The sequence below is a fragment of the Melanerpes formicivorus genome, unplaced genomic scaffold (genome assembly GCF_026170545.1).
Source record: "Melanerpes formicivorus ecotype bairdi unplaced genomic scaffold, bMelFor1.0.p_v2 SCAF_14, whole genome shotgun sequence".
NCBI lineage: Eukaryota > Metazoa > Chordata > Aves > Piciformes > Picidae > Melanerpes > Melanerpes formicivorus.
The window spans coordinates 18,931,532-18,992,479 of NW_027142366.1; the positions used below are offsets into that span (position 1 = coordinate 18,931,532).

Here is a 60,948-nt window from a genome sequence, read left to right on the forward strand (position 1 = left end):
AGTGATGCACTTGTCCTGTTTGGGGAGGGACTTCTGACAAGGTCTGGGAGTGACCGGACAAAGGCTTTGAGCTGGGAGAGGGGAGATTGAGACTGGAGGGGAGGAAGAAATTCTTTGCAGTGAGGGTGGGGAGACTCTGGAACAGGTTGCCCAGGGAGGCTGTGGATGCCTCCTCCCTGGAGGTGTTCCAGGCCAGGCTGCACGAAGCCTTGAGCAGTCTGGTCCAGTTGCAAGTGTCCTTCACCCTTGGCAGGGGGTCAGAACTGGGTGATCTTGAAGGTCCCTTCCAAGCCAACCCATTCCACGATTCTGCGAAACCATCTCGAATTCATCTGCTGCACAGTAACTGGAAGCTCTCACTGAGCTGTGCAGCAAGAGTGAGTTTTGTGGGCGGTGGTCCCTGCCCCTGGCAGGGGGCTTGGAACTAGACGAATTTGAAGGTCCCTTCCAGCCCAAACTGAGCTCAGTCCCTCAAGCCCCATGTAAAGCTTTCGGGGCTGGCAGGGGCTGCAGGACGGGGCTGGAGCAGCCAGGCTGGGGCTGGCTGCTGATTTCAGAGCAAAACCAGCCCTAAAGGGAGCCGAGGGAGGTTTCGCCCAGCGCAGGACCAGTTAGGAACGAGCAGGGCCACATTCCTGCGCACGTGGGAGCCGGCGAGAAGGAAGCGGCAGGCGGAGGTGTTTCGGTGCCCTGCTTCCCTGCGCGCTGCCGGCAGGAGCTCCTGTCCCTTCCTGCCTGCCCCCAGCCCCGCGGCGCGGCAGCCGCAGGCTCGGCTGGCCGCCTCCAGCGCCTGTCAAAAAGCCCCCGCGGAAAACGAAGGAAATTCCTTGGCCCAGCCCCTTCTGGTTTGTGTTCCGCGGAGTGTCTCAACTTTTGGAAGAAACTTCCAAATTTTCGGGCCTCTCCCCCTCCTCCACCCCCATCCAAAGCTAAACCCTGAAATTCTTGCCTGGGAAACATCACTCAGAAGTGTTCCACCCCCCCCCCCCACCTCCCCGCCCAGGGCTGAGCAGCCCCATCCCAGCTCCTCTGCTGCAGCAGCTCCCCAAAACCCCCCCTCAGTGCTTTGTGGGGGGCATAGGGAGGGGGACGCTGCTGCCACGCTGCTGCCTGCACCCACAGAGCCCTGACGCCTCCCCGAGTGGCGGTGGGCTGGGGTGAGGTGGGACAGGGTGGGACAGGGTGGGACAGGGTGGGGTGGCCCAGCCCCTCCTGAAGCAGGACCCCTGCAGCCGGTGCCAAAGCTCCGGGCAGCAGGGTGGGCTGGGCTGGGCTGGCGGCGATGGGGATGGTGCAGGGTGGAGCAGGGTGAGCTCGGCAGGGTGTGGGATCCGTGCCAGCGGAGGGCTTGCCAGGAAAACACGATCCCGTGGTGTAAAACGTGCTCCCCTCCCGCCGCAGCGGCGTGAGAGCTTCTTACCCAGGTTAAGTCAATACTGTCACATCGCTGCCTCTGCCGAGCTGCTCACCCCCGCGGAAGGAGCTCCTAGGGGGGGTTAAAGGCTGGAGAGGAGTCCTGGGAATGTGCTGGGCTCCAGTCCTGAGTGTGGGTCCCTGCAAGCAGCACTGCTGGAGATCCTCTCACACACCCCACCCCCACCCCCGCTCTCCCCCCAGGCTCCTGGCTGCCCCGCAGTGGGGTCAAAGCCCTGTCCCCCACCCAGGCTCCTGGCTGGCAGGACACCCCTGCTTTTGGATGCTCAATAGGTTTCAGGGGAGCTGCTGGTACAGGGTCTGGGGACCAGCATGGGGTGCACCATCGCAGGAGCAGGAGCTGAGAGGGGAGGGCACAGAGCAGAGACCAACTGCATCAGCAAAGCTCATTCGTGAAAGAAACGGTGCAAAAAAGCCCTTCCCCCCTGTCCCTTATCTGAGCTGTGGCTCCAGCAGCCCCCAGCTGAGGGGCAAACCTCAGCACAGCGCTTTGGGCAGGCAGCAGCGAGCTGCCAGCACCCCCAAGGTCCCCAGAAGCAGGCTGTGGCTTGGTGCAGCACCTCTGATCCCGTGCCAGCGTGGAGGTGAAATACCTGGGCAGTTTACACAAGACATAGTTTTCCACTAGAGCAGAGTTTCTCTCCCTCCTCCCAGTGCTTCACCCAGCAGCTGCAGGCTTGTGGCTCTCAAGGGCACTCCACACAAAAATGAGCCATGCTGGAGATGTGGGAGATTAGGAGGATTAAGGCTGGAGAGCTGGCTCAGGAGGAGATGAAATGCAAAACCCCTCTGGTGGACATCTCACCCCTAAACCCCTAACCCCAGCCCTCTGCTTGCCCTCAGCACGACTTTGGGAGCGAGGAAGCCCTGGGGGTGGGCACAGCTCACGGGCTGAAGCTGGGAGAGGAGCACCCAGGTTCCCTGAGCCACCAGGAAGGTGTTGCTGCTAGATAGTGGGAGTGGATCCAAAAGCATAACACCCAGAAAGTGTTTCTAGAGCAAAGATAGATGTGCAGAACCTCACGTGGGGAAATCAAAGCAGGAGGGTTGGGTTCCTCCCTCCTCACCTCCCTGGGTTCGGGATGGGAGCCAGCAAAGGCTGCCTGAAGAGGGAGGCTGAGGGCTGTGGGTGCTGCCTGGCTGGGCACAGCTGCCTCTGCACCGTGGGGATGTTCACAGCCTCTGAATGACCCAGGGAAGGGGGAAACCCTCCTCTCCCTGTAATGCAGGGAAAGCCTGGTCTGCACCTTGGCCCTGGCATGGAGGTGTGGCTGCAGCAGGGAGCGTGCCAGCCTCCTGGCACTGCCAGGCCAGCCAGCCCCCAGCATTAACTGGTACTGGGGGATCAAATGGACGGTCCTTACCCAGGAGAGCCTCACAAAACTGAAGCCATTTGGCCCCAGAATTGAAGCTGAGCTCCCTGAGCACAAAGCTGTAAGCTCCAGCTGAATGGAGTTGTCGTGGCTGGCACCTGATGAACCCCAGAAATTTGGCCCCAGCCAGTGTAGGGCCAGGGCCAATAGCCCCAGCTCAGGCTGGTGAGGGAGAGCTGCTGCTGCCAGCCTCATCTCATCAGCTCCCAGCAGCATCAGCCTCATGGCACAGTTCCCATGATTCCAGCAGGACCCTGCCACCCCTGCCAGAACCCTGCCATCCCTGCCAGGACACAGCATGGCCAGACCAGGCTCTGGCACAGCCTGGCTCTGGCACAGGTGAGTGTGTTGAACACATCTCTGCTCACCAAAGCCTTGGAGAAGCTCAGCTGGACCAGGCCATGGAACCCTGCAGCGTTGCTGCTTGGCAGGTTGAAGCCCAGCTTGCAGCAGGTCAGAGCTCCCCGGGGCCGGTGCCTGCTGACTGATTCACCACCAAGAAGCAGCTGGCAACGTTGGGGAGCATGGTCAGACCACCCCAGTGCCATGGAGCCTCCAGGAGCCTCCCCACCACAGGCTGGTGTGCTCAGACTCAGTAAAGAAACTGCCTCTCAGCCCCTCAAAAGCAGCCAGGAGGCCAACTCCCACCAGAGAGGATGGAGGAAGCCCTCCCACAAGCACACACACAGACACTTGCCTTGTGCTGTCACCACCAGGTCCTGCAGCCTCCCAGCACCCCGGGAGGGGGAAGCTCCATCCAGGCAGGAATGTGTCACCATCCAGAGGGCTCTGTGCCTGGAACCAGCAGTCCTGGAGCAGAGGAGATGCAACACAGGCAGGGGATCAGGATCAATAGGTCACGGCGTGCACTGACTTGCCCCCAGAAAGAAAATCAGCAGAGGATTTGGGGCTGGAGGGGAAGCTACAATCAGGCCTTTAATCCCACATGGGCACAAAATCCCGGGATAAAAAGGCCAGAGGTGGTCCTAATTGCTGAGTCCTGAGTGCATGGGGGGGTGTGAGCAAAACCTCTGCAGATGCAGCAGGCCTGGGGGAGGCATCTCGGTGCCTTCTTGTTGCCTGCACAACCAAACTCCCCCTGGGGACAAGGGGATTCCACTTTGCTGAGGGGATCTGCCCCAGTGCCCACGAGGGCAGTGCTGGCACCAGCTTCAGGCCACAGGGAAAGAGTCACAGCATCACAGGAGATTAGGGGTTGGAAGGGACCTCTGGAGATCAAGTCCAAGCCCCCTGCCAGAGCAGGAGCAGAGAACCCAGCACAGGGCACACAGAACACATCCAGACAGGGCTGGGAAGGCTCCAGAGCAGGAGACTCCACAACCTCTCTGGGCAGCCTGCCCCAGGCCTCTGGGAGCCTCACAGGGCAGAAGTTCCTCCTCCTGCTGAGGTGGAACCTCCTGGGCTGCAGCCACCTGGATGGAGCCATGGTGCTCAGCACAGCAGCACTGCTAAAGACAGAAACCAGGCAGGAGATGCTGGACCACAGCAGGTGGTGGAGGGACACTAGGGGAGGAGGCAGCTGCCCCCCTTGGCTGTACCTCCAGGTCTGTGCCCATGGAATCTTGGACAGGTTTGGGTTGGAGGGGGCCTTTAGATCTCACCCAGTCCAACACCTCTGGAGTCAGCAGGGACAGCTGCAACTAGAGCAGGTTGCTCACAGCCCCAAACAACCTGACCTGGAATGGTCCCAGGGATAGGGCTTCTCCCACCTCTCTGGCCAAGCTGGGCCAGAGTCTCCAGTGTGGCCCAGAGTGTGGCCCACCAGGGCAAGGGAGATTTTCCTTCCCCTCTACTCTGCCTTAGGCAGACCACATCTGGAGTCCTGGGTCCAGCTCTGAGCTCCCCAGTTCAGGAGGGACAGAGAACTGCTGGAGAGAGCCCAGGGCAGGCTGCAGAGCTGCTGAGGGGCCTGGAGCAGCTCTGGGAGCAGCAAAGGCTGAGAGCCCTGGGGCTGAGAGCCTGCAGAAGAGCAGCCCCAGAGGGCAGCTGAGCAATGCTCAGCAAGAGCTAAAGGAGCTGTGGGGAGCAAGAGGCTGGGGCCAGGCTCTGCTGAGTGCTGCCCAGGGCCAGCAGAAGGGCCAGCAAGGGGCAGCAAGTGTCAGGCAGGAGGTTGGAGCTGAGCAGGAGGAGAAAGTTGTTTGGGGTGAGGCTGCTGGAGGCCTGGAGCAGGCTGCCCAGAGAGGTTGTGGAGTCTGCTGGTGTGGAGAGCTTCCAACCCCCCCTGGGCACTGTGCTGCTGGGCAGGGTGCTGGGGGTGCCCTGCTTTGGCAGGGGGTTGTACTGGGTGAGCTCCAGAGGTCCTTTCCCACCCCCACCCTGCTGGGATTGAGTGGTCAGTGCCTGTCTGTGCATCCCAGCAGCAAGGTGCAGTAAGCAGCACCAGGCTGAGTGCTCAGATCCCATCCTCAGTTGCTGTCCTTGTCCCTGGCTGGGTGAGCTCCAGAGCTCCCTTCCAACCCTGCAACCCCACCCTGCTGGGATTCTGTCTCACCACCCTCGGCATTAACACTCTCTCCTTTCTCTCTAGTCTAGTTTAAAACCTTCACTCCTGGCCGTTCCTGGCCCACTGGGGGCTGAAGAACCACTCCAGCTGCTCCTCACCTATGCCCTGTTTTACCTTGCACTTTAGGGGTGGAGGGTGGAGGAGCCCAGCCCTCCCTAAGCCTCTTGCAGTCAGGGTTGGAACTGGGGGCACTGGGCTCCTTCAAAGCCCCCTTGGGAGCACCGGGTGAGGATGCTGCGGGGTGGGGCGGGTTGGGCCAGGCAGGAGGCAGGCAGGAGGCAGGCAGGGGGCAGGCAGGGGGCGGTGCTGCCCGATGCCCGCCTCCCTCCCGGCTCTGCCCGGCCCCGGTGGCGGAGCAGAAACTGCGGGCGGCGGCGGGGGAAAGCGGGAGGAGGCTGCGGGCGGCGAGCTCCGGGGCCGGGAACGCGATGCACTCGCTCTTCAGGAAACGCAACAAAGGGAAATACAGCCCCTCCGTGCAGAAAAAGAGGTGAGTGCTCGGCTCCGGCCAGCCCCGCTCCGCCCGGGCCAAGCAGCTTCGCCAGCCCGGGGCTCCCAGCGCGCAGCATCCCCGCCCGCAGCCGGGCTTTGGGGATCCTGAGCTGTGGCAACCTCCCCTGAGGTGTGGGTACCCCCACCGGGTAGAGAATCTCCCCCGAGGTCTGGGCATCCCCCAGACGTGGGTGCCCCCCGAAGTGTGGGAACCTCCCCCGAGGGATGGGTGCTCCTCCAAAGTGTGCGTACCCCCCAGATGTGGGCACCCCCCGAGGTGTGGGAATCTCTCCCGAGGTGTGGGCACCCCCCGAGGTGTGGGCACCCCCCAAGCTGGGTCCAACTCTCTGGTGCCCGGCAAAGGCAGCGCTTTCCTCCGGCCCCTTGGCAGTGGTGGCAGCTGTGGGGAGCAAGTTCCTTCGCTTCCCAGGCTGCGCTGGCTTCGGCTTTAAGGGCACAAGAAGTTTGGTTGTCCTCAGCCTTCCTCCACCTGCTCCAGCAGGAGCAAGTCCTCTCCTTCTCCTCGGCTCTTTCTGGTGGGGTGGGGACACTTCGCAGTCGTAGTGGTGCTAAAGAGAGCAGCAAGTTGAGAGCTCCCTGTGAAGGTCGCCGTGAAAAGGGAAATGGAGGTGAAAATTCCACACCTCCCTCCCCCCGCGAGGCTTGGCTCCGCTCTGGGCTGGGCTGCATTGCTGCAGGGGGGGTGGGGGGCTGCAGAGTGGGTAGCCTCCAGCCCCTGCTTTCCCGAAGGGGTGTAATGGTGAGATCCACGCAGCACGTCCCGGAGGAGCTGCAGGAGCTCCGGAGCACGGCGAGTGGGATGCGGGGGGTGCGGGGGAAGGGGGCGGGGGCGGGCAGAGGCAAGCCCTTGGCTTGCTGGTCCCTCTCCATCCCTTTCCACAGCCACCTTGGCCGGTGGGCTCGGAGCAGCCACTCCGCTCTCAAAGCCTTGGGAAGGCAGCTGGGGAGCCGGCGCAGGGACGGCAGTGCCTTTGGGCACCCGGGAAAGGAGCAGTTACCCCAAAGCACTGCTGCCTCCTGAAGCGGGGAGCCCCTCGCTGCTCGCTGCCCGTGGGTGCGGTGCGGTGCGGGGAGGGGGTGTTTCCCAAGAGGGGAGGGTGCTGCCCGGGCACAGTGGGTGCTCAGCTTTGGCATTTGCCGAGCTGCTTCCATTCAGGCTGAGGCTCCAGCTGCAGCCCTGGGGACAGGCACCTCCGGCAGACCCAGCTGGCTCAGCAGGGCTGCCCAGGCTCCTGCTCCCAAAGCCTGGGGCACGCTCTGCTGCTAGCTCCTGCCCTGGGCAGGGCCGGCAGGAAGGAGACAGGGTGGCACAGAGCCCTCTGAGGCTCAGCAGTACGCGCCCCCAGTGATGCCCCCAGCGTGTGAACCGCTGGTGGCATTTCTGATCTTCGGGGGTGTCAGTGGAAGGCTTGGAGATGAGAAACACCACAGCTGGGGCAACATCCTGGCATGCTGAGCAGCACGGGGATGCTGGGTGGCAGGAGGAGCCAGACCTGCTCTGTGATGGATCCCCACCCTGGGGTCCGCAGTGTTGCGCTGGGGGGCCCCGAGCCCCGCGCTGGGTACCCTACACTGCCGTCCCCCGCCCGACAGCCAATGGGGCTGGGGCCCTGCCCGCCAGCCCTGCCCGCTCTGGGCAGGTGCCAAAGCACCTCTGAAGGCTGAAATCGTGAGGGTTTTTTCCGGCTCACTTGGTGGCAGCTGAGGAAGCAGCTCAGGGCTGTGGCCTTGGGCCACCCTTCCCTCCCCGCAGCCCAGCTGGCCGCGCACCTCGGGGAGGGCTGCGCTCATTAGCCCCAATTTGTTAATTCCTGCGTTGGAGTTTACAAACATCTGGGAATCCAGGGAACACTCCCACCCGTGGGGAAGCAGCCCCAGCATCGAGACGGGGAAGCCGGTGCCGGACCGGTTGAGCAACTTGGTGGAGGAGTGTTGCGAGAAGGCAAGGAGCTGCTGCCGCCCCGGCCCGGCTCCGGGCGCTGCCGGGCTCCCAGCCGGCGCCCGCCCAGTTCTGCTGCTGCAAAAGCAGCTGTGAACATCAACCGGCCGCCCCCGCCGCCCACTGGGACCGGGGTTTCGACACTGGGAGCAGCCCGGCCCCATCCTGCCCTCCGCCGGGGCTGCGCCTTAGAGAAGGGCTCGGTGCTAAGGCGCTGCTGGCGACCGAGCCTCCAGAGCGCGGTGGGCACAGGGCAAGGGCAGCCTGGCAGCTGGGCAAGGGCAGCCTGGCAGCTGGGCAAGGGCACTGGAGCGTTTCCTGCAGGCAGAGAGGAGCTGGGGCCAGGAGCTCAGCTGATCCAGGTGGGGGTTGCCCAGGGATCGTCGAACTTTTGCTTTGGTTGGAAAAGATCTCTGAGCTCCTCCAGTCCAACCATCCTCTAACTCGACCAAGGCTGGGGCTAAGCCACGGCCCTCAGCACCACAGCTCTGCCTCTTTTAAGCCCCACCAGGGATGGGGATTCAACCACCTCCCTGGGCAGCGTTTGAGAACCCTTTCAGTGAAGAAGTTTCTTCTCATGTCCAACCTAAACCTCTCTGGGTGTAACTTGAGGCCATTTCCTCTCATCACTTGCTACTAGGGAGCAGAGCCCAAGCCCCAGCTGGCTGCAGCCTCCTCTCAGGGAGCTGCAGAGAGCAATGAGGTCTCCCTCAGCCTCCTCTTCTCCAGGCTCAACACCCCCAGCTCCCTCAGCTGCTCCTCCCCAGCCCTCTTCTCCAGACCCTTCCCCAGCTTTGCTGCTGAAGCAGCATCCTACAGCAGTTTGTAGCACGGTGAGGAGCTGCCGAGCCCTGGTGGCTTCCTCAGCCCCTCTGTGATGGAGGCATCTTGATGAGCAGCACCAGAGACTCAAGATCTCTGTGAGTCTGTGCAGCTCAAGGCAGGTGCTGATGTCCTTATCCCCCAAGATGCAGACAGCCACCCTTCCCCAGCCCCAGGCCGGCCCTTCAGCCTCCCACTCACAGCACCTCGGAGCATCAGGGCTCTGAGCAGCTCCTTTGCCTCTCCCCAAGCTGCTTGCAGCCTGCCCAGGGGCTGAGAAGTCAGGGTGGGCAGGGAAGTGTTTCCTTGCTCCATTTCTGTTGCTGTGCCAGGGACTTAGGAAGGAGCCATCTGAGCAACTGCCTCCAGCTCTTGAGGCTGGCTGGCCCCACGCTCACCTGCTTTGAGGGCAGTGGCAGGGAAAGAGCAGGAGTGACATCAGATCCTGCAAAGCCACAAAGGTGACTTGGTGCTGGGTGCTCTGACCTGCTGATGCTGAGCTGCACCAGCTCTGTGCCACTGCTTGGCTGGAGGAAAACCAGGGCAATGCTCTGTGCCAAGCAGCCTGGACCACATCCACCTCCCAGCACCATGCACAGCACCAGCAGGTTCTTCACCTGAGTGTGCAGGGGATGCTCCTCAGCAGCTCCCATGGGCTTGGTTTGGTGATGCAGAAATGAGCAGGACCAGGGTCTGAGTCTTTCCCTAGGAACATCTGGCCTGAAATTGTGCCAGGGGAGGGTTAGGTTGGAGAGGAGGCAAAAGAGTGGCCAGGGCCTGGCAGAGGCTGCCCAGGGAGGTGGTGGAGTCCCCATGGCTGGAGGGGTTGCAGAACCCTGTGGCCATGGCAGCTGGGGCCAGGGTTTGGTGTCCATGGTGGGGTTGGGTTGGTGTTGGACTGGATGAACCTGGAGGCTTTTTCCAACCCAAACAATTCCATGATTCTCTGATCTGCTGCAGTCCTGACCTGGGCTTGTGGTCTCCAGACCACCATCTGCCTCTAGGCATGTCAGGTGTAGGGCATCAGGGGAGTGTGGATGATGATGATGATGATGGCAATGCTTTTGCCTCATGCATTTGGTTGCTCTTCTTGCTCACCCCATCCCAGCAGTGCAAGGCCCTGGGGGTTGAACTAGAGGATCTGTAAAGGTTCCTTCCAACCCAAAGCAGTCTGTGGGGATTCAGCTGGAGCTGGCCATGACTGCTGCATTGTTAGCACATCCCTGAACCCCAGCACGGGGTGGGAAGGGACCTCTGGAGGCCATCCAGTCCAACCCCCCTGCTGAAGCAGGGCACCCACTGCAGCTTGGCCAGCATGGAAGGAAACCATCACCCTCCTTTCCTCTTATCTTCACCAAGCACTTGCCAGGCTCAGAAAGCAGGAGGTTGGTTTCTCTTTTAGCCAGTCCGGGCTTGGGAGGTAGAAAACAACTCAGCCTTGAGAACTGGCTGCTGAAGGACATCCTCCTGCCAGCAGGAAAGGTAAAGTTCCTTGAGAAGCCCTCCTGAAAGCATCTGTCCAGGAGGCCTCCCAGCCCTGGAGCCCCTGGTCCCCAGCTAAGAGGGGGTGCAGGCGGCTGGGGCAGGCGCCAGGAGGGTGACACATTCCTAGAGGCTGTTTGGTAGGGCTGGAGCCAGCAAGAAGGAGCAGCCAGAGGTGAGTCAGGGCAGCTGCTCTGTACTTATGGTGCAGGAAGCCTCACATTGCCTGCCCTGCTCCTGCTGCCACCTCCTGCACAGCACAGTTGTGCAGCAGGGAATCACTTCAGCTGGCACAGCCCTTTCAGCTCCTCCAGTCCAGCCCTTCTCTAACTCAGCCGAAGCTGGGGCTGAGCCCTGGCCCTCAGCACCACAGCTCTGCCTCTGGGAAACACCTCCAGGGATGGGGATTCAGCCACCCCCCTGGGCAGCCTGGGACAGGGCTTGAGAGCCCATCCAGGGAAGAAGTTCCTCCTCATGTCCAACCTAAAGATCCCTTGGGGCAGCTTGAGGCCATTGCCTCTTGTCCTATCACTCAGGAGAAGAGACCAACCCCTGCCTGGCTCCAACCTCCTTGCAGGGGGTTGTAGAGAGCAATGAGGGCTCCCACCAGCCTCCTTTTCATGTGGGACAATGAAGAGAAGTGAAACAAGCTGGATCTTCCAGTGAGGGTGGGGAGACACTGCCCAGAGAGGCTGTGGCTGCCTCCTCCCTGGAGGTGTTCAGGGCCAGGCTGGATGAGGCCTTGAGCAAGCTGGGGCTGGTGGGAGGTGTCCCTGCCCATGGCAGGGGGGGTGGGGGGGGTTGGAACTGGATGATCTTGAAGGTCCCTTCCAAGCCAAAGCATTTGATGATTCTGTGACTCAGCACAGCAACTCTGCTGTCCAGCTACACCCTGCCATGGGGAGCCTGACAGGAGGCTGCTCCCCAGTTTGCAGCCAGATCTTGATCTCTCCCAAACCTGAATTCCTCCAGCCCAGCCCTAACTCCTCTGCTCTGCCACAGTTTCACTCCTGTGGCATAAGAAGCAGCACAAGGGAATGGGGGAGCTGCAGCTGGGGGGGGTTTAAGGTCGTTTAAGGTCATTTAAGGGCTCTGCTGTGACCTTCCAGAGGGCTCTTTTGGGTTTAGTCCCTGCTAAAGTCCAGTCCCCAGCAGCAGTGCTCACCAGGGTGTGTTTGACGTGGAATCTGTGTAACTGGGAATTAAATGGAGATGGAATTGAGAGCAGCTTCTCAGTAGTTAGAGGGGCAAGAGGCTGGGGCCAGGCTCTGCTGAGTGCTGCCCAGGGCCAGCAGAAGGGACAGCAAGGGGCAGAAAGTGTCAGGCAGGAGGTTGGAGCTGAGCAGGAGGAGAAAGTTGTTTGGGGTGAGGCTGCTGGAGGCCTGGAGCAGGCTGCCCAGAGAGGTTGTGGAGTCTGCTGGTGTGGAGAGCTTCCAACCCCCCCTGGGCACTGTGCTGCTGGGCAGGGTGCTGGGGGTGCCCTGCTGGAGCAGGGCTTGGGCTGGGTGAGCTCCAGAGCTCCCTTCCAACCCTACCCTGCTGGGATTGAGTGGTCAGTGCCTGTCTGTGCATCCCAGCAGCAAGATGCAGTAAGCAGCTTGAGGCTCAGTGCTCAGATCCCATCCTCAGCTGCTGTGCTTGTCCCTGCCCAGGTGGGGAAGCTCCTGGCTTCCCAGCAGGAGAGCAGGGTCTGGCCAGCACTGAGCTGGGGGAAGGAGCAGGACAGAGCCCTTCCCATTAACTCTCCCAGCAAGGCTCTGATTCATGCTACAAGCTCCCAGCAGAAACCTTCCCAGGGCCTGCACTCAGCTGAACCAGTCAGAGCTCCAGGAGTATTTATTTGAGCATCCTCCCTTGGGAGTATTACTGAACTAACCTCCTTCTGGGGAGGGGTGGGGGGAAAACAAGACAGAGAATTCCAAGCAGCCAAAGAGGTTTCCTAACACCTGCCAGCAAGTGGCCTGCCAGGGGGTGAAGCTACAGGCAGCAGGGGGGTGCCAGCCTTGGGGAAGCCTGCTCCTAAAGGTGCTTCATATCCCTGGGGGTGCAGCATGATGGGCAGGGAGAGACAAAAGAGGGACAGAGGCAAAAAAGAAAGTGCAGGTTTTAGCAGCAAAGTTGCCCCAGCACAATAACTGTCGTCAGGTTTGTGTGCTGAGGAGCAAGCTTCAGTAAAAACAAATGAAATGTAATAAACAAGCCAAAGCCTTTAAAAAAAACCCCCAACAACCCAAAAGCCTATGGGGAAAAAAAACCCCAAACCCTAAGGAAAAACCAAAACCCTAAGGAAAAACCAAAACACTAAGAAAAAAACCAAACCTTAGGAAAAAAAAACCCAAAACTCTAAGAAAAAAACCCCAAAACCCTAAGAAAAATCCAAAACCCTAAGAAAAATCCAAAACCCTAAGAAAAAGAACCAAAAACCCTAAGAATAATAAACCCAAAACCCTAAGAAAAATCCAAACCCCAAAGAAAATAAACCCAAAAACCTAAGAATAAAACCAAACCCTAAGAAATAAACCAAAACCTTAAGAAAAAAACCAAAACTCAAAGAAAAAACCAAAGCCCTAAGAAAAAAAAAGCTAAGAAAAAACCCAAATCTCTGAGGAAAAAAAAGCTAAAAGCATAAGGAAAAAACCCAAAACTCTAAGAAAAAAAACCCCAAAACCCTAAGAATAAACCCAAAAGCCCTAAGAAGAAAACAAAACCCTAAGAAAAAAACAAAACCCTAAGAAAAAAACCAAAACTCTAAGTAAAAAACCAAAATCCTAAGAAAAAAACCCTAAATCCCTAAGAATAAAACCAAAACACTAAGAAAAAAACCAAAACCCTCAGAAAAAAAAAAAAAAAACAAAACAAAAACCCTAAGAAAAAAACCCAAAGCTCTAAGAAAAAAAAACAAAACCCTAAGGAAAAACCCAAACCCCAGGAAAAAAAAACCCCAAAACTCTAAGAAAAAAACCCAAAACCCTATGAAAAAGAACCAAAAACCCTAAGAATAATGAACCCAAAACCCTAAGAAAAATCCAAACCCCGAAGAAAATAAACCCAAAAACCTAAGAATAAAACCAAACCCTAAGAAATAAACCAAAACCCTAAGAAAAAAACCAAAACTCAAAGAAAAAAACCAAAGCCCTAAGAAAAAAAAAGCTAAGAAAAAACCCAAAACTCTAAGAAAAAAAAAACCCAAAACCCTAAGAATAAACCCAAAAGCCCTAAGAAGAAAACAAAACCCTAAGAAAAAAACAAAACCCTAAGAAAAAACCAAAACCCTAAGAAAAAACCCAAAACTCTAAGCAAAAAACCAAAATCCTAAGAAAAAAACCCTAAATCCCTAAGAATAAAACCAAAACGCTAAGAAAACCCCCAAAACCCTGAGAATAAAAACCAAAACCCTAAGGAAAAAAGAACAAATCCCTAAGAATAAAACCAAAACCCTAAGAAAAAAAAACCAAAAACCCTAAGAAAAAAACCCAAAGCTCTAAGAAAAAAAAAAAACCAAAACCCTAAGAAATAAACCAAAACCCTAAGAAAAAAACCAAACCCTAGGAAAAAAAAACCCAAAATTCTAAGAAAAAAACCCAAAACCCTAAGAAAAAGAACCAAAAACCATAAGAATAATGAACCCAAAACCCTAAGAAAAATCCAAACCCTGAAGAAAATAAACCCAAAAACCTAAGAATAAAACCAAACCCTAAGAAATAAACCAAAACCCTAAGAAAAAAAAACCCAAAACCCTAAGAATAAACCCAAAAGCCCTAAGAAAAAACCAAAACCCTAAGAAAATAAAACAAAACCCTAAGAAAAAAAAAGAACTAAGAAAAATGACAAAACTCTAAGAAAAAAAAAGCTAAAAACATAAGGAAAAACCCCAAAACTCTAAGGAAAAAAACCCAAAACCCTAAGAATAAACCCAAAAGCCCTAAGAAAAAAAAAAAACCCTAAGAAAAAACCCAAAACTCTAAGCAAAAAACCAAAATCCTAGTAAAAAACCCAAATCCCTAAGAATAAAACCAAAACACTAAGAAAAACCCCAAAACCCTGAGAATAAAAACCAAAACCCTAAGGAAAAAAGAACAAATCCCTAAGAATAAACCCAAAAGCCCTAAGAAGAAAACAAAACCCTAAGAAGAAAACAAAACCCTAAGAAGAAAACAAAACCCTAAGAATAAAACAAAACCCTAAGAAAAAACCCGAAACTCTAAGCAAAAAACCAAAATCCTAAGGAAAAAAAAACCAAATCCCTAAGAATAAAACCAAAACACTAAGAAAAAAACCCAAACCCTGAGAATAAACCCAAAACTCTAGGGTAAAAAAACCCAAATCCCTAAGAAAAAAAACCCCAAAACCCCCTAAGAATAAAACCAAAACCCTAAGAAAAAGAACCCCCAAACCCTAGGAAAAAAATTACCCAAACCCCTAAGAATAAAACCCCAAAACCCTAAGGAAAAAAAAACCAAAACCCTAAGAAAAAAACCCCAAAACCCTAAGAATAAAACCAAACCCTAAGAAATAAACCAAAACCCTAAGAAAAAGAACAAAACCCTGGGAAAAAAACCCAAAAGCCTAAGGAAAAAAAACAAAACCCTAAGGAAAAAAAAACCCCCAAACCCTAAGAAAAAAAACCCAAACCCCTAAGAATAAACCCAAAGCCCTAAGAAAATAAAACAAAACAAAACCCTAAGAATAAAAAAGAAAACCCTAAGAAAAAAAAAAACTAAGGAAAAAAAAAAACCAAACCCTAAGAATAAAACCGAAGCCCTAAGAAAAAAAAAACCAAAACCCTGGAAAAAAAAACCAAAAGCCTGAAAAAAAAAAAACCCAAAACCCTAAGGAAAAAAAAACCTAAGAAACAAAAAAAACAAAACCCTGAAAAAAAAACCCAAAAACCTGAGAAAAAAAAGAACAAACAAAACCCTAAGGAAAAAAAAAACCTAAGAAATAAACAGAAAACCCTCAGAAAAAAAACCCAAAACACTAAGAAAAACCCCAAAACACTGAGAAAAAACCCAAAACACTGAGAATAAAACCAAAACCCTAAGAAAACCATCAAAACCCTAGGAAAAAAAAAAAACCAAACCCTAAGAAAAAAACCACAAGCCTAAGAAAGAAAAAAACCAAGGAAAAAAACCCCAAACCCTAAGGAAAAAAAAACCAAACCCTAAGAAAATAACCCAAAACCCTAAGAAAAAAACCCAAAACCCTGAGAAGAAAAACCCAAACCCAAAGAAAAAAACCCAAAACCCTAAGAATGAACTCAAGCCCCTAAGAAAACAAACCAAAAACCCTAAGAAAAGAACCAAAACCCTAAGAAAAAAACCAAAAGCCTGAGAATAAAACCCCAACCCCCTAAGAATAAAACCAAAACCCTAAGAAAAAACCCCAACACCCTCAGAAAAAAATACCCCAAAACCCTAAGAAAAAAACCCTAAACCTTAAGAATAAACCCAAAACCCTAAGAAAAAAAACAACCCAAACCCCTATTAGTGCTAGGCCTAGGGGGAATGGAATGAAGCTGGAGGTGGGGAGATTCAGGCTGGAGGTGAGAAGGAAGTTCTTCCCCAGGAGAGTGGTGAAGCCCTGGAATGGGTTGTGCAGGGAGGTGGTTGGGGCCCTGTCCCTGGAGGTATTTAAGCCCAGGCTGGATGAGGCTCTGGGCAGGCTGATCTAGTGTGGGGTGTCCCTGCCCGTGGCAGGGGGGTTGGAACTAGATGATCCTTGTGGTCCCTTCCAACCCTGACTGATACTGTGATACTATGGTACTATGAAACCCCAAAACCCTAAGGAAAAACCCCCAAACCCTCAGGAAAAAAAAAAAACCCAAAGCTCTAAGAATAAAACCACTCAAACCCTAAGAATAAACTCATCAAAATCCTAAGAAAAGAACCCCAAAACCCTAAGGAAAAAAATGAAGGGGAAAAAAACCCAAACCTAAAACCCTACGAAAAAAAAATCCTCAGAAAAAACAACACCAAAAACCTGAGGAGAAAAAACAAACCCAAAACCTTAAGAAAAAACAACCCAGAGCCCTAAAAATATAAGCAGAGCCCTAAGAAAAAAAAACCCAAAGCAACCCAAACAAAGAAACCTCAACCCCAACCCCCTAAGAACAGAACCACCAAAACCCTAAGGGAAAAAGAAAAAGGCTGAGCCCTAAGGTAAATCCCCAAACCCTAAGGGGGTAAAAATCAAAGTAAACAAAGGAAAAGCAGAGTGAACAAAAAAAATCAAAGTGAAGAAAAAATCAAAGTAAACAAAGGAAAAGCAGAGCGAACAAAAAGTCAAAGTGAACAAAAAAAATCAAAGTAAACAAAGGAAAAGCAAAGTGAACCAAAAAAATCAAAGTGAACAAAAAGTCAAAGTAAACAAAGATCAAAGTAAACAAAAAATCAAAGTAAACAAAAATTCAAAGTTAAGCAAAACCCAAAGTAAACAAAAAAATCAAAGCAAACAAAAATCAAAGTAAACAAAAAATGTCAAAAGTAAGCAAAAAATCAAAGTAAGCAAAAATCAAAGTAAACAAAAAATATCAAAAGTAAATGAAAAATCAAAGTGAACAAAAATCAAAGTAAACAAAAAACAAAGTAAACAAACATCAAAGTAAATAAAAAATCAAAGTAAACAAAAAATCAATGTAAACAAAAAAGTAAACAAAAATTCAAAGTAAGCAAAAAACAAAGTAAACAAAAAATCAAAGTAAACAAAAAATCAAAGTAAACAAAGAAAAAACAAAGTAAACAAAAAATCAAAGTAAAAATTCAAATTAAGCAAAAATCAACTTAAGCAAAAATCAAAGTAAGCAAAAAGTCAAAGTAAGCAAAGAAGAATCAAAGTAAACAAAAACTCAAAGCAAACAAAAATTCAAAGTAAGCAAAAATCAAAGTAAATAAAAAATCAAAGTAAACAAAAAATCAAAGTAAACAAAAATCAAAGTAAATAAAAAAATCAAAGTAAACAAAAATCAAAGTAAACAAAAATTCAAAGTAAACAAAAATTCAAAGTAAGCAAAAATGAAAGTAAACAAAAAATCAAAGTAAGTAAAAACAAAGTAAGCAAAAACTCAAAGCAAACAAAAATTCAAAGTAAACAAAAAATCAAAGTAAACAAAAAATCAAAGTAAACAAAGAAAAAACAAAGTAAACAAAAATTCAACTTAGGCAAAAATGAAAGTCAACAAAAAATGAAAGTAAACAAAAATCAAAGTAAACAAAATCAAAGTAAACAAAGAAAAAACAAAGGAAACAAAAAAGTAAACAAAAATTCAAAGTAAGCAAAAAACAAAGTAAACAAAAAATCAAAGTAAACAAAAAATCAAAGTGAACAAAGAAAAAACAAAGTAAGCAAAAACTCAAAGCAGACAAAGAATCAAAGTAAACAAAAAACCCCAAAGTAAACCCAAAAAATCAAAGTAAAGCAAGAATCAAAGTAAAAAAGCAACCCCAAACCCTCACGTGAGATCCTCAAATCTGAGTACAAAATAACCCCAAACCCTCAGAACAAACCCCCCAGACTCTCAGATAAATCCCCCAAGCCTAAGTATCATCATCACAGTATCATTCAGGGTTGGAAGGGACCACAAGGATCATCTAGTTCCAACCCCCCTGCCATGGGCAGGGACACCCCACACTAGATCAGGCTGCCCAGAGCCTCATCCAGCCTGGCCTTAAACACCTCCAGGGATGGGGCCCCAACCACCTCCCTGGACAACCCATTCCAGGGCTTCACCACTCTCATGGGGAAGAACTTCCTCCTCACCTCCAGCCTGAATCTCCCCACCTCCAGCTTCATTCCATTCCCCCTAGTCCTATCACTGCCTGAGATCCTGAGCAGTCCCTCCCCAGCCTTCCTGTAGCCCCCTGCAGATACCGGAAGGCCACAATGAGGTCACCTGGGAGCCTTCTCTTCTCCAGACTGAACAGCCCCAACTCCTTCAGTCTGTCCTCACAGGAGAGGTGCTCCAGCCCTCTGACCATCCTCCTGGCCCTGCTCTGGACACCTTCCAGCACCTCCACATCCCTCTTGTAATAGGGGCTCCAGAACTGGAGGCAGTACTCCAGGTGGGGTCTCCCCAGAGCTGAGCAGAGGGGGAGGATCACCTCCCTTGCCCTGCTGGCCACACTTCTCCTGATGCAGCCCAGGATCTGATTGGCTTTGTGGGCTGCAAGTGCACACTGAGAGCTCCTGTTGAGCTTCTCCTCCCCCAGCACCCCCAAGGCTCTCTCCTCAGGGCTGCTTTCCAGCCAGTCACTGCCCATGTAAGGAAAATACTCTTCTAAGTACAAAACCCCCAAACCTAAGTAAGGAATCCCCAAAACCTAAGGGAAAAGACCCAAATCGAAGCAGGAGACCCAAACCCTAACACAGAGAAAACCACCACCGTGTCGAAGTGAGAAAACCACCAAACCCTAAGAAAATAAAACAGCCTCAGGCTCTAAGATTATTCCCCACATCAGATTGGCTGTGAGGAAGAAGTTGTTGCCCAGGAGGGTGGTGAGAGCCTGGCACAGGCTGCCCAGGGAAGTGGTGGAAGCCTCCTGTCTGGAGGTGTTTGCAGCCAGGCTGGAAGTGGCTGTGAGCAACCTGCTGTGGTGTGAGGTGTCCCTGGCCATGGCAGGGGGTTGGAGCTGGCTGAGCCTTGAGCTCCCTTCCAGCCCTGAGAGTGCTGTGAGCCTGTGTGGTGCAGGACAGCATCGAAGGCTTTGCTCAGGTCCAGGTCTATGATGTCAGCTGCTCCACTTCCATCTGCTCATGCTGTGACCTTGTCATGGAAGGCCACCAGGTTTGTCAGGATGGGGGAAGAGCATCAGTGGGGCAGGCAGGGCTGCTGGTCCAGATCCCACTGCCCTTCTGTGCCTCTCCCCAGTGCTGCCCCCAGGTTCTCTCTCCCCCACTTCCCCCTTCAGGCCCTCTCAGAGAATCTCCTGGGAGTGCACCTGACCTGGGCTGTGTTCTGCTGGCTGCACTTCTGAGGCTCCTGCCCTGAGACTTCCTTTTGTGTCCCTCATCTCTTCTGCTACCCTTTGTGATCCAGGCTGGGGATGAGCCAAGAGCAGTGGCAGAGTTCCACTGCAGCCTTCAGCTTCAGAAAGATTCCTTTTCAAGCCAAAAAAACCAACCCCAAGCCCAACCCCAAACCCCCCAAAACTCTTTTTGTGTTGGGGAGAAAGAAACCCAAGCCAGTTCTGATGAACAGTTCTGTGATTCTATGAAATCTAAAGGGAATAAACCAACTCTGAGTAAAAAATATCCCCAAATCTATGTGGAAAGAAAAACCAACCCCAAACCACCCACCCCAAACCCTAAGACAAAAGAACAACAACAACTCTATGGAATAAATACCCCCAAAGAAATCTGAATAAAAAGCCCCAAACTCCCAGAAAAAAATACCCTAAAATGCCCAAATCTAAGGGGGAAAAAACCTCAAAGTTTCAGAGAAAAAACACCCCAAAATGTCAGAAAAATACACCCAAATCTAAGGGAAAAATCCCCAAACCCGAAGAACAAAAACCCCCCACAGCTAAGTGAAAAATCACAACCAAATCCTAAGGGGAAAAACAAACACCCAAATCTGAGCTAAAAAAACCCAAACCCTGGATGTGGTCTGCCTGGGCCTCAGCAAGGCCTTGGACACTGTCCCCCACAGCTAACCCCAGGCCAAGCTGTCAGCCCCTGGCTGGGACAGCAGCTCTCTGAGCTGGGTTAGGAACTGGCTGGAGGCTGAGCCCAGAGAGTGGTGGTAAATGGTGCCACAGCCAGCTGGCAGCCAGGCACCAGTGGTGTGCCCCAGGGAGCAGTGCTGGGCCCTGTGCTCTTTAACATCTTCATTGATGATCTGGATGAGGGCAATGAGTGCATCAGCAGTAAATGTGCAGCTGACAGCAAGCTGGGGGCAGGAGTTGATCTGTTAGAGGCTAGGAGGGCTCTGCAGAGGGACCTGGACAGGCTGGACAGATGGGCAGAGGCCAACAGGATGTCATTCAACAAGGCCAAGTGCCAGGGGCTGCACTTTGGCCACAGTAACCCCAGGCAGAGCTACAGGCTGGGGTCAGAGTGGCTGAGAGCAGCCAGGCAGAGAGGGACCTGGGGGTGCTGGTTGGCAGCTGCCCTGAACATGAGCCAGTAGTGTGCCCAGGTGGCCAAGAAGGCCAAGGGCATCCTGGCCTGCATCAGGGAGAGTGTGGCCAGCAGGAGCAGGGAAGTCCTTGTGCCCTGTGCTCAGCACTGCTCAGGCCACCCCTTGAGTCCTGTGTCCAGCTCTGGGCTCCTCAGGTCCAGAAGGACATTGAGAGACTTGAAGGTGTCCAGAGAAGGGCAAGAAAGCTGGGGAGGGGTCTGGGGCACAGCCCTGTGAGGAGAGGCTGAGGGAGCTGGGGTTGCTTAGCCTGGAGAAGAGGAGGCTCAGGGGAGACCTTCTTGCTCTCTGCAACTCCCTGCAGGGAGGTTGGAGCCAGGTGGGGGTTGGGCTCTTCTCCCAGGCAGCCAGCACCAGAACAAGAGGACACAGTCTCAAGCTGTGCCAGGGAAGGTTCAGGCTGGAGGTGAGGAGAAAGTTCTTCCCAGAGAGAGTTGTTAGCCATTGGAATGTGCTGCCCAGGGAGGTGGTGGAGTCCCCATCCCTGGAGGTGTTCCAGAGGGGATTGGATGTGGCACTTGGAGCCATGGTCTAAGTCATGAGGTCTGTGGTGACAGCTTGGACTTGGTGATCTTTGAGGTCTCTTCCCACCTTGGTGATTCTGTGATACTGTGAAAAAAAACAACAACCAAAGTCTAAGATAAATCCCCAAATCCTCAGAAAAAAAGCCAACTCTAAGTTAAAAAAAAAACCCACCTCAAATTTAAGTAAAAAATCTCCAAACCCCCAAGAACAGAAGCCCCAAATCTAAGTGCAAGCCCCAAGCCCTCAGACGACCCCAGGCCACAAAGCATCACCCAGGGGCAGGACTGTGGTAGATGGATGCAGGGAATTCTGCCCCCGAGCAGCTGCCCAGCTGGAAGGAGCCCTCAGAGTCCCTCCCTGCCCATTCCTCATGGGAAGAATCTCAGGTCCTTCAGCCCAGCTCTGGCTGCAGGAGGCGAGCAGCAGCTCTTCTGCCCGGGGATGAACAGCAGCTCCTCTGCCCAGGGATGAGCAGCAGCTCCTCTGCCTGGGGATGAGCAGCAGCTCCTCTGCCCAGGGATGAGCAGCGGCTCCTCTGCCCGGGGATGAGCAGCGGCTCCTCTGCCCAGGGATGAGCAGCAGCTCCTCTGCCCAGGGATGAGCAGCGGCTCCTCTGCCCGGGGATGAGCAGCGGCTCCTCTGCCCAGGGATGAGCAGCAGTTCCTCTGCCCAGGGATGAGCAGCGGCTCCTCTGCCCGGGGATGAGCAGCGGCTCCTCTGCCCAGGGATGAGCAGCAGCTCCTCTGCCCAGGGATGAGCAGCGGCTCCTCTGCCCAAGGATGAGCAGCGGCTCCTCTGCCTGGGGATGAGCAGCGGCTCCTCTGCCCGGGGATGAGCAGCGGCTCCTCTGCCCAGGGATGAGCAGCAGCTCCTCTGCCCAGGGATGAGCAGCGGCTCCTCTGCCCGGGGATGAGCAGCGGCTCCTCTGCCCGGGGATGAGCAGCGGCTCCTCTGCCCAGGGATGAGCAGCAGCTTCTCTGCCCGGGGATGAGCAGCAGCTCCTCTGCCCGGGGATGAGCAGCGGCTCCTCTGCCCGGGGATGAGCAGCAGCTTCTCTGCCCGGGGATGAGCAGCAGCTTCTCTGCCCGGGGATGAGCAGCAGCTTCTCTGCCCGGGGATGAGCAGCAGCTCCTCTGCCCGGGGATGAGCAGCGGCTCCTCTGCCCAGGGATGAGCAGCAGCTTCTCTGCCCGGGGATGAGCAGCGGCTCCTCTGCCCAGGGATGAGCAGCAGCTTCTCTGCCCGGGGATGAGCAGCAGCTCCTCTGCCCAGGGATGAGCAGCAGCTCCTCTGCCCGAGGATGAGCAGCAGCTTCTCTGCCCAGCCCAGGGAGGAACAGCAGTTCCTCTGGCCGGGGATGAGCAGCAGTTTCTCTGCCCAGGGCAGCTTTCCCTGCCTGATATAATTTTTTCCTTCCTATCAGAGTGTCCAGGTTCCCCAGAGCTGGCACAGCCACTCTTTTTCCAGGCTTTTCTTCCCCTGTTTCCCCTCCTCCTCCCCACGAAGCCTGATCTCTTTCAGCAGGGAAGTTCGACCTTTCCCTTCCCTCCTCGCTTCCCTGCCTGCTCTCGCCTGTGCTGCCCTCCCCAGCTGGGCTGTGGCCAAATCCTGCCCTTCTCCCTCCCCAGCTGCACTCTGTGCTGCAGCCATCCCCTCCTGCCTGCGTTTTGGCTCTTTCCTTCCAAAGCCTGGTTGCATCCCACAGCTCTTCTCTACCAATCCCACCCCCAGCTGCCCAAGGATTCCTCAGTTCTTTGCCCACCACCTGGTGCTTCTGCATCTTCCTCCTCTCAGCAGATGAAGGTTGTGGAGGATCACAGAACCACAGCACTGTTGAGGTGGGAAGAGCCCTTGGAGCTCATCCAGTCCAACCTCTCACCCAGAGCTCTCAACCATACCACTGCTGCTGCGCCACTGCACCACCTCCCTCAGCACCACATCCATGCAGACAACATCCAGAGCTCCTCCCTGGGGTCTCTCCTGGATGGACTCACTCCTCCATCCTCTGGCATGGATATTTGGCCTCTCCCAACTTCAGTTTTCCCAACCAATCCCTCTGGCACTCTGCTTGGCATCCAGGAGGATGCAGGGGTCAGCGTTGTCCTCATGGCCTCCTAACCCACAGCCAGTGGGGAGAATCATAGAATGCCAGGTTGGAAGGGACCCCAAGGCTCATCACCTGGCCCAACCTTGAAGAAGGGACAGGCAGCTTCTTGACAGGGTTTGCATGTCAATAATCAGAGAATTAAAGGCTGCTTTGGGTTGGAAGGGACTTTAGAGATCATCCAGCTCCAACCCCCCTGCCATGGGCAGGGTCACCTCCCACCAGCCCAGGTCACTCCAGGCCTCATCCTGCAACACCTTCAGGCCAGAGCCAGGGTTAGGATTAGGGTCAGTGTCAGTGTCCAAGGTGGGATGGAGTGGCACAGGGTACAGAAGCAGACAGAGAAAGGAGTCTCAGCAGAGGCTGGGGGGTGGAAGAGGAGCTCCAGTGATGCTGTGGTGGCTGTCTGGAGATCCAGCTCCTGTGGGGAGGTTTCATCTGCTTTCCCTGTACCCAAACCTCAGCTGGTGACAGCTCTGTGACTCTCACCCAAACCACAGAGGTGGGGAGAGCAAGCAGCTCTTCTGGCATGCGTCAGGGAAGCCAAGGCTGAGCAGCAGAGCCATGCCCATGGTACAGCCAAGCATGTCCTTGCTTGCTCCGCGTCCTCCTCTCCCTGGCCACCCAGATACTGCAGATGGGAGCAGGAGTTTCTGCCTTACTGGTCAAACTGCCCCTTCAGGGCAGGGAAACTCAGCCTCTGCCCGCCCTGTTCCCCCTGCTTCTGCCCCCTGCAGTGACAGGAAAGGAGTTGTCACCCCCAGGGTGACAGTTATCACCTCCAGGGTACCACTGGAGCTGGAGGATGGCTGTGCCCTGGCTCTAGAGTCACCAGGAGGGTGGGTGGGATCCAGCTGGCAGGGTGCAAGCAGCCCCAGCTTGTGGGGGTGGTTAGAGCTCTTGTCTCAGAGCCAGGGGATAGGTAGGGACAAGGGGACAGGAGGCACATCTTCATCCTGACCCAGTCTGCTTGTGGGGTCAAGAGGCACATCCTCTTCCTCATCCCAACCCAGCCTGGTTGTGGGGACAAGAAGCACATCCTCATCTTCATGCCCATCCCAACCCAGCCTGGTTGTGGGGACAAGAAGCACATCCCCATCCCCATCCCAACCCAGCCTGCTTGTGGGGACAAGAGGCACATCCCCATCCCCATCCCAACCCAGCCTGCTTGTGGGGACAAGAGGCACATCCTCATCCTCATCACCCTGGTTGTGCAGCAGCATGGCCATGGAGGATGGCCCTGGCAAAGCTGGTACCTGAGTAAGAGGGTCAGGGCCAGGAGGTTGCACCCCAGGTTCCCAGCACCCAAGCTGAGTTTTGCTGATGCCAGGGGAGCACATAGGCTGGGCAGGGTCTCCACCTCTGCTCTGCTGGAGGAGAGCAGCAGCACCAACCTGGGAAGCCATGGTGGGACCACAGCATGGCCATGGATCCCAAAGCATCCCTGGCTTCGTTTGGTTGCCTCCATACAATGGAGAAGCTTCAGTCACAGGTGGAGCTAGAAGAGCCCCAGAGCTCTCTGCTTTTTGGGGATGGTTTTCACATCTGTCCTGCAGCTGCACTGAAGAGTCACCTTTGGGCTTGCTAGGAAAGACCAAGAGCAAGGTAGGGGCCATGGAGATGAGCCAGCAAGCCCTGCCAGCTCTTCCCCAGCCTCACTTAGCGCTGGTTTCACTCCTGGCTATTGCAGTGAAGCCTCCCAAGCTCCCAGCTGGACAAGCAGCCTCTTCCATCCTCAAAGCTCCAGCAGCCTCCAGTTCATTGGTGGGAGATGAGGAGGGGTTCCTGGGGCCTGCAGGCTCCCCCAGGAGATGCCAGCTCTGAGCAACCATGGCCTGAGGACACAAGAGTGTGAGCAGCACATTTGAGTTGCCCAGCTTGAAGCCACTTTCTCTCCACTGATTTCAGCAGCTCTTTTCCCTGGTTGCATGGGACAGGATCATGGAATCCTGGGGTCCTTCAGGTTGGAAAAGACCTTCAAGATCACTGAGCCCAGTTGTTAACCCAGTGCTGCCAAGTCCCCACCACCACCAAGTGGATTAGAAGCAATCCCCAAGGTGGAAGAGCTGCTCCCTGTGGCAGCAGGATCCAGCCACCCACATCCCATCTGGGGCTCTAATGGACAAGCAGCTGAACAGGAGGCAGCAGTGTGCCCAGGGGGCCAAGAAAGCCAAAGGCCTCCTGGCTGGGGTCAGCAATGCTGTGTCCAGAGGAGCAGGGAGGGGATTGTGCCCTGGGACTTAGCTCTGGGGAGGCCACACCTGGAGGCTTGTGTCCAATTCTGGGCAGCTCAATGCCAGAGAGGTGCTGGAGCCAGGGCAGAGCAGGGCAAGGAAGCTGGGAAGGGCCTGGAGAAGAAATCTGATGGAGAGAGACTGAAGGAGTTGGGGATGGTTAGTGTGAAAGAGAGGAGGCTGAGGGGAGACCTCCTGGCTGCCTACAGCTCCCTGAAAGGAGGCTGTGGAGAGGCTGCTGCTGGTCTCTGCTCCCAGGGATGGAACAAGAGGGAGCAGCCTCAAGCTGCCCCTGGGGAGGTTTAGACTGGGCAGTAGGAAACATTTCTTCAGGGCAAGAGTTGTCTGTGCTGCCCAGGGAGGTGGTGGAGCCCCCAGGCCTGGCTGTGTTTCAGGGTGGTTTGGCTGTGGTGCTTGGGGCTGTGGTTTAGGGCTGAGCCTTGCAGAGCAGGGCTCTGGGTCGCACTTAGTGCTCCTGAGGCTCCCTTCCCACCTGGCTGTTTGTGTGAGTCTGTGGTCTTCCAGGGCCCCCTTGCACATGACACTCAGTGATCTCTTCATCTGCTCCCCTGCTTCCTTTCTGCTGCTGTCAGAGGGCCTCTCTCCCAGGCTGCCCCAGCAGGAGGTGCCAGGCAGCAGCAGCAGCAGTGGACACAAACCAGCAGCCCTGCCAAGTACCATCTTGATGATGCAGCTTCTATAAAAAGCAAGAAATGCTGTGGCAACGCTGCCCACGCCCCAGCTGCCCAGGCCAACCTGAGCTGGTGTGCAGCTCTCAGAGGCTACCAGGCTCCTGCAGCCCGGGGCAGGCTTTGAGGTTGGCAGGAACAGAGCCAGAGCTGGGCTTTGGGTTGTTCTGAAAAGCAGCAGCAAGCAGGAGCATGTCCTGAAGCTCAGCAGCGGTGCCAGCGGGAGGCCAGGCCAGGGCTGGCCAAGCTGTGTCTCCCAGTGCCCGTGCTGGGAGGGCAGCAGGCTGAGGTGCTCCCCGCTGCAGACCGCCTGCCGTGCCCATGGGGCAAGGCCACATCTCGCTGCTGCCTGCTGGTAGCTGAGCACTGGCACACGGCCAGGGAAGCCACTGCAAAGCACTGGCTGAGGACTTCCTTGGCCAGCAAGCTTTGGCTCCCCGTGCTGTGGAAGGCAGGAGGATGAGCCCAGTGCTGGCCTGGAGGAGCTCGCAGGGACACCCCCAGCCCCGGGAAGGACCTTGGCTCTGCAGGAGCCACCAGAGCTGGGCTGAGCGAGCTGCTGGGTGAGGCTGCCCACCCGGGGACCACACTGGGGTCTCCTGCAGGAACTGCCTGCCCCCAGCAATGTCTTCTCTGGCAAAGCTCTCCAGAGACATGGGACAGGATGGGGCAGGCTCAGACCCCCTCCTGTCAGCAGTGAACCTGGACCTGCAGGAGCAGGGCCAGAGGAGGCCACAGCAGTGCTGGGAGGCTGGAAGCCCTCTGCTGGGAGGCCAGGCTGGGAGGGTTGGGCTTGTGCAGCCTGCAGAGGAGAAGGCTCCAGGGAGACCTCCTGCTGGCCTTGCAGGGCTTCAAGAGGCCAGAAGAGAGCTGGGGACAGAGTGCTGAGCAGGGCCTGTTGGGCCAGGCCAAGGGGGGATGGTTTGAAGTGCAAGAGGGAGGCTGAGAGTGGAGAGAAGGAGAAATGTTTGGTGCTGAGGGTGGGGAGAGCCTGTGCCAGGCTGCCCAGAGAGGTGGAGCTGCCCCATGGCTGGCAGCAGTGCAGGGCAGGTTGGTTGGGGCTGGGAGCAGCCTGCTGTGGCTGCAGCTGTCCCTGCTGGCTACAGGGGCTTGGACTGGGCGAGCTTGGAAGGTCCCTTCCAGCCCAAAGCAGTCCCTGATTCCATCACAGATGAGCTCTACCACCACATAACGAGGTCATCACTGCTCATTATCCTGCTCTATGGATGGTTGGGATGGAGTGAGCCAACCCTCGGCTTAAGCCCCCATGGCAGAGCAGCACAGCCAGGACACCAGCCCCAGCCTTGCCACCGGCTTGGGCCAGCAGCAGAAACTGTTGGGGAGCACATCCTGCTCTCTGCCTCTGGTCAGCAGAGCTGGGGAGCTGCAGGCATGGCCTGGCACGCAGCCTGGCACACAGCCTGGCACACAGCCTGGCACGTGGTCCTCCAGAGCTGGCCCTGGCAGGCTGCAGCCTCCCCTTGCAGCCAAAGCAACAGCAAGAAGACAAAATGTCTAGAACGAGCCTGGTGGTGCAAGAGCTGATCACGGGATGGCCTGACCCTGCTGCAGCTCAGCCAGCCCCCCAGAGGGGCTCTGAGGATCTGGGGTGCCCCTGACCCTGCTGCAGCTCATCCAGCCCCCCAGAGGGGCTCTGAGGATCTGGGGTGCCCCTGACCCTGCTGCAGCTCATCCAGCCCCCCAGAGGGGCTCTGAGGATCTGGGGTGCCCCTGACCCTGCTGCAGCTCAGCCAGCCCCCCAGAGGGGCTCTGAGGATTTGGGGTGACCCTGTGCCCTGCCAGCCCAGCTGTGATGGGGGAGGCTGGGACCAGCATCACCCCAAGAGCAAAACCCAGTGCCTAGCAGGAGACCCAGCACTGAGAGGTGGATGCAAGGAGTGCTGTGCTGGTCCTGGGTTTGCTCCGCAGGGGGAACAGCTCCCAGTGGTGCCAGGAAGCCCAGGCCACGGCTCGGAGGGGGAGAGCAGGGGCTACAAAGCAGGGCTGAGCCCCAGTGGGGGGGGGCACAGGGGGCTGCCCTGTGCATGGACCATTTCGCCTTGGGGGTGGGTGGGTTGTGGGGGTGTTCAGGTCCTGCTCAGGCTCCTCTGTGTCCATGCAGGGTCCACTTCTCTCCCTGTGCCCCCAAACAGCTCCTCCCTCCCTGTGCTCCCAGCCAGCTCCTCTCCCCCCATCCCCACCAAACAAATCCTCTCTCCCTGTCCCCCTAAACAACTTCCCTCTCCCTGTGCCCCCAACCAGCTCCTTTCCCCCCTGCTCCGAGGCCAGGCTGTCGCAGTGCCCGGCTCTCGTTTCCCCTGCGTGGGAAACGCTCCGTCCTACCCCCCGCCCCCCCCTCCCCGCCCCCCTTCCTGGCACCGCGGCCGAATATTTTGGAAAAAGTCGGGAAGGCAGCGGTGAGTCAGGCTCAGCTGCGGGGCCTGGCAGGCTGGGCTGGCCCCCGGCCACCCGCGGGGTCACGGCCCCCCGAGAGCAGCCCCCGCAGCCGCTCGGGGCCGGGGCTGTGCCCGCGGGGTGACGGCTCCCCCTCTTTCTCCCCCTCTTTCTCTCCAGCATCTCCAGCAAGGAGCTGACCGAGCTCATAGAGCGCCTGCAGAAGAATGCGGACCAGGTGGAGAAGAACATCGTGGAGACCGACTCCCGCATGCAGAATGTGAGCCGGGCACAGGGCACCCTGCGGGCGGCACCGGGCATCCTGCGGGCGGCACAGGGCACCCTGCGGGAGGCACAGGGCATCCTGCGGGCGGCACAGGGCACCCTGCGGGAGGCACAGGGCACCCTGCGGGCGGCACAGGGCACCCTGCGGGAGGCACAGGGCATCCTGCGGGCGGCACAGGGCACCCTGCGGGCGGTACAGGGCACCCTGCGGGAGGCACAGGGCACCCTGCGGGCGGCACAGGGCATCCTGCGGGCGGCACAGGGCACCCTGCGGGAGGCACAGGGCACCCTGCGGGCGGCACAGGGCATCCTGCGAGCGGCACAGGGCACCCTGCGGGAGGCACAGGGCACCCTGCGGGAGGCACAGGGCACCCTGCGGGCGGCACAGGGCACCCTGCGGGAGGCACAGGGCATCCTGCGGGCGGCACAGGGCACCCTGCGGGAGGCACAGGGCACCCTGCGGGCGGCACAGGGCATCCTGCGGGCGGCACAGGGCATCCTGCGGGCGGCACAGGGCACCCTGCGGGAGGCACAGGGCACCCTGCGGGCGGCACAGGGCATCCTGCGGGCGGCACAGGGCACCCTGCGGGAGGCACAGGGCACCCTGCGGGCGGTACAGGGCACCCTGCGGGAGGCACAGGGCACCCTGCGGGCAGCACAGGGCACCCTGCGGGCGGCACAGGGCATCCTGCGGGCGGCACAGGGCACCCTGCGGGAGGCACAGGGCACCCTGCGGGCGGCACAGGGCATCCTGCGGGCGGCACAGGGCACCCTGCGGGCGGCACAGGGCACCCTGCGGGCGGTACAGGGCACCCTGCGAGAGGCACAGGGCACCCTGCGGGCGGCACAGGGCATCCTGCGGGCGGCACAGGGCACCCTGCGGGCGGCACAGGGCACCCTGCGGGCGGCACGGGGCATCCTGCCACGGCCCTGCCCACGCCGCCGCTGCTTCCATCTCCTCTGCCCTCCCTCTCTTTTCCCTCTCCCATCCCCACTCCTCCCACTCCGTCTCTTCTCCTCTTTCTTCATTTTCCTTTTCCCTTTCCTTTTCTTCATTTTCCTTTTTCTTTTCCCTTTCCTTTTATTCCTTTCCCTTTCCTTTTCCCTCCTTTTCCTTTTCATTCCTTTCCCTCCTTTTTCTTTTCCCTTTCCTTTTTTCCTTTCCCCTTTTATTCCCTTCCCTTTTCCTCCCTTTCCTTTTCCCTTCCATTTCCTTTCCCCTTTTCCTTTTTTCCTTTTCTCTTGTTTTCTTTTCCTTTTTTTCATTTCCCTTTTTCCTTCTCCTTTTATCCTTTTCCTTTTTTCCTTTTCCTTTTTTCCCTTTCCCTTGTTTCCTTTTTTTAATTTAATTTTTATTTCCTTTTTTTCCTTTCCTTTCTTTTCTTTTCCTTTCCTTTTTTTTTCTTTTATTTTTCTTTTTTTTTTCTTTCCCCCTTTCCCCATTTCCCTTTCCCTTTCCCTTTCCCTTTCCCTTTCCCCTCTCTCTCCATGATCCATGGAACAAGGCATGTTCAGGTTCCCCCAGCTCATGGGAAGGAGGTGGGAGGGTGCATCAGGCCCCCAAAATTCCTCCCTGCCCAGGGCCGCTCAGGGCAGGGCTGTGCATCCCGGCAGGAAGCTGGGGTGGAGGAGAAGGGGCTTGAGCCATCCTCCTCTTCCCAAAGGACACGGTATGTCCCGAGGTGCCACAGCCCTTCCTCGGGGCTGCGATAGTCGGGGGGGGAAGCAAAACACATCACCGGGAGGCCAGGAGAGAGCAGGGGTCCTGCCCATCTCCGCTGGGAAGACCTCTTGGGCCCCGTTGGTTTCCCCCTTCCTCCGTGGCCGCGGTGGGGTTGGGAGCTGCGGGGGGGCGGCCGATGCCCTGCGAGGTGTCCCCAAGCTCAGCAGCCGCCCGCTGCCCGCCCTGTGCCCGCGCAGGACCTGCACAAGCTCAAGTCGTGCCAGCTGGCGCAGTACCGGGACCTGACGGCGCAGAGGCTCTCCGAGTCCGACAAGCTGCTCTATGTGCTCGACGGGGACGCGGCCGTCGCCCGCCACATGAAGCACCCCCAGGGGGACATGATCACAGAAGAGTTGAGTACCGGCCGGGGGCGGACGCGGCTCCAGGGGCTCTGCTCAGCTCCTGCCTGCAGCTGCCGGGGGGGCACCGCAGCCTCCTCTGCATCCCAGTCCTCGGACACCTGACCCCGGGCAGGTGTGGAGCAAGCCCAGCTGCACGCCTGCTGCTGGCAGCTGTGCAGGAAGCGTGGTGAGGTGGGGCCTGCCCACCCTGCAGGACCATGCTCTACCCCGGCCCCAGTCTGCCCTGAGCTGGCAGATGTGAAACCTTTGCCCTCTCCTCCCCAGCTGATTGCACAAGGCAGCTGCTGCCAGCCTGTGTTGCCATCCTCACCTTTCCCCTCTCTGCGGTCCCTCAAGGACAGCCCTTCCCACACCAATCCATGGGGGCCTGGGAGAGGATCACCTCCAGCCACTGATGTAGTGCTGGCCCAGGGGCACACTCTCCATCTCCCCCTCACCCTTCCCCTCCTGCAGCATCCGGCAGCTGAAGGAGCGAGTGGCCAACCTGCGTGTGAAGCACAACCAGATCTACAACTTCCCCCTGCAGCAGAACATTGAGCCCCAGGTCAACTGGTCCACAGTGATCGAGGAGAAACAGGTACCAAGGGGTCCCTCAGGACCACTGCCTGGCCAGTAGCACCAGCCAGGCAGCACCTCATTCATCTCCCCATGCAGAACCTCTTGGCAACCTTCTTGGCAGCTTTCTAGTGAGAGCAGCAGAGAGCATGGGCAGGAGGAGGGGGCTGGGTGGCAGAGGAGGGTGCAGAGGTGATGGGACAAGGGCAGCTGCTGCAGAATCAGTGCTCAGAGTGGCACCACTGGCAGCAGCCCAGCTGAGAAATGAGAAGCTCCAGAGGATCAGAGGGCCGTGGGGAGTTGCTCCTTCAGGGGATGGGCTCCTAGGCTCAGCCTGGCCATTGACCTCCTGGTTGAACTTGGGTAAACCTCTGCCCTTCTCCAGCTGAGGACAGAGCTCACACTCCCTCTCTGGGCAGCATGCTCCAATGCTCCACTGTCCTAGAGTGGAGAAACTTCTCCTGACCCCCAGTCTGTGCTTCCCCCTGCAGAGGTCACCTCTCCTGTGTCTGCCACACACCAGCCCACAGTGCCCAGCTCCCTTTCCTCATTGGCCTTGGAAGGATGCTGTTAGGACCCTCCAAATCCTTCTGCTCCCCAAGCTGAACAAGCTTCAGCCTCTCCTCTTGTGTTCTTGGGTCCTTGCCAGGCACCACCTGCTTTGGGCTCTACTCTGGGGCCCTCATGTTTGATTTTGTCCCACTCCCTACACCCTTCCAGCCTGAAAAGGGTTAAACCCCCCCAGACTGGCTCTCCCGTGGTCAGTTTCACCCACATGCTCCTGGGCACCCTCATGAGACCAGCCCAGCTCCCAGAGGAGTTTCCTGTGCCCCACTGCGTTCCCCCAGGGCTAAGCCAACCCCTGTGCCCCACAGGACGCACTGAGCAGCAAGGGCTTCGGCACCGACCTGCCGCTGGTCAACAGCCAAGTGGAGGAGCACAACATCTTCCACAACGAGGTCATGGCCATCGGCCCACACATCACCAAGGAAGGCAACAAGGTCAGCTCCCTGCCCCCTGCCTGCTGCCCCAGCCCTGAGCTGCTGCTGAAGCTGGGGGCGCTCCAGCATCCTACCTGCATCCAGTGCCACTGTCCTACAGCCTGGGCCAGGCTGGGGGAGCAGCTAGGTCCAGGTTGAACCTCAGAGCTCACAGGATCAGAGGATGTTAGGGCATTGGAAGGGACCTCCAGAGATCTTCCAGACCAAGCCCCTGCCAGAACAGGAGCATAGAACCCAGCACAGGGCACACAGAACACATCCAGACAGGGCTGGGAAGGCTCCAGAGCAGGAGACTCCACAACCTCTCTGGGCAGCCTGCTCCAGGCCTCTGGCAGCCTCACAGTGCAGAAGTTCCTCCTCCTGCTGAGGTGGAACCTCCTGGGCTGCAGTTTCCATCTACTGCCCCTTGGCCTATCCCAGGGCACAGTGAGCAGAGCCTGGCCCTGTCCCCTGCCTCCTGACCCCCAGCCCACAGCTCTTGAGAGACATTGATCAGATCCCTCTCAGCCATCTCCTCTCCAGACTAAGCCCCCCCAGGGCTCTCAGCCTCTCCTCCCCAGGCAGTGCTCCAGGCCCTGCAGCATCCTTGGAGCCTCCCTTGGGCTCTCTGCAGCAGATCCCTGTCCCTCCTGAGCTGGGGAGCTCAGCACTCCACATCAAGTGGTAGCTTTACAATGAGGCTAATCCCACAGCCCCCACATCCTTCTCCACCATCAAGCCCCCACCAGACCACCACTCTCCGTGCTCCTAACTCTTGCTCTGCTTCTCCTCTGTTATCAGGAATGCCTGGATGACTTCCAAGCCAAATACCAGAAGCTGCTGGTAAGAGCCCTCTGGGGTGCTGGGGGGCAGGGCACCAGTCCCTTGCCGGGGTGGCCAGGCCATGGCCGCAGGACGCAGGGAGCAGACCTTTGGGCTGAGCTCTCTCCCCTCTCGGCAGGCTGGCTCCCAGCAGCGGCAGCAGGACCTGCACTCCTTGCAGGACTACATGCAGCGCTGCACCAACAAGCTGTACTGGCTGGATCAGCAGGCCAAGGACAGGACCCACTACGACTGGAGTGACCACAACCTGGACTACCCCAGCCGGCGCCGCCAGTACGAGGTCAGTGTGCCCCCAGCCTGGCCCTGCATCTGCTGCTGCCACAAACACAGACTGGTTTGGGTTGGAGAAGCCCTCCCAGAGCATCCAGTCCAACCAGCAGCCCAGCCCCACCATGGCCACCAAACCCTGGCCCCAGCTGCCATGGCCACAGGGCTCTGCAACCCCTCCAGCCATGGGGACTCCACCACCTCCCTGGGCAGCCTCTGCCAGGCCCTGACCACTCTGGCACCAAAGACATTTGGCCTCCTCTCCAACCTCAGCCTCCCCTGGCACAGTTTCAGGCCATTGCCTCTCCTTCTCTCCCCTGAGCCTAGGGAGCAGAGCCCAAGCCTCAGCTGGCTGCAGCCTCCTCTCAGGGAGCTGCAGAGAGCAAGGAGGTCTCCCTCAGCCTCCTCTTCTCCAGGCTCAACACCCCCAGCTCCCTCAGCTGCTCCTCCCCAGCCTTCTTCTCCAGACCCTTCCCCAGCTTCGTTGCCTTTCCCTGGCCCTGCTCCAGCTCCTCAATGTCCTTCTCAGAGTGAGAGCCCCAAAACTGAACCCAGGATTTGAGCTGTGGCCTCCCCAGTGCCCAGTACTGGGGCAGGATCACTTCCTTTGAGACAAGGTGGGGATGAAGCTGGGGAGCAGACTGGGGGTCAGATGGGGGCAGGAAGGGTCCTTTTCCCTGTGCCTCAGTTTCCCCTGCTCCATCATGAAGCACTTTGAGATGTGAAAGCACGTGGGTAGAGAGGTTGGTTAATCCTTTCCTCCACAGCTTCCTCATCCTCCTCTGCCTTATTGCCTCTTGGCAAGAGCCACATCTTTAGCAACAGCTGTAAGGGAAAGGAGCAGTGCAAGCTGCAGTAGGGGAACACCACCCCTTGTGTCTTGGGGAGCTGCTCAGGCCTTTGCAGAGTAACTTGGCCCCAGGGCACAGCCAGAGTCACCTCTGCTTTCCTGGGGCTCAGTGTCTCCCCTCTCTCCATCCAGAACTTCATCCACCGGAAGCTGGAGGAGAAGGAGGAGGCCATCAACAAGCTGCATGCAGATGGGGACCAGCTGCTTGCCCAGAACCACCCTGGCAAGAATGCCATCGAGGTGAGCACCAGGGATGGCTCCCACCTTTCCCCCAACCCTGGAGGACCTACTCAGCCCTTCTCCAGGGTGGGACCTGGTGCCAATGTGCCTCTCCACTTCACTTCCCGGAATGCCAAGTGGGAAGAGGTCTGCTTCACCTGCAAGTGTGCAAACACCTCCAGAGGTGCTGAGATAAAGCTGAGGAGCTCTTCCCATTGTCCTCATTCCTGTGGTGGTTACCTTGTGCCTGCCTACAAAGGATGGTGGCAAGTTCCACCTTTGAGAGGGAGATGGACACAAGACCACAGGATTTGCCACCTCTCTTCCCCCAGCCCTGTGTTCCCATCAGGGCTTTGGACTAGCTCCCCACTGTTCCCATCCTAGCTTGGACCTCAGAGCACCTGGGTGGTTCCAGAGGCAGCCAAGGAGCTGTTTGCTCAAGGTGGAAGCTGGCACTTGCTGGTGGGCAGCTGGGGCTCACCTCTACCAGAGGCTGTGCTGCTAGCACCCAGCTCCCACCCCTGTGTTACAGGCTCACATCGAGGCAGTGCATGCTGACTGGAAGGAGTACCTCAACCTGCTGATATGTGAGGAGAGCCACCTGAAGTTCATGGAGGACTTCCACAAGGTACCAGATGTCTGGGGGCAGCCAGGTGCTGCTGCTGGGCTGCAGGAGCTTCCCAAATCCAGACTGTTGCTGCTCTGGACCCAGGGCAGAAGAGGATCTGTGGGGCTTTAAAGGCTGGAAGGACCACCTTGAGCTGGTGGAACTCAAGCCATGATTGCTCAGGCACCCAAAGGTCACTAATGGCTTGGCCAAAGCATGACTGGAGTACTGCCTCCAGTCTGGAGCCCCTATTGCAAGAGGGATCTGGAGGTGCTGGAAGGTGTCCAGAGCAGGGCCAGGAGGATGAGCAGAGGGCTGGAGCTGCTCTGCTGTGAGGACAGACTGAAGGAGTTGGGGCTGTTCAGTCTGGAGAAGAGAAGGCTCCCAGGTGACCTCATTGTGGCCTTCCAGGATCTGAAGGGGGCTGCAGGAAGGCTGGGGAGGGACTGCTCAGGATCTCAGGTAGTGATAGGACTGGTGGGGGGGTGGAATGAAGCTGGAGGTGGGGAGGAAGTTCTTCCCCATGAAAGCAGTGAAGCACTGGAATGGGTTGTCCAGGGAGGTGGTTGGGGCCCTGTCCCTGGAGGTGTTTAAGCTCAGGCTGGATGAGGCTGTGGGCAGCCTGATCTAGTGTGGGGTGTCCCTGCCCATGGCAGGGGGGTTGGAATTAGATGATCCTTGTGGTCCCTTCCAACCCTGACTGATACTGTGATACTATGATACTATGTCTGGCACCTGCTCCAGTGCTGAGGTTCAGGAGCCCCAGCCTGCTGTTGGCATCCCTGCCTGCAGCCCAGCAGAGGCATCTCACAGAGGTACCTCACCCCCAGAGCAAGGCATGGGAAGACCTTGCATGCTCTGCCCAGAAGCAGAGCAGGTCCAGGTGGGGAAGTGACAGCTGCAGAAAGCTGAGTTGTCCCTGAGGGAGCCCTGTGTGAGGGCCCAGAGCTCAGCTGAGCTCAGCAGACAGATGTCTGCTGGATAAAGGGGATCCAGCAGGCAGGGAGGCTCTGCTGGGAGCAGGTCAGGCTGGATTCCTCTCCCACAGCCTGGGCGTGTTGGCGACGTGCTGAGCCTGTTGCCAAAGCTGAACGGGGGTGCCCGGCCCGGGCAGTGCCTCTCCTGGAGCTCTGCCAGAGCAGAAGTGCCCCAGGAGGTGGTTTGTGTGTGGAAGGGCTTGGCTCAGCCTTCTGCTCTGTGCTGCCAAGGGAGACACCGCGCAGCAGGGTGACGCTGTCCAAAACTGAGGGCAGGGAGAGGTGGGCAATAAGAGCTCTGCAGGAGGAGACCATGGAACAAGCTGCCCTGGGCTGTCTCTGTTGCTCTGAGCACGGCAAACCGATTCCTCACTTCCTAGGCGTCCACAAGCCCCCGGCAGCTCCTGCTGGCAGCTCCTGGTGGCTGCCCCTGCTCCGGGCAGCGGGAGGAGCAGGCTGCCGAGCTGGCTGTGCTGAGGCTTTCAGTAGGACCCCTTCTCAGCAGAGGCTTTGCCTTTCTGCAGTTTCAGAAGGACGCTAAGGACGCCCAGGAGCTCCTGAAGAAGGTGGATACAGACCTGGACCAAAAGTTCAGCCCGGAGTTCAAGGACAGATACCAGCTGGAGTCTCTCCTCCGGGAGCTGGACGTGAGTGTTGGGGCACAGGGCTGGCAGCAGCAGCACCCAGTGTCCCCATGGCACCCGTGGAAGGGCATCCCTGCCAGTGTCCCCATGGCACCCGTGGAAGGGCATCCCTGCCAGTGTCCCCATGGCACCCGTGGAAGGGCATCCCTGCAGTGTAGGCATCTTGCCCAGCTTTCCCCAGGGCAAGCAGCAGGACCAGGCTGCAGCCTCCCTCTGCCAGGCCTTCAGCTGCCTCTTCCTTCCCCTCTGGCTAGAGCTGGCCTCTCCCACGGCAGCGTAATTGTCCCTGGGCTGGTTTGTGTTTGTTCTCTCCTGCAGTCGCTGCTCCTGCAGGGTGGGAGCCTAATGAGACCTGCTGCCAGGGGAGGTGGTGGAACTTGCTGTGCTGCTGGGAGCCAGCCTGCCCACTTGGGAAGGGCTGTGCTGAGCCCAACTGCTGGCCCAGCCCAAGCCCAAGCCCAAGCCCAAGCCCAAGCCCAAGCCCAGGCATGCTGCAGCAGGCCCAGCTGCTCCACGTGTCCTGGAACAGCTGATAGATAGAATCACAGAATGGGTTGGGTTGGAAGGGACCTTAGAGAACATCTGGCTCCACCTCTTCTGGCACGCACAGGAACATCTTCAGCTAGCCCAGGTTGCTCAAAGCCCCTCCAGCATGGCCCTGAATGCTTGGAGGGGGCATCCACAGCCTCTCTGGGCAACCTGTTCCAGACCCTCACAGTGAACAGCTTCCTCACAGCTAATCTAAATCCTTCTCCTGCTGGTGCTCTGTCCCACTCAGCACCAGGGCACAGCCACCTGCACAGCTGGAGCCGGCAGAGGGCTGCAGCTAGAGCTGCAGCTGGGAACAGGGCTGTCCATCACCATGCCCCAGCTCAGGCCCTGGCACAGGCTGCCCAGGGAGGTGGTGGAGTCCTCATCCCTGGAGGTGTTCAAGAACCCTGGGGCCATGGCAGCTGGGGCCAGGGTTTGGTGGCCATGGTGGGGTTGGGTTGATGTTGGACTGGATGCTCTGGGAGGGCTTTTCCAACCCAGAGTTCTGTGCTTCTGAGCAGCCAGGCAGGTGTGGACCCCAGACTAGGGAATGGTCATCACTGCCTGGTGGCTGCTGCCCAGGCATGGGCAGGAGCACAGCCCCAGTGCCAACATGTGCTCTGGGGGCCAGGAAGGCCAATGCCATTCCAGGGTGGAATAGAAGGGCTGTGGTCAGTAGATCAGAGAGGTTCTCCTCCCCCTCTGCTCTGCCCTGCTGAGGCCACAGCTGGAATCTTGTGTCCAGTTCTGGGCCCTTCAGGTCAAGAAGGACCTCAGGGAACTGCTTGAGAGAGTCCAGTGCAGAGCCATGAAAATGATGAAGGCAGTGGAAGATCTTCCTCATGAGGAGAGCCTGAGGGAGCTGAGGGCTCTGTAGCCTGGAGAGGAGGAGCCTGAGGGTGACCTCCTTGCTGGTGATAAAGCTGTGCAGGGTGCTGCCCAGAGGCTGCAGCCAGGCTCTGCTGGGGGATGCCCAATGCCAGCACCAGGGGCAGTGGTGGAAGCTGAGCCACAGGAAGTGCCATGGAAACAGGAGGAAGAATGATTCCCCTGTGAGGGTGAGAGAGCCCTGGAGCAGGCTGCTCAGGGGGGCTGTGGAGTCTCCCTCTCTGGAGCTATTCAAGACCTGCCTGGATGTGCTCCTGTGTGACCTGCCCCGGGTTCTCCTGCTCTGCCAGGGGGGCTTGGACTGGATGCTCTCTCGAGGTCCCTTCCAGCCCCTGACACTGACTCTGTGAACGAGGGCACAGCCCCAAGCCTCAGCCTGGCTTCGGAAGCGGGCAGCAGGGCACAGGGGCAGCTGGTGCAGAATCCCAGGGCAGGCTCCGGGAGCTGCTGCCAGCAGCGCAGGCGAAGGCAGAGCCCAAGCCTGGGCCAGCAGCACCGGGAGGAGCTCCTCCCCGGCCGGCAGAGCCCCGCGGCTGATGTTGGTCTTTGCCCTGCGCTAGGACCAGGAGAAGGCCCTGGACAAGTACGAGGCGGTGGTGAAGTCCCTGCAGGAGCGCAGCCAGCAGGTCCTGCCCCTGCGCTACCGGCGCCAGGCACCGGCACAGCACATCCCGGTCGAGGCCCTCTGCGAGTATGAAGGCGAGCAGGTACCAGCCCCTCATCTGCCTCACCTCCTCACCCCCCTCACCTCCTCATCTGCCTCACCTCCTCATCTGCCTCACCTCCTCACCTGCCTCACCTCCTCATCTTCCTCATCTCCTCATCTTCCTCATCTCCTCATCTTCCTCATTTCATCTTCCTCACCTCCTCATCTTCCTCACCTCCTCATCTTCCTCACCTCCTCATCTGCCACACCTCCTCACCTGCCTCACCTCCTCATCTTCCTCACTTCCTCATCTGCCTCACCTCCTCACCTCCCTCACCTCCTCATCTTCCTCACCTCCTTATCTTCCTCACCTCCTCATCTGCCAGACCTCCTCATCTTCCTCACCTCCTCACCTCCCTCACCTCCTTGTCTCCCTTACCTCCTCATCTTCCTCATCTCCTCATCTTCCTCACCTCATCTTCCTCACCTCCTCATCTTCCTCACCTCCTCATCTGCCTCACCTCCTCTTCCTCACCTCCTCATCTTCCTCAGCTCCTCTTCCTCACCTCCTCATCTTCCTCAGCTCCTCATCTTCCCCATCTTCACCTCTTCATCTTCCTCATCTCCTCATCTTTCTCACCTCCTCATCTTCCTCACCTCCTCATCTTCCTCACCTCACCTTCCTCATCTTCCTAACCTCCTCATCTTCCTCACTTCCTCATCTTCCTCACTTCCTCATCTCCTCGTCTTCCTCATCTCCTCATCTTCCTCATCCACGTCATCTTCCTCATCCTCCTTATCTTGCTCACCTCCTTGTCTCCCTCATCTCCTCATTTCCTTCATCTCCTCGTCTTCCTCATCCCATGAGCAACTCCAAGGAGCTGCAGGGCGCTGTCTCTCTGGGGGTCACTGGGGATGGAGAGGAGCCTGGGAATCATAGAATGGTTTGGGCTGGAAGGGAGCACAAAGAGCATCAAGTTCTGACCCCCCTGCCACAGGCAGGGACCCCTCCCACCAGCACAGGCTGCCCAAGGCCTCATCCAGCCTGGCCTTCAACACCTCCAGGCTTGCATCCTCCAGAGTCTCCCTGGGCAGCCTGTGCCAGAGTCTCCCTGCCCTCATGGGAGTATTTATTCCTCATGTCTCATCTCAGTTCAGCTTCTTCCAGCTTGAAGCCATCACCCCTTGGCCTGTCCCCCCATGCCTTTGTCCAAAGTCCCTTCCCAGCTCTCCTGGAGCCCCTTCAGGTACTGGAAGGTTGCTCTGAGATCTCCCTGGAGCCTTCTCCTCTGCAGGCTGCACAAGCCCAACCCTCCCAGCCTGGCCTCCCAGCAGAGGGCTTCCAGCCTCCCAGCACTGCTGTGGCCTCCTCTGGCCCTGCTCCAGCAGCTCCCTGCCTGTGCTGTGCTGAGGCCTCCAGAGCTGCCCCAGCCCTGCAGGGAGGTCTCAGCAGGCACAGCAGAGGGGCAGAATCCCCTCCCTGCCCCTGCTGCCCACACTGCTGGGGAGCAGCCCAGGCCAGGCTGGGGCTGGGCTGGCAGCACTCAGTGCCAGCTCCTGGCCAGCTCTGCACCCCCAGCACCCCCAAGGCCTTCTCCACAGGGCTGCTCCCAGCCCTTCACCCCCAGCCTGGGTTGGTACCAGGGGGTGCCATGCTCCAGGACCAAAACCTTGCCCCTGGCCTTGCTGAAGCTCATGAGGGTGGCACTGGCCACGAAGGAGCAGCTTTCAGCTGTGTCCAAGCGGTGCTGTGCCCTGCAGGGGGGAGAGGGTGAAGGTTGTGCTGGTGGGAGGTGGCAGAGCAGGTTTGACAGCTCAGGAAGGGTCTGGGGGAAGGCAGCAGGCTCAGCCTGGCTGTCACACAGCCTGCAGCAGGTTGTGACATCCTGGCTCTGCCACGTTCCCATGCCCCCTGTGCAGGGCTGGGAGGATGGCCAGCAGAGCTCAGCCCTCCTGCATCCCCCAGCACCACCAGAGCTGCTGGCTGGGGCTGGCTGAGCTGCTGGGACAGTGAAGCCAGCAGATAGCAGGGCAGCAGCGGGGCCTGGGGAGGAGCAAGCAGCTCCAGCTGACTCCAGCCTGCCTCTCCAAGGGGAAAGCCCTCGGCAGGGCCTGGCAAACCCCTTCTCCTCTCTGCCCAGCTGGCAGCCTGCTTGCTGGGGCTGGGGCAGGAGGATCCATGGCTTCGTGCCTGGCAGCTGAGGGGAGGTGGAGCAGGCACAGGAAGCTTTGGCAAGGAGCAGGCACAGGGAGAGGGGACTGAGTGAAGGGCTTGGTGCCGGTCTTGCCTCCCTGGGGCTGCTGGTGTGGATGGAGCAGGCTGGGTGGTGGCTCCTGCCCTGCTGCTGTGACCAGTTCTTGCCCCCCTCCCCCAGGGCCAGATAAGCCGAGGAGCCCTCTACACCCTGCAGAAGAACAGTGGAGACATCTGGGAAGTGGCAGACAGCTCAGGAGAGAAGATCAGTGCCCCGGGGGTCTGCTTCATGATCCCACCGCCTGACCCCGAAGCCATAGCGCTGGCAGACCAGTAGGTGCCCCCAGGGTGCCGTGCTGCAGCTTCCCACTGCCACAGCAGCCTCTGCCCTCACCCCCACCAGCCCCAGGCTGTGCCACCAGCACTGCTGAGGGCCTCCTGCCCTCCTTCCCCTGCTCACAGCCTCCAGCTCCCTCCAGGAGGGCCTCCTGCCCACCTCCTGCTTGCACACGAGATCTCCCCTGGCAAAGTTCAGAGCCATCCCTGAGCCCCCTCCCCTGTGTGGGGGCAGCCACCCCTCCCTCAGCAGGCAGCCACCTGCCACTGCTGCCCCTCCCCTGCTCTCCCCCCTCTGGGGCAGACACCTCACCCTCTGCCAGCACGGGCTGAAGGTGCCTTGAGGGACCAGCTCCTGTGAGCCCCTCCAGAGCGGCATCCTCCTCCCTGGAGCAGCACTGGGATGGGCTAAGGAGGTGATGGAGGAGCTGAGGGCTGGCCTCATGCCCACCCCTCCCTGTCCTGTCCTGCAGGATTGCTGACCAATACGTGGCCATGAAGGAGAAGACCTCCAACTGCAAGAACATCCTGCAGCAGCGCTACGAGGGGCTGAAGGCCGACAGCATTGGAGGTGCAGCTCTGCAAGGGCTCCTGCAAAGGGAGGGCTCCCCAGAAGGGCTGCTCTAGCCCTGACCTTAGGGGGTGGCCTGTCTTAGGAAGGGGTCACAGAGGGCTCCCCACCTCCTGAGGGTCCTGGGGAGCACGGAGTTGGGATGGGCGCAGGGGCAGGGCAGCCAGGCAGGGCTGGGGTGGCGGAGGGGGATGTGGGTTTGGGGCTCAGCAGGAGGCTGGAGCCCAGCGGCAGCCTGCGAGCAGCTTTCACCTGGTCCCTCCTCGTTCCCCAGACGCTGCATCGGTCCGGGGTCGCCAGCTGCTGGCAGGGCTGGAGAAGGTGAACAGCGACCTGGAGAAGCAGGAGAAAGCCATCACAGCCAACCTGCGGCCGCCGCTGGAGCAGAGCCGTGCGGTGCAGGACAGCGCCGAGCGCTCCAAGGACCTGAAGGTACCGCAGGACAGCTCCCGGCGCTGCCCCGGCGCGGCCCCCAGCTGCTGCCGGCTGTGAGCGCTCCTGAGCCCAGCAGCACCTGGGGAGGGAATGATGCTGCCAAGGCAGACGGGCAACAACCCTTTGAGAAGGCAAAGAAACCTTTGGCCTCCCCCAGATGGGTTATGGAAAGGTGGAATGGGGAAAGATGATGGCTGCAGAGTATGGGCTGGGCTCAGGGGATCCAGAGGAGGCCACCAAGATGCTCAGAGGGCTGCAGAACCTATGGGACAGGCTGGGAGAGCTGGGGCTGTGCAGCCTGGAGATAAGAAGGCTCCAGGCAGACCTCAGAGCAGCCTGAAGGGCTCCAGGAGAGCTGGGGAGGGACTTGGGCCAAGGGCTGGGAGTGCCAGGCCCAGGGCCAATGGCTTTGAGCTGGGAGAGAGGAGGTTTAGGTTGGACATTAAGAAGTTCTTCAGTGTGGGGTTGGTGGAACACTGCAGCAGGTTGCCCAGCGAGGTGGTGGAGGTCCCATCCCTGCAGACATTCAAGATCAGACTGGATGTGGCTCTGAGCAACCTGCTCTGGTTGGAGCTGTCCCTGCTGCCTGCTGGGGCCGCACTGCATCCCCTCTAGGGATCCCTTCCCACCCAGTGCATCCCATGGCTCTGGGAGGGGTGGGAGCCCTCAGGTTGTGATCCTGTGCCTCTTCTGAGAGCAGCAGGGACATTAACTCTGCCACCACCCTGACCAGCTCAGAAAGGAGCAGGAGAGGACGAGGTGCAGGGCACACAACTCCTCCTGGTGGACCTGCCCTGCTCTGCCCTGCCCTGGCGCTGGCCTCCTGCTGCTCCTTTCCTCTCCTTCAGCCCCTAATTAAGGCAGGCTCTGTGCCACAAACCTCCCTGGGGTTTGGAGGAAGTTCTGTTCCTGGTTGCATCACCTGCCAAGGGCTGTGTCAAACCCCAGGTGCCACCACAAGTGAAAGTGAATTGCTGCAAGTGCCTGCAGCTGCCCAGGCAAGGGTTCAGCTGGCAGGCTGCAGAGCCCACAGGTCCAGAGGAGTCCAGCACTGTGCTGACAGAGCTGCAGGAAACCACTCCCCAGCTGGAGCTGCCATGCTCAGGGCGGGCAACACTGCCCCAGGAGAGAGACAAGTCACAGGAGCACAGAATTGGTTGGGGTGGAAAAGCTCATCCAGTCCAGCACCAACCCAGCCCCACCATGGCCACCAAATCCTGGCCCCAGCTGCCATGGCCACAGGGCTCTGCAACCCCTCCAGCCATGGGGACTCCACCACCTCCCTGGGCAGCCTCTGCCAGGCCCTGACCACTCTGCCACCAAAGACATTTGGCCTCCTCTCCAACCTCAGCCTGCCCTGGCACAGTTTCAGGCCATTGCCTCTCCTTCTCTCCCCTGAGCCTAGGGAGCAGAGCCCAAGCCCCAGCTGGCTGCAGCCTCCTCTCAGGGAGCTGCAGAGAGCAATGAGGTCTCCCTCAGCCTCCTCTGCTCCAGGCTCAACACCCCCAGCTCCCTCAGCTGCTCCTCCCCAGCCCTCTTCCCCACACCCTTCCCCAGCTCTCTTGCCCTTCTCTGGCCCTGCTCCAGCTCCTCAATCTCCTTCCTGCAGTGAGGAGCCCAGAGCTGAACCCAGCACTCAAGCTGTGGCCTCCCCAGTGCCCAGCCCAGAGGCACAATCCCTGCCCTGCTCCTGCTGCCACCCCACTGCTGCTCCAGCCCAGGCTGCTGCTGCCCTTCTTGCCCCCCTGGGCACCCCCTGGCTCCTCTCCAGCTGCTGGCCCCCAGCACCCCCAGGGCCTTCTCTGCTGGGCACTTTGCAGCCACTCTGCCCCCAGGCTGGAGCCTTCCTGGGGTGGTTGTGACCCAAGGGCAGGACCCAGCCCTTGGCCTTGTTGAACCTCATCCCCTTGGCCTCAGCCATGGCTGCAGCCTGGCCAGGGCCCTCTGCACAGCCTCCTGCCCTGCAGCAGATCAACTCTGGCACCCAGCTTAGTGTTGTCTGCAGAAAGTCAACTCAAAATATCCTTTGTCCCATACAGGGCTGCTGGGAGCCCTCCTGCCATCAAGGAGAGGCCTTCAGCCCTGCCCTCCCTTCTCACCCTGCACAGCCCAGGGCCAGCTCCCTGCAGCCCCAGGGTTAGCTCCCCTGCAGCCCCAGGGTTAGCTCCCTGCAGCCTCCAGGGTTAGCTCCCTGCAGCCCCAGGGTTAGCTCCCCTGCAGCCTCCAGGGTTAGCTCCCCTGCAGCCTCCAGGGTTAGCTCCCTGCAGCCCCCAGGCTTAGCTCCCTGCAGCCCCCAGGCTTAGCTCCCTGCAGCCCCCAGGCTTAGCTCCCTGCAGCCTCCAGGGTTAGCTCCCCTGCAGCTCCCAGGGTTAGCTCCCTGCAGTCCCCAGGCTTAGGTCCCTGCTGCCCCCAGGGTTAGCTCCCTGCAGCCCCCAGGGTTAGCTCCCTGCAGCCCCCAGGCTTGGCTCCCTGCAACCCCCAGGGTTAGCTCCCTGCAGCCCCCAGGGTTAGCTCCCTGCAGCCCCCAGGCTTGGCTCCCTGCAACCCCCAGGGTTAGCTCCCTGCAGCCCCCAGGCTTGGCTCCCTGCAACCCCCAGGGTTAGCTCCCCTGCAGCCCCCAGGCTTAGCTCCCTGCAGCCCCCAGGGTTAGCTCCCTGCAGCCCCCAGGACCAGCTCCCTGCAGCCCCCAGGCTTAGCTCCCTGCAGCCCCCAGGACCAGCTCCCTGCAGCCCCCAGGACCAGCTCCCTGCAGCCCCCAGGGTTAGCTCCCTGCAGCCCCCAGGGTTAGCTCCCTGCAGCCTCCAGGGCCAGCTCCCTGCAGCCCCCAGTGTTAGCTCCCTGCAGCCCCCAGGGTTAGCTCCCTGCAGCCCCCAGGGCCAGCTCCCTGCAGCCCCAGGCCCGCAGCTGTCCTCTCTGCTCCCCCTGCAGAACATCACCAACGAGGTTCGCCGCATCGAGCCCGAGAAGGCGAGGAAGATCCAGGAGTGTGAGGCCTTCATCGAGTCGGTGCCCAACACTGGCAGTGCCAGCCTGGTGAAGAGCAAGGTGGAGCACACCAGCAGGAAGTACGACCGCCTGGTGCAGCTGCTCAGCGCCGCCCAGGAGAAGTAAGCCCTGGCCGAGGCAGGGGGGGGGCCCGCCGCAGGCAGCGGCAGAGGCGCTCAGACATCCTTCCTCTTGTGCCCACCCAGGGTGGAGGTGGCCACCAGCCTGGAGAGGAGCCTGCAGCAAGGCAGGGACCTGCTCTCCACCTACGAGAACAAACTGGTGCTGGACGACACAGTGCCCGAGGAGCCGCGGGGCATGGACCGCAAGAGGGAGGAGCTGCTGGTGAGAGCCTGCTCCGCGCCGCTGCTCTGCTCCACACACACAGACACTGCCCAAGGGCTGGGCTAACGGCTGCCCAGCCCAGGGGCTCCAAGCAGCTGGTAAAGGGATGGCCTCCTCCTGCACATGAAACCTCCTGCAGTTTGCCCAGGAGCCAGCAATGAGCCCTCAGGGGCAAGCAGGTCAATGGTCTCCTGGGCTGCATGGGGAAGAGTGTGGCCAGCAGGGCAAGAGAGGTTCTCCTGTCCCTCTACCCTGTCCTAGTGGGGCTACATCTGGAGCCCTGGGGCCAGTCCTGGGCTCCCCAGTTCCAGAGGGACAGAGAACTGCTGGAGAGAGCCCAGGGCAGGCTGCAGAGCTGCTGAGGGGCCTGGAGCAGCTCTGGGAGCAGCAAAGGCTGAGAGCCCTGGGGCTGAGAGCCTGCAGAAGAGCAGCCCCAGAGGGCAGCTGAGCAATGCTCAGCAAGAGCTAAAGGAGCTGTGGGGGGCAAGAGGCTGGGGCCAGGCTCTGCTGAGTGCTGCCCAGGGCCAGCAGAAGGGGCAGCAAGGGGCAGAAAGTGTCAGGCAGGAGGTTGGAGCTGAGCAGGAGGAGAAAGTTGTTTGGGGTGAGGCTGCTGGAGGCCTGGAGCAGGCTGCCCAGAGAGGTTGTGGAGTCTGCTGGTGTGGAGAGCTTCCAACCCCCCCTGGGCACTGTGCTGCTGGGCAGGGTGCTGGGGGTGCCCTGCTGGAGCAGGGCTTGGGTGGGGGAGCTCCAGAGCTCCCTTCCAGCCCTCACCCTGCTCTGATCCTCTGCAGCTCCATGCTGGAGCTGGTGGGGAGCAGTGATAAATGCAACCATGGACAACCTCTCCTGCTTTCTCCACAGGCCATGGGTGCTGAGCTCCAGTCCAAGAAGTTCCTGCTGAGTGAAGCAGAGCAGAACTTGCAGAGGACCAAGTCCTGCTCCAGCACCCTGGCCAGCAAGTTCCAGGAGCACTGCCCTGACATCGAGCGGCAGGAGGCTGAGCTCTACAAACTCAACCAACGCTTCAACAACCTCAGCAAGCAGATCGACCACAGGTGAGGCCCCAGGGCAGGGCCAGCCAGCCCTGCACCAGCCTGCAGAGCCAGGACCCCTCCACCAGGCTGTGCTGCCTTGCACTGTGGCCTGCCCAGGCTGGAGAGAGAGGAACCTCATGAGGTTCAAGCAGGGCAGGTGCAGGGTCCTGCCCCTGGGGAGGAACAGCCTCCTGCAGCAGGGCAGCTGAGGGGGGAGCTGCTGGGAAACAGCTCCTTGGAGAAGGGCCTGGGAGTGTTAGGGGACAGCAGGATGACCATGAGCCAGCACTGTGCCCCTGTGGCCAAGGAGGCCAAAGATGTCCTGGGGGGCATCCAGAAGAGTGTGGCCAGCAGGGTGAGGGAGGTTCTTCTCCCACTCTACTCTGCCCTGCTAGGGCTTCACCTGCAGTCCTGGCTCCAGCTCTGGGCTCACCAATTCCAGGACCAGGAACTGCTGGAGAGGGTCCAGCAGGGGGCTATGAAGATGCCGAGGGCAGGGGAACAGCTCTGTGATGGGGAAAGGCTGAGGGGCTTGGGGCTGTTGAGCCTGGAGAAGGGCAGCCTGAGGGGGATCTGATCAATGCTGATCAATACCTCAAGGGTGGGTGGCAGGAGGGTGGGACCAGGCTTTGTTCAGTGGTGCCCAGGGGCAGGACAAGGCACAATGGGCACAGACTGAACATCAGCTGTTCCACCTGAACATGAGGAGGAACTTCTTCCCTTTGAGGCTGCTGGAGGCCTGGAGCAGGCTGCCCAGAGAGGAGGAGGAGTCTCCATCTCTGGAGACCTTCCAGACTCACCTGGATGCTGTCCTGTGTAACCTGCCCTAGGTGACCCTCAGTGACCTCCACAGATCCCTTCCCACCCCTATTATTCTCTGATTGTGTGATAAAACCTTCATGGGAAGGAGAAGCTGCAGAGGGACTTTGGGGGAGAGCTGAGGAGGAGGAGGGAGCTGCTCCTGGCACAGTTCTACCCCTGCTGGCTGGGGAGGTCTGGGCAGCTCTGGGGGCTGAATGTTCTTCCCCTAGCGATGGAGACTTTGGCAGGAGAAGCACTCCGGCTCAGATCTGGGTCTCTGGGGGGCAGGGGACGCAGGGCTGGGCTGAGAGGTGCTTGCAGATGACAGGAGGGGGGTGGGGTGCAGCTGAGCTGGTCTCCCCCCCAGGACACAGACCCTGCAGAAGGCCAGGACTGCCTACGCCAACTACCGCAGCAACTACGAGCGGCTCAGCCACTTCCTGGGCAGCGTCCCCAGCTACGAGCCCCAGGAGACAGACAACATCCAGCAGGTGGAGAGGAAGCTGCAGAGCCAAGCAGTAAGAGCCCCTGAGGGCACCCACGGGGAGAGGAGAAGGAACAGGAGCAGGAAGAGAACTTAGCTCCTGAGGAGAGTGTGGAAATGTGGCACAGAATGGCTCAGGTTGGAAGGGACCTCAGAGCTCCTCTGCCCCAAGCCCTGCCCTGGGCAGGGACCCCTCCCACCAGCACAGGCTGCTCAGGGCCTCATCCAGCCTGGCCTGGAACACCCCCAGGCAGGAGGCAGCCACAGCCTCCCTGGGCAGCCTGGGCCAGAGCCTCCCCAGCCCCACACTGAGGAACTTCTTCCTCAGCTCCACTCTAACCCTGCTCTGCCTCAGCTCCAAACCCTTCCCCCTGGGCCTGCCTCAGACCCCCTCAGCAAAAGTTCCTCTGCAGCCTTCCTGCAGGATCCCTTCAGCTCCTGGCAGCAGCTCTGAGGAGCCCCTGGAGCCTTCTCCTCTGCAGGCTGCACAGCCCCAGCTCCCTCAGCCTGTGCTCCCAGCAGAGCTGCTGCAGCACCTTATGAGCTCGACTGAGCTTGACTGGGAGGCTGGGAGGTCACAGTGTCTGACCTGTGCCCTGCTGACACTTCCCACATGCAGAAAGTTGGAGCTCTAGGGGTTGGGAGCTCTCAAGAAGGCTGCAGAAGGCCTTTGGATTTGGTGTCCCCTTTGACATGCGTCTGTGTGTGCCAGGCACTCCTTGGAGACATTGCAAGCAAGGAACAGGAGGTGCAGAAGGTCTCTGCCACAGCTCAGCAATACCAGCAGGCAGTGAAGGTAAGGACTGCAGTGCTGCTGCTGGGGCAACTGGGGTAGAATCAGAGACTGCTTTGGGTTGGAAGGACCTTTAAGGGTCATGTAGCCCAAGCCCCTGCAGCCAGCAGGGACAGCTGCAGCCACAGCAGGCTGCTCCCAGCCCCAACCAACCTGCCCTGCACTGCTGCCAGCCATGGGGCAGCTCCACCTCTCTGGGCAGCCTGGCACAGGCTCTCCCCACCCTCAGCACCAAACCTTTCTCCTTCTCTCCACTCTCAGCCTCCCTCTTGCACTTCAAACCATCCCCCCTTGGCCTGGCCCAACAGGCCCTGCTCAGCACTCTGTCCCCAGCTCTCTTCTGGCCTCTTGAAGCCCTGCAAGGCCAGCAGGAGGTCTCCCTGGAGCCTTCTCCTCTGCAGGCTGCACAAGCCCAACCCTCCCAGCCTGGCCTCCCAGCAGAGGGCTTCCAGCCTCCCAGCACTGCTGTGGCCTCCTCTGGCCCTGCTCCAGCAGCTCCCTGCCTGTGCTGTGCTGAGGGCTCCAGAGCTGCCCCAGCCCTGCAGGGAGGTCTCAGCAGGCACAGCAGAGGGGCAGAATCCCCTCCCTGCCCCTGCTGCCCACACTGCTGGGGAGCAGCCCAGGCCAGGCTGGGGCTGGGCTGGCAGCACTCAGTGCCAGCTCCTGGCCAGCTCTGCACCCCCAGCACCCCAGGGCCAGCTACCTCCTACCAGGAGCCAGCAGCCTGCAGTCCTTGCTCAGTCAGCTACAGAGCTAAACCCAGGTCCTACTTGCTCTGATGCTGACATCCTGTGGCCACTACCATAGCAGCTGGCTCAGGCTTCCTGTCTGGGAGAGCAGGGTCTGCAGCCCATGGGTAGCATGACAGGGCAGCACAGCTCTACAGCAGGGTGAGAGGGCAGCACAGCTCTGCAGCAGGTGAGAGGGCAGCACAGCTCTGCAGCAGAGTGAGAGGGCAGCACAGCTCTGCTGCAGGTGAGAGGGCAGCACAGCTCTGCTGAAGGTGAGAGGGCAGCACAGCTCTGCTGCAGGTGAGAGGGCAGCACAGCTCTGCTGAAGGTGAGAGGGCAGCACAGCTCTGCTGCAGGTGAGAGGGCAGCACAGCTCTGCTACAGGTGAGAGGGCAGCACAGCTCTGCTGCAGGTGAGAGGGCAGCACAGCTCTGCTGCAGGTGAGAGGGCAGCACAGCTCTGAGCAGGGTGAGAGGGCAGCACAGCTCTGCAGCAGGGTGAGAGGGCAGCACAGCTCTGCAGCAGGGTGAGAGGGCAACACAGCTCTGCTGCAGGGTGAGAGGGCAGCACAGCTCTGCTGCAGGTGAGAGGGCAGCACAGCTCTGCAGCAGGGTGAGAGGGCAGCACAGCTCTGCTGCAGGGTGAGAGGGCAGCACAGCTCTGCAGCAGGGTGAGAGGGCAGCACAGCTCTGCAGCAGGGTGAGAGGGCAGCACAGCTCTGCTGCAGGTGAGAGGGCAGCACAGCTCTGCAGCAGGGTGAGAGGGCAGCACAGCTCTGCAGCAGGTGAGAGGGCAGCACAGCTCTGCAGCAGGTGAGAGGGCAGCACAGCTCTGCTGCAGGTGAGAGGGCAGCACAGCTCTGCTGCAGGGTGAGAGGGCAGCACAGCTCTGCTGCAGGTGAGAGGGCAGCACAGCCCTGCAGCAGGGTGAGAGGGCAGCACAGCTCTGCAGCAGGGTGAGAGGGCAGCACAGCTCTGAGCAGGGTGAGAGGGCAGCACAGCTCTGCAGCAGGGTGAGAGGGCAGCACAGCTCTGCAGCAGGTGAGAGGGCAGCACAGCTCTGCAGCAGGTGAGAGGGCAGCACAGCTCTGCAGCAGGGTGAGAGGGCAGCACAGCTCTGCTGCAGGTGAGAGGGCAGCACAGCTCTGCAGCAGGTGAGAGGGCAGCACAGCTCTGCAGCAGGGTGAGAGGGCAGCACAGCCCTGCAGCAGGGTGAGAGGGCAGCACAGCCCTGCAGCAGGGTGAGAGGGCAGCACAGCCCTGCAGCAGGGTGAGAGGGCAGCACAGCTCTGCAGCAGGGTGAGAGGGCAGCACAGCTCTGCAGCAGGGTGAGAGGGCAGCACAGCCCTGAGCAGGGTGAGAGGGCAGCACAGCTCTGCAGCAGGTGAGAGGGCAGCACAGCTCTGCTGCAGGTGAGAGGGCAGCACAGCTCTGCAGCAGGGTGAGAGGGCAGCACAGCCCTGCAGCAGGTGAGAGGGCAGCACAGCTCTGCAGCAGGTGAGAGGGCAGCACAGCTCTGCAGCAGGTGAGAGGGCAGCACAGCTCTGCTGCAGGGTGAGAGGGCAGCACAGCTCTGCTGCAGGGTGAGAGGGCAGCACAGCTCTGCTGCAGGGTGAGAGGGCAGCACAGCCCTGCAGCAGGTGAGAGGGCAGCACAGCTCTGCTGCAGGGTGAGAGGGCAGCACAGCTCTGCTGCAGGGTGAGAGGGCAGCACAGCTCTGCAGCAGGTGAGAGGGCAGCACAGCTCTGCAGCAGGTGAGAGGGCAGCACAGCTCTGCAGCAGGTGAGAGGGCAGCACAGCCCTGCTGCAGGTGAGAGGGCAGCACAGCTCTGCTGCAGGGTGAGAGGGCAGCACAGCTCTGCAGCAGGTGAGAGGGCAGCACAGCTCTGCAGCAGGGTGAGAGGGCAGCACAGCTCTGAGCAGGGTGAGAGGGCAGCACAGCTCTGAGCAGGGTGAGAGGGCAGCACAGCTCTGCAGCAGGTGAGAGGGCAGCACAGCTCTGCTGCAGGGTGAGAGGGCAGCACAGCTCTGCAGCAGGGTGAGAGGGCAGCACAGCTCTGCTGCAGGTGAGAGGGCAGCACAGCTCTGCTGCAGGTGAGAGGGCAGCACAGCTCTGCAGCAGGTGAGAGGGCAGCACAGCTCTGCTGCAGGGTGAGAGGGCAGCACAGCTCTGAGCAGGGTGAGAGGGCAGCACAGCTCTGCAGCAGGTGAGAGGGCAGCACAGCTCTGCTGCAGGTGAGAGGGCAGCACAGCTCTGCAGCAGGTGAGAGGGCAGCACAGCTCTGCAGCAGGTGAGAGGGCAGCACAGCTCTGCAGCAGGTGAGAGGGCAGCACAGCTCTGCTGCAGGTGAGAGGGCAGCACAGCCCTGCTGCAGGTGAGAGGGCAGCACAGCTCTGCAGCAGGTGAGAGGGCAGCACAGCTCTGCAGCAGGTGAGAGGGCAGCACAGCCCTGCTGCAGGTGAGAGGGCAGCACAGCTCTGAGCAGGGTGAGAGGGCAGCACAGCCCTGCTGCAGGTGAGAGGGCAGCACAGCTCTGCAGCAGGGTGAGAGGGCAGCACAGCTCTGCAGCAGGTGAGAGGGCAGCACAGCTCTGCAGCAGGTGAGAGGGCAGCACAGCCCTGCTGCAGGTGAGAGGGCAGCACAGCTCTGAGCAGGGTGAGAGGGCAGCACAGCCCTGCTGCAGGTGAGAGGGCAGCACAGCTCTGCAGCAGGGTGAGAGGGCAGCACAGCTCTGCAGCAGGTGAGAGGGCAGCACAGCTCTGCAGCAGGTGAGAGGGCAGCACAGCTCTGCTGCAGGTGAGAGGGCAGCACAGCCCTGAGCAGGGTGAGAGGGCAGCACAGCTCTGCAGCAGGTGAGAGGGCAGCACAGCCCTGCAGCAGGTGAGAGGGCAGCACAGCTCTGCTGCAGGTGAGAGGGCAGCACAGCTCTGCTGCAGGTGAGAGGGCAGCACAGCTCTGCAGCAGGTGAGAGGGCAGCACAGCTCTGCTGCAGGTGAGAGGGCAGCACAGCTCTGAGCAGGGTGAGAGGGCAGCACAGCTCTGCTGCAGGTGAGAGGGCAGCACAGCTCTGCTGCAGGTGAGAGGGCAGCACAGCTCTGAGCAGGGTGAGAGCGCAGCACAGCTCTGCTGCAGGTGAGAGGGCAGCACAGCTCTGCTGCAGGTGAGAGCGCAGCACAGCTCTGCAGCAGGTGAGAGGGCAGCACAGCTCTGCAGCAGGTGAGAGGGCAGCACAGCTCTGCTGCAGGTGAGAGGGCAGCACAGCTCTGCAGCAGGGTGAGAGGGCAGCACAGCTCTGCAGCAGAGTGAGAGGGCAGCACAGCTCTGCAGCAGGTGAGAGGGCAGCACAGCTCTGCAGCAGGTGAGAGGGCAGCACAGCTCTGCTGCAGGTGAGAGGGCAGCACAGCTCTGCAGCAGGTGAGAGGGCAGCACAGCTCTGCTGCAGGGTGAGAGGGCAGCACAGCTCTGCTGCAGGGTGAGAGGGCAGCACAGCTCTGCAGCAGGTGAGAGGGCAGCACAGCTCTGCAGCAGGGTGAGAGGGCAGCACAGCTCTGCTGCAGGGTGAGAGGGCAGCACAGCTCTGCAGCAGGGTGAGAGGGCAGCACAGCTCTGCTGCAGGGTGAGAGGGCAGCACAGCTCTGCAGCTCTCTGCTGTGCTCACAGTGCAGCATCCAACTCACCCTGCCCAGAGGCGCTGCCAGCGGTGCTCTGGGTCACACCAACCTCGGCAGCTCCCCCAGCACACTGCCCAAGGGGAGCAGTTCTTGGAGGTGGGGAGGTGTGCATGAAGGGCAGCAGGAGTGGCAGCTCCCTCCTGGGAATTTCTTCCCACAGGACTATGAGCTGGAAGCAGAGAAGCTGAGGTCCATCCTGGACCTGGAGAACGGCCGCAACGGCTACACGAGCAAGAAGCCCAGGCTGCAGTCCCCTGCTGCCAGAGTGAAAGAGGAGGTGAGCCAGGGGAGGCCTGCAACGAGCAGAGCAGTCTGGGGAGCAATGGGGAGCCTGCAAACAGCTCCAGCTGCTGCTGGAAACCTGGGGGCCAGAGAGGGGTGGAGGGAAGGAGAAAGAACTGGGGTGGGGAAGGGATTTGTCATCCTCCCAGCTCATCCTCTTGTCAGCACTGGGCTGGCCCTAATGGGAGAGGAAAACCAGGATCTAGCACCTTGTGGAGGGGGAGGGGGACAAGAGCCAAGCCCCTGGAATTCTTCCTCTGCCAGGACTTTGAAAGCTGTGGTTTGTGGGGGGGGAGAACTGAACTTCTCTCACTACCACACATGGACTGAGACCTGACCACCACCTGGATGGGTGCTGCCCATCACCTGGATGGGTGCTGCTCATCACCTGGATGGGTGCTGCCCAGCACCTGGATGGGTGCTGCTCATCACCTGGATGGGTGCTGCCCAGCACCTGGATGGGTGCTGCTGCTCAGAGCAGCAAAGGGAGGCTTGTGGGGGAAAGGGCAAGAGCCAGCACTCAGGGAGCACTGCAGGTAAGGGATTGATTCAGGCTCAGCCTGGTCCTTTCAGCCCAAGGGCTGCCACAGCACAGGCTGCAGAGAACTCCAGACCCACAGCAGCTCTGAGGCACTCAGACACAGGATCCCAGGATCCCAGCAGGGAGGGGCTGGAAGGGAGCTCTGGAGCTCCCCCAGCCCAAGCCCTGCTCCAGCAGGGTACCCCCAGCACCCTGCCCAGCAGCACAGTGCCCAGGGGGGGTTGGAAGCTCTCCACACCAGCAGACTCCACAACCTCTCTGGGCAGCCTGCTCCAGGCCTCCAGCAGCCTCACCCCAAACAACTTTCTCCTCCTGCTCAGCTCCAACCTCCTGCCTGACACTTTCTGCCCCTTGCTGTCCCTTCTGCTGGCCCTGGGCAGCACTCAGCAGAGCCTGGCCCCAGCCTCTTGCCCCCCACAGCTCCTTCAGCTCTTGCTGAGCATTGCTCAGCTGCCCTCTAGGGCTGCTCTTCTGCAGGCTCTCAGCCCCAGGGCTCTCAGCCTTTGCTGCTCCCGGAGCTGCTCCAGGCCCCTCAGCAGCTCTGCAGCCTGCCCTGGGCTCTCTCCAGCAGTTCTCTGTCCCTCCTGAGCTGGGGAGCCCAGGACTGGCCCCAGGACTCCAGATGTGGCCCCACTAGGACAGAGGGGCAGGAGAACCTCTCTTGCCCTGCCAGCCACACTCTTCCCCATGCACACCAGGACACCACTGGCTCTGAGGGCTCATTGCTGGCTCTTGGGGAACTTGGCCTACCTCAGCTTCATCTCTGCATGTCTTGAGGAGCAGCTGTACAGTGTGACCGTGCCTGTGGCTCTCTGCCTCCCTCCTGTTTGGTAGATCACCACTGCAGGTTTTTAGAACACCCATGGTTAACTTCTTCAGGGCTCTGCCTGAGCAGCCCTGGCTCCCCCACCTCTTCTCAAGGCCTTTTTGCTCCCTAGGAAGCCATCCTGGCAGCCAAGTTCACCGAAGTCAACGCCGTGAACAGACAGAGGCTGCAGAACCTGGAGTTTGCTCAGAGCCTCCTGCGGCAGGTAAGGGAGGGGCAGGGGGCTCTGGAGGGGACAGTCCTGGCCAGGGCACTCCTGGGCCTGTGCTGCTGCAACCTGAGCTGGCAACCAGCCCAGCTAATGGCTCATGCCCCCAAATCACCTCCCCTGTGGGGCCAGGCTGGGAGAGTTGGGGCTGTGCAGCCTGGAGAAGAGAAGGCTGCAGGCAGACCTCAGAGCAGCCTCCCAGTAGCTGAAGGGCTCCAGGAGAGCTGGGGAGGGACTTGGGACAAGGGCTGGGAGTGCCAGGCCCAGGGCCAATGGCTTTGAGCTGGGAGAGAGGAGACTGAGAGTGGAGAGGAGGAAGAAATCCTTTGCAGTGAGGCTGGGGAGACTCTGGCACAGGCTGCCCAGGGAGGCTGTGGCTGCCTCCTGCCTGGAGGTGTTCAGGACCAGGCTGGTTGATGCCCTGAGCAGGGTGTGCTGGTGGGAGGGGTCCCTGCCCATGGCAGGGGGCTGGAGCTGGATGATCTTGAAGCTCCCTTCCAAGCCAACCCATTGTAGGATTAATCAGGAGTCAATCACATCAGGCAGACAACTCTGTGCCCCCCAGCCCCATCTCCTGCTCTCCCTGGGAGGCTCCATGTGGTTTTTAAGGCTTTTTTCAGCAAGCTCATGCTGGAATTGCTGACCCTCATGGCTGAGAGCTTTGTTCTGCCAGCCACAGGCCTCAGAGGTGCCACTGCCCAGGCTGGGCACCCCCAGAGCAGTCCAAGGGCAGCCCTGTTTGCCAAGGCCCCCAGCACCCCAAAGCCGATGTCCTCCTCTCCTTCTGCCTCAGGTGGCACAAGAAATAAGCCCCCAGATTATCACTGTTGGGAGGGGTTTGACTCCACGTTCTCTCTTTGACAACAGCAACCTGAGTTCCAGCTGACAGAGGACTTTGCCCAGAGCAGGACAGCTGTGAGGCCTGTGGAGGAGGTCTGGAAGCTGAAGAAAGAGCTCGAGGATGAGACTCAGCGCCGGCAGCAGCTGGAGGCGGAGATCCAAGCCATCCAGAACAACATTGTCCACCTGCAGAACCAAAAGCCCCAAGAGATGGTGGTGAAGAAAGAGCTGCTGAAGAAAGTGCCCGACCCCCAGCTGGAGGAGAGCTTCCACAAGCTGCAGCAGAACCTGGCAGAGGAGCAGCGCAAGAACCAGGTCCTCCAGGAGGAGCTGGAGGCTCTCAAGGTCAGGCTGCGCGTCCTGGAGCACGAGAAGAGGGAAGGGGGCCAGGAGTACATCGTGAAAGAGGTGCTGAGGATTGAGCAGGACAAGGCTCAGGCTGACGAGATCCTGAGGCTCAAAGAAGAGCTGGAAGAGCTCAGGAGGCAGGAAGGAACCAGAGAGAGCGAAGTGCTCCTCCTGCGCCGACAGATCGCGGCGCTGTCCAGCGAGAAGAGCAAGGAGCAGGAGAAGGTCACCGAGAAGGAGGTGCTGAAGCTGCAGAACGACCCTCAGCTGGAGATGGAGTTCCGGATGCTGCAGGAGAGCAAGCAGAGGGAGAGTGCCCTGAGGCAGAAGCACGAGGAGGAGCTCAGCTTCCTCCAGGAGAAGCTGAAGCGGCTGGAGAAGGAGAGAGCCATCGCCGAGGGCAAGATCACCGTCAAGGAGGTGCTGAAGGTGGAGAAGGACCTGGCCATCGAGAGGGAGGTGAACGAGCTGCGGCGCCAGTACGAGGACGAGAAGTCCAAGGGCCGCTCCAACGAGCGGGAGAAGGCTGAGCTGCTCAGGAAGATCCAGCTGCTGGAGGAGGAGAACTCCAAGGTGGTGGTGCAGGAGAAGGTGCGCGAGATCGTGCGCCCCGACCCCAAGGCCGAGAACGAGGTGGCCAACCTCCGCCTGGAGCTGGTGGAGCAAGAGAGGAGGTGCCGGGGGGGTGACGAGCAGCTGAAGAGCTGCCAGAGCGAGCTGGCTGCTCTGAGGAACAGAGGGCCGCTGGTGGAAGTCAAGGAAGTCATTAAGGAGGTCATCAAGTACAAGAACGACCCAGAAACCGAGAAGGAGCTGCAGCGACTGCGGGAGGAAATCATCGAGAGGACGGGAGCCATTGAGCGAGCTGACCTGGAGATCTACCAGCTGAAGCAGGAGATACAGGCTCTGAAGGACACCAAACCTCAAGTGCAAATGAAGGAAGTGGTGCAGGAAATCCTGCAGTACCGGGAAGACCCCAAGACCAGGGAGGAGGTGGAGTCTCTGAGGGCGCAGCTGGCGGACGAACAGATGAAGCACATCGACCTGGAGAGGGAGCGGCTGCTCCAGGAGGAGAAAGTGAGGCAGAGGGAGGAAGAACTTTCCCAGGTGAAGGAGAAAGTGGTGCAGCAGGAGGTGGTGAAGTACGAGCAAGACCCTGCCCTGAAGGCCGAGGTGAACTCCTTCTCCCAGAGCATCGAGAGCGAGCTGAAGCAGATCGACGAGCTGCGCGAGGAGCTGCGCAGGCTGCAGAGGAGGAGGTCCGAGCTGGAGCGGCAGCTGGAGGAGCTGGAGAAGGAGAGGCAGGCCCGCAGGGAGGCCGAGCTGGAGGTGCAGAGGCTGAGGATCAGGCTCAGCGAGCTGGAGGAGCAAGAGAGGGAGACGACGGAACGAGTGACCGTGAAGCAGAAAGTGATCCTGCAGCAGGACCCCCAGCAGGAGAAGGAGCACTCCCTGCTCAAGCTGGAGCTGGAGGAAGAGAAGCACCGCAGACAGGTCCTGCAGACAGAGCTGGAAGCCCTGAGGAAGAAGCTGCTCTCCTTGGAGAAGATGGAGGTGAAAGAGAAAGTGGTGTTCTCCGAGAGCGTCCAGGTGGACAAAGGGGACACCGAGTACGAGATCCAAAAGCTGAAGAGCAACCTGGAGGAGGAGAGCAGGAGGAAGAGGGAGCTGGATGCAGACATCAACCGCCTGGAAACCAGGCTGTCCGAGGTGGAGTTCAACAACTCCAAGTCCTCAAAGGAGCTCGACCTGCTGAGGGAGGAAAACCACAAGCTCCACCTGGAGAAGCAGAGCCTGCTGATGGAAACCAGGAGGCTGCAGTCCGAGATCGAGCTGACGGCAACAGAAGCTCGGGACCTGAGGAGCATGAGCCACGTGGACAGCGGAGTGAACCTGGACTCCAGGTTCCAGGCTCTGGAGAGGGAGCTGGAGGACCTGAAGCAGCTGTCCCGCGAGAAGGACGCGGAGATCGAGCAGCTGCAGAACCGCCTCAAGACGGTGGCCATCAAGAGGGAGCAGAGGGAGAACCACCTGCGGCGCTCCATCGTGGTCATCGACCCCGACACGGGCAAGGAGATGTCCCCCGAGGAGGCTCACCTCTTCGGCCTCATCGAGTGGAGCCTCTTCGTCAAGCTGAAGAGCCAGGAGTGCGACTGGGAGGAGATCTCCATCAAGGGCCCCAGCGGGGAGTCGTCGGTGATCCTGGACAGGAAGTCGGGGCGCGAGTTCTCCATCGAGGAGGCCCTGCAGAGCGGCCGGCTCAGCGCGGCGCAGTACAACAGTTACCTCAACAAGGAGATGTCCATCCAGGAGCTGGCCGTCCTGGTGTCTGGCAGCAGCTGCACAGCTCTCCCCCCACTCTAGGGAGCCAGGAGCAGCTGCTCCGAGCTGCGCCGCTCCTCAGGCTCCCAGATCGCTGCCCTTCCTCCTCCTCCTCCCCCTCTGCCTCTCCCATGCTGCTCCAGCCCCTGTCCCAGCCATGCTAACCAAGCCACGCTGCTGCTTGCTGCTGCCCACTGCAGAACACCACCACCAGCAGAGTGGGGCACACCTTCATCAGCACCACAGCACCACCTCCTCGCCCTCTCCATCCCTACCTGGTCACTCAAGCCAGCAAAAAACAAGAGAAAAAGCCTTAGGAAGTAGAACCTGAAGCCCAGGGTCTCCATAGAGCCTGAAGCTCAGTGGCTCAGTAGGACCTGAAGCCCAAGGACTCTGTAGGGCCTAAGGATTCCATAGGACCTGAAGCTCAAAGACTCAGTAGAACCTGAACCCCAAGGACTCTGTAGAACATGAAGCTCAAAACCTCAGTAGAAACTGAAGTGCAAAGACTCAGTAGGACCTAAGGATCCTAGAGAACCTGAAGCTCAACGACTCAGTAGAAGCTGAAGCCCAAGGACTCCATAGAACCTGAAGCTCAAAGACTCAGCAGAAGCTGAAGCTCAAAGACTCAGCAGAAGCTGAAGTTCAAGGACTCCATAGAACCTGAAGCTCAAAACCTCAGTAGAAGCTGAAGCACAAAAACTCAGCTTAACCTGAAGCTCAAAGACTCAGTTTAACCTGAAGCTCAAAGACTCAGCAGTAGAACCTGAAGCTCAAAAACTCAGCTTATCCTGAAGCTCAAAGACTCAGCAGTAGGACCTGAAGCCCAAGGAGTCAGCAGTAGGACCTGAAGCTCAAAGACTCAGCAGTAGGACGTGAAGCTCAAAAACTCAGCTTAACCTGAAGCTCAAAGACTCAGCAGCAGGACCTGAAGCCCAAGGAGTCAGCAGTAGGACCTGAAGCTCAAAAACTCAGCAGTAGGACCTGAAGCTCAAAGACTCAGCAGTAGGACCTGAAGCCCAAGGACTCAGCAGTAGAGCCTGAAGCTCAAAGACTCAGCAGAACCTGAAGCCCAAGGACTCAGCAGTAGAACCTGAAGCTCAAAAACTCAGCAGCAGAACCTGAAGCCCAAGGACTCAGCAGTAGAACCTGAAGCTCAAAAACTCAGCTTAACCTGAAGCTCAGAGACTCAGCAGTAGGACCTGAAGTTCAAAGACTCAGCAGTAGGACCTGAAGCCCAAGGACTCAGCAGTAGGACCTGAAGCCCAAGGAGTCAGTAGTAGGATTTGAAGCTCAGAGACTCAGCAGTAGGACCTGAAGCCCAAGGAGTCAGCAGTAGGACCTGAAGCTCAAAGACTCAGCAGTAAGACCTGGAGCTCAAAGACTCAGCAGTAGGACCTGAAGCCCAAGGAATCAGCAGTAGGACCTGAAGCTCAAAGACTCAGCAGTAGGACCTGAAGCTCAAAGACTCAGCAGTAGGACGTGAAGCTCAAAGACTCAGCAGTAGGACGTGAAGCTCAAAAACTCAGCAGTAGGACCTGAAGCTCAAAGACTCAGCAGTAGGACCTGAAGCTCAAAGACTCAGCAGTAGGACCTGAAGCTCAAAGACTCAGCAGTAGGACCTGAAGCTCAAAGACTCAGCAGTAGGACCTGAAGCTCAAAGACTCAGCAGTAGGACCTGAAGCTCAAAGACTCAGCAGTAGGACCTGAAGCTCAAAAACTCAGCAGTAGGACCTGAAGCTCAAAAACTCAGCAGTAGGACCTGAAGCTCAAAAACTCAGCAGTAGGACCTGAAGCTCAAAGACTCAGCTTAACCTGAAGCTCAAAGACTCAGCAGTAGGACCTGAAGCTCAAAGACTCAGCTTAACCTGAAGCTCAAAGACTCAGCAGTAGGACGTGAAGCTCAAAAACTCAGCAGTAGGACCTGAAGCTCAAAGACTCAGCAGTAGGACCTGAAGCTCAAAGACTCAGCAGTAGGACCTGAAGCTCAAAGACTCAGCAGTAGGACCTGAAGCTCAAAGACTCAGCAGTAGGACCTGAAGCTCAAAGACTCAGCAGTAGGACCTGAAGCTCAAAGACTCAGCAGTAGGACCTGAAGCTCAAAGACTCAGCTTAACCTGAAGCTCAAAGACTCAGCAGTAGGACCTGAAGCTCAAAGACTCAGCTTAACCTGAAGCCCAAGGAGTCAGCAGTAGGATCTGAAGCTCAAAGACTCAGCAGAACCTGAAGCCCAAGGACAGCAGTAGAACCTGAAGCTCAAAAACTCAGCTTAACCTGAAGCTCAAAGACTCAGCAGTAGGACCTGAAGCCCAAGGACTCAGCAGCAGGACCTGAAGCTCAAAGACTCATCGGAACTTGAAGCCCAAGGGCTCAGCAGAACCTGCAGTTTCCTCACTCTGTACTCCAGCAGTCACACAGAAGGCTGTATCCAGCTGCTGTTAGAGAGACTGAAGGTGAAGATGCCTCCAAGGTGAGCAGCAGGAGCAGGTCACATCAGCTGCATGCTGGTAGGGCAGCCAGTTCCACTGTGGACAACTGCCCCAGTGCTGGGCACCATCCTGGGAGAAGATCGGCTCTGGAGAACCAAAGCTGTGCCACACACCTCCAGCCAGGCCACCACAGCGAGGCCTGAAGGCCACCTCCCTGCCTGTGCTGCTGGG

At 58.6% G+C, this 60,948-nt stretch overlaps 1 protein-coding gene across 1 annotated transcript; it reads left to right on the top strand.

Annotated features, from left to right (window-relative positions):
- Positions 1–5,682: 5,682 nt before the first annotated feature.
- PPL (periplakin) lies at positions 5,683–59,923 on the top strand. The gene is made up of 22 exons (XM_068147280.1): positions 5,683–5,821; positions 28,345–28,444; positions 30,370–30,524; positions 30,988–31,111; positions 31,965–32,090; positions 32,871–32,912; positions 33,031–33,192; positions 34,162–34,269; positions 34,781–34,876; positions 36,357–36,479; positions 38,456–38,602; positions 40,917–41,068; positions 41,545–41,642; positions 41,917–42,074; positions 45,006–45,184; positions 45,269–45,407; positions 46,269–46,462; positions 47,610–47,760; positions 48,439–48,522; positions 53,082–53,198; positions 54,683–54,775; positions 55,646–59,923. The coding sequence occupies exons 1-22, from the start codon at positions 5,760–5,762 to the stop codon at positions 58,328–58,330; spliced, it is 5,295 nt and encodes a 1,764-aa protein (XP_068003381.1). The 5' UTR covers positions 5,683–5,759; the 3' UTR covers positions 58,331–59,923.
- Positions 59,924–60,948: the final 1,025 nt, after the last annotated feature.

What these genes read in the sequence shown, in the direction of transcription:
- PPL (XM_068147280.1), top strand. Translation starts at nt 5,760, where the DNA reads ATGCACTCGCTCTTCAGGAAACGCAACAAAGGGAAATACAGCCCCTCC. An exon ending in GCCATAGCGCTGGCAGACCA is followed by an intron (nt 41,069 to 41,544) that starts GTAGGTGCCCCC and finishes CCTGTCCTGCAG; the next exon opens with GATTGCTGACCAATACGTGG. An exon ending in AGCGCTCCAAGGACCTGAAG is followed by an intron (nt 42,075 to 45,005) that starts GTACCGCAGGAC and finishes CTCCCCCTGCAG; the next exon opens with AACATCACCAACGAGGTTCG.